The following is a 72,089-nucleotide window of genomic DNA, read 5'->3' on the forward strand; positions in this document are numbered from 1 at the left end:
GATTTTACAGTATAGACGTATACTGCAATAAACACTGAGAATGTTGGACATAATGTCAAAAAAACCCTTTTCAGCCACTCACAGCAACAACGAGCTGTGAACATTTGTAATTCGCATAACATTTGCAATGTGATGCACTTGCTAAGAATTTTCAGTTAATGAGTTCTGACATTTTCACATGACATCATTTGATTGAATTTGATTAAATATTTTATTTAATAGACAATCAAGTAGAACACTCTTTAATTTACAAAATATCACAAGGAAAATCATGCAAATATTTATACCAACATACTGATGAAATAAAACAAACAGCACATTACACTGAATGACCATACTCATGATCAAAAAATGAAAAAAGGGGCTATGAACTCATTTTTCACTACATTAACTTCTTGGATTACAGAATGTATTTCTTGAATGTCTGAAAAATATGACATGACAATATTGATATTTAGTTACCTACATGTATGTTTTAAATATTGACTGTATACATTACTTAAAAAGTATAAGTACAACCCTGTAAACAAAATAAAGGGTTCTCTACAGATTCTTGACCACAATATACATTGTGACAGGGATTTTAAACTTTACAAATTAAAAATGTTACCACAAGAAAAGCATGAAAATAGTAGTCATCATTTAAAAAAGGCTTTCCAGAAGGTTGACTTGCCCAGTAAAAAGTCTGGGAAGAGTTCTTCAACATTCTTAAAATTTGTTACTCTTCTTCAAAAGTGCAATATATTAAAAAGCAAGAATATTTTCATTATTGTGTAAAATCTCGACAAACTATTGAAATTAATGATTACAAATGACCACAGTTAGGTTAAATGTCAGTATCCTGGTTTATACATCAGCCAGAGTCTAATATGAGACAGAACCTTGACATTGGCATCATGTGCAATAGGAGCAGAAGTCATCCAAGTTGTCTTTATTTATAATACAACAGATTCACCAATACAACAGACATTTACAATGTTGCCTCATATTTCCATGTCACAAATGCCTACATAATTAAACACTAATTGTTTTAGCCATAATATTTGTAAGCGGTATATCTAATTTACATTAAATTATTGCAAAATAGAAAAGAAATAATAATGGTGTCAGTGTCAGCATGGGGTAAGCAGGCTCTCAGTTCTCTGTCACAAGAGAGTTTTGCTGAATTTCTCTGCTAAATCACAATATTTGCATGGACAATGTAGAAATAAGCAGTGGTATGAAAAACATCATTATAGCATTCCAAACCCCAGAGGACTGCTTGTGATGGCAGACTTGTTCCTCCTGGTTTGATGTAAAGTTCATCTGAGGCACTCAAAGCAACATGGCACATTTTTAAACAATCTGTAGTACTCCTCTTGAATCTGATGAGGCAGAATAGAAAAAGTACAGCATGAGATATTAGAGGGCGATGAGCTAATACTCTGTTTTACAAAGAAATGCTGTTAATTGTACCTGAGTTGTAATTGTAATCGAATCTGTTGTTCATTATCTTAAGCAGAAAATATAAAACATCTCATGATAATTCAAAATGGTTCCAAAATCCCACACATAAACACTTAAAATCATGAACACAGCTATTGTCTACTGTATCCCAACAAAGCGAATTCAAACTGAAAAAGTAATGTTTCTTGTCATAGTTAACGCAGATGGGTGGTAAGACTCGCTTTAAAACTGAAAGGAATGTTGGCAAACATACTTCAGGTCAAGAAAACAAATAGCACGTCCAGTTGCCTCTTAGTGGCAGAGTGGGATAGAATGGGTGTGAGCAACTGAAAATAAAAATGGTGGCAACTGAGACCTCATGCTGCATTTACAACAAGGTTCACAAATTAAAAGAGACATCTGTATTACTGCATTTAGGTCAATAGCATTACCATTTGTCATTTCCATTTTAGCAGATTTCCCAAGGTATTGGGATAGAATTAGAGATATACAGTACATATTCCCAATCCATTCACGGCAAAAGTGACAATATCTGCGTTGCATTACATTTGTTTAGCAGATGCTCTTACCCAGAGTGACACAGATAACAGTGTTTACAATATCCATTCATGTAGCTGGATATCTACTAAGGCAATTCAAATTAAGTGCTTTTCCCCAAGTCTACAACGCCTGTGTGCACACCAGGGAATTGAAACAGCAGCAGTTGGGTTTCAGCCCCTTCTCTTTACCACTGCACCACACAGAATCTGCAGTGGACTCTCATGAAATACAGTGAGAATGGCATTTGTACATCTAGTTGTGCCTTTGGGTAGATTGTAATTGATTGACCTCTGTCAATCAACACTGAGGTTTCTGATAACATTATAAAATGATGATGTAACACAAGGAATCTTAATTGCATAACCCCACTTAAATGTCAATGTAAATGTCAATGTATAACTTTCTCCTGAAAGTAAGGTGTCCTTTGCAGACAATGTAAAGAAGAAATTTCCTGTTAAACTGAAATCATGTATCTCACATGTATTTGCAATCGATAGTGAGTTGTGATTTCAATACTATATTCTTCACAGCTAACAGGGGAGCGTTACCTTTCTGGATAAGACACAGAGGAAGATGAAGATGAACATCCCTTGAAATGCATTGGAGATGGTGAAGAGATAGGCTGTAAGGGTAGTCTCGTTCAGGATGTGAAGGACACCAAAAGTCCAGGTGGCACCAAGGACAAACAGAAGGGCGAGAGCACCTCGGGCACAAGACCTGGAATGGCCACATTGTCAGTACCAAGTTCTTCTCATCAGCTCAGACTGTCACTCTAAGGTCATTATTTAGCTGTTTACTGCCTCCAAAACAATGGTGGGAGGCCACCATTAAAACGCCCTATTTAACAAAGGGTTTTTTTTTCCTATCATGGGTCTTTGTTTCAATTTGTTATCTTTATTTCAGTTTGTTGTTTTCATTCCGTGAAACTGTGAGTTGAGGCTGAAGAAGATTTGTTTACTTAATCTTCTGACTGAGTGCACTGTCTTATAAGTTAGCTTCCATTAGAAATAACATTTAGTTCTCGACTACCTGGATTATGACATGGTTAAGATCCATTACATGATAACATTCCATGAAAACAGGTTATAAAAGCAAGGACCGCTGTAGAGTCTAAATTTGTTGGAACTGTGGGGTCCATTTTCCTGCATAAATAGTCTTATATCAGGCTGCCAGGTGCTCTACCAGTGCATACTGTACACAGAAATGTGTAGTAATTACACCGATTCCACTGATTCACACAGTGCTGCAGGTCATAGTAGTATGGCTTTAAGCGATGTGGTTGGATCACATCTGAGCTCGGAGACCAACATGAGGTGTAACACAGGGAATAGAACAAGGACACACAAAGGAGGGTGACAGTTCACCTATCCCTCACCGTATGTTTTCATAGTGACTGATTTCAGGCTTCTTCACAGCAGTATGACGATAGACCTTATAAATGATCACTCCAAAAGCCAAGAGATTAACCTAGGATGCACATAAAGTAAGAGTTAAAAGTAAAAAACAACACATTTATACATGCGTGCATGGATAATTAAATAGTATATTGTATTGCATTAGCACCTTTGGATTCAATTTTAACCTTTTTTTATGTGGGGCACATTGTTCATTAATCTTTGCTATTGTCACAGAGCATGTTATATTTCAATACCTATTCAGGACTTTAATATGGATACAATTACTTTTGCAGAAAAATTAAAGCTTATAAAAATCAGTAAATATTCTTAAATATAATATCTATGAAAAAAAAATATTTATCAATGGCAATACATTCAAGATGTCTAAGGGCTCTGCACAACAATGCAGTCAATGCAAAAAGTTGATCATTAAGGTGAAGAATGAGATAAAAGATAATTATAAGCCTTACCAGAATAATTAAACAAGCAGGCCCAATGAAACTCCATATAAAATTGTTCTCAGTACTTAACCAACACCTGTGAAATGCAAGAGACCAGTTCACTATTCCTAGTTCTGAATTCACATAAATCATATCTATTAAAATATAAATATATATTTAAACAGTTAGAGCTTACACTTTATTGGTACCATAGTATTTGTAACCAAGTGTTGCAGAGATTGCAACTACCACTGCTGGGCTTCCATATCCAAAAATGTAAAAGTTGCGATGCAGGAAACCTTTGTTATAGATGACACCAACCACTATCAGGTACAGATGGATCCCTTCAATACACATCCATGCAAAAGCAGCTAAGAAAAAATAATGCAGTAGGCCAGCGATGATTGAACAGAAGAGCTAAAAGAGAGTTTAAAAAGGAAACAAAGAAATCATTATGTACATTTTATGAATCCTGCAACATAAAAAATTATTCAAAAAGATTAACAAAAGAAATAAATATGTTTGATAAAATGTAACAGACAACAAGTTAAATAAAAAATTCAACATATGCCCAAAGTCCTTTTTTTGGCTGATGATGACACGAATAACTTAAGTTGTGCATAGAAAGGTATAGTCTACTCAATCTGAGGTTTGATCTAAACAAAACTGCCAAGGAACAAATATAACCATGTGATGTTTACCAAAATAAGCATGAATATCATATTAAAATAATTATATCCCTTCGTCCTCTCAAAAACACATTGCATACTATGGCAATCTCTGGTAAATCATACAATTCTCCTTCACAATGAATCTCTATTTTTTTAATATTTATGACATTCAGGTGGGCATTTGAGTTCATTGACCAAACAGAAGAGTCTATGCTATAGAAATGAAAAGTGTTGTGGGCAGCTGTGACTGGCCCTAGGACAGTCCTCACTTTGTTGGTGTTCATATTAATTCCAACCAGGAAGATGAATTCAGCCATGAAAAGGCTACAGCAGAGGTTTTTGTGTATGGTGGTCCTGGTGCTTTGTATTTCACTGAAGAACCAGAAGGTGAAGATACACATGGAAAGGCAGATAATAGATATGATCATTCCAAGTTGAGTTATTCTTGTAAGGATGGCGTAGTGGGCCAACAGCTGTCAAAACAAAAATGACACACACAAAAAAGTTTCACATAAAGGTCCTTATTTCATCCATTTTTCCTTTTTATTTTGCCCATTTTATCATTTTTTTTGTCATTATTAATAATCAATGATACAATTTTTAAATCCTCATACCTGTTTTTATGCAAACATTTTTAAAGGGACCAGCCAACCTCTTCACAAACTTATGTATGTTAAGTACATTTTATCTATGCTAAACATAACTCACTTTGGACCAATACAATGATTATGTTTTTTATAGTTTGTGTAAGTAATGTGACAAATCATACATAAAATAAATTGCTAAATTTTATCTACCTAATCAGCTAAATGACTTAGTATTCCCTTAAAACCTTAAAGGTACCTTTCAAATAATTTCCAGTTTTTTAGCAACAAATGATACATTTGTGAAAAAAAAAGTGTGTCAAAGAAAATTCCATTTGAATTAGCATACGCTAATGATGAAAAAGGAAAATGCAGGAAGCAATGACTTGCTCGTCAATTTCATCTTAAATTCAGGGTAGTTGACATATGAAGATTGACAAACTTACATTTGCCTTTCCAGATGACATCAGGATAGCAAAGTGTGTCAGATGATTGCAGGTGCACGAGGTGTGAGAGCTGTTGACATGTTGGCGTGTACATCCCTCTGTATCCCAGTGGCCTCTCATGCTCACCGGTGAGTATTTCCAGAAAGCACATATTGTAACATAAACTTCAGAGTCTATAGGCTATAAAAAGATTGAATGTATATATAAATCATATACAGCATAACCAATATATCTTCGTGTTATTTAAAATAATTAAATCATTAACTATCATTAAATATTAATCTGATGTTAATCTGGTATTGGTCTAGCAATGTATTGACCTAATTTAAATTACCATAAAGATAATAATTTAGGAAAACATCATGACATGCACGTAAAAAATGTCAAAGTGCATGTAATTGTCACCATTAATAGGGAATAATTTATGACTGATGAATATAAAACCAGCCACATAAAATATGTATGCTCTGCCTATGTTTAAACAGTAGCTAATAAGGAAACACAAACAAACAAACAAACAAAAATGTATAGGTGCATTTGTAAATAAGACAGCCACAAACACACACATGCACCTACACTCATCACACATGGGAAATCCATGAGTTTACAGAGCATACCTCATTGTGTTTCAGGGTAAATGCTATGTTGTCAAGCTGGTAGACATGTGGTGAGCTTATAGTAGCTGCTACAACTTGTGAGTTCACAGTGAAATCGTCTGCTCCGGCAAACTGCTTGTAGTCAGTTGCTGTGGGGGCATCATTTGTTTGCAATAGAGCACCAATATTGCTGTACCAAAGGAAAACTATGGACAAACTCCCTGATGAAAAAAAAAAAAACACAAAAAGCTGTTTTATTAATAATGTTGCCTTCATGATATCCATGTAAGATTGGACTGAAACACAGGCAAGCAACTGAAGCTATTGGCGACCAATAACACTGTATCATAGCTCTTACGTACTTAATCTGTCATTATTTGAATAGACTGTAAAAACCCCTTGTACTTCAAATGTATTGCATTTAAGATGCAGTTTTCAATGTTAAATACATGTCAGAAGACCCTCTGCCCCTCAGAACTGGAGTGGCTCATTCTTAGTGTACTGACAGCAATAATACATGTTTGCAAAAGAACGGGCAAGCTTAATCCTGGAGGAAGTGATGCAAGTAAACCTACAGCACTCACAAATACATTAACAAACATTGCCAAAACTAATTTATGTTAACAATCTTGATTCAATTTTAATTTTAAAAAGTAATGGTGGGGAGACATCCAATTTTTACTAAAGTATACGTGATGTGCAACTTATGTTCAGAAGAATCATATCTGAGCAAAACTGTCCTGTCCTTGTTGAGCTACTTTTTCCTTCATTTGACTTGCTTGCTGCAGTGCAGATTTAATCCCTTATTCCCTGGTTACACCTGGTTGTCATTTTCAAACATATGCGAAAATCACAGGGACTATGTGCTTAGGTTTTTAAAACATGTATGAAATGTCACACTATTTTAGATTACTGTCAAGACTCAGCTACTTACCATTTACTTCTTGTTTTTCATTTTTAGGGGTGAGCGTAATGGAATCGCCTCCCATGGTAGCATGAATATTTGTCAGCTTTGTTTGTAGGGTGTCAAAAGCATATAGTTTAAGGGCTGTAAATTAAATGAGAGGAATAAAATGTGTCACAATACTGTAATACTGTACAAAAAGAAGCCTTCCTACAAAAATCACACATTTTTGTTATTATCTTGTTAAACGTTTGTGTCGCGTGCTCTCCACACTTGTCATTACTTTCATCACGTTTGATCACAGAGTGGGTGTGGGTAGCTTGAGCTTGTAAAGTCTAGGTTAACAGTTGCTGAGTCACTGCAGTGGTACTCAAGTTAAGTATTCCACCTGGACTGGATCAGTGAACATCCACTTACATAAACACATAATAATACACAATAATTTGTCATCCTGGACAAAGGCATCTGCCATGCCATTTTGTGCCAAATTCTTTCTCATATTATTTAGGAATTAGGCAAATATTAAAATGTAAAACATCAGTCTACACATGCACGCTACTGGCTTGTGTGTATTTGCTCCTATATATACCATATATCAAAATCTATTCATGTTTTATGAAAAGATTAAATGTCCTTTCCTTTGTATTTTACTGTAAAGCACACAGCAACAATTAGACAAAATAAACAGAGCCTTACCTATGTCACCTGCATTCACGTCCACCTCAGTTGTGGTTTCATAATTTTTTGAAATATTCAGTGTTGCCTCCTCCACAGTATGCAAAAGTTTGGTAATAGTCTTTCCCCGGTTATCCTTCCTAATCTCATTCCATGCCACCAGTTCTTCCTTTTCTACAAGATTGTTTACAGCACTAACAAATTCCTGTACAGGAAAAGAAACGTTCAATTATGAATAACGCCCATTGTATCTACTTTTGTTTCTAGAACATCCTGTAGCTGCAGTGTTACATTCACTGATGTTCTTTACATTTATATGTGAACATTCATATCTGTCTCCCAGAATTTTTTTTTTTATACATGAGTCTGAATGGACAGTCAAAGTCAATCAAAGATGCATCCCATGGTCTTGAATAAATCAAAAATAAAAGGAGAATTATTTTGTACTGAGATAAAGGGATTCTTTGTGTGTGTGTGTGTGTGTGTGCGTGTGTGTGCGTGTGCATGCGCACGCCACTGTCTGCTTTATAAATGAGAATGAACAATAAAATTATGAATGAATCTGACAGAATATCCCTTACTGTAATGGTAGCATTGGTGAGAGCCTCCTTATCAGTAGCACTGTCATTCACAGCACTTAACGATGGTACTGATTGAGATAAGGCTTCCACGTATGAAATCACATCAACAGGTGAGAGTTCCCCAGAAGTTTGTTTCCTTATCTCTTCTAGACGGCTGTAAGGCTTTGCAATATTGTTGATCTATGAACATAAAACGAAGTCATTATTTTTTCAGTCACAGGAGTAACCTCTGAAAATGATAAAATACAAAAATCATAAACGCCTGTAACAAATGCTAATCAAAGTGTTATATTTTGGATTTGTTTAAAAAATGCTTATTTGAAAAGTACACAATTAGTTCTTACAGTGCAATTTGACTCTATGGATTTTGTTGCTCTGAGACACCCTGGCAACACCTCTACTCTAGCAGTTTACTCACCTATATATAGCATGTCACCCTACAGTATTTCTGTGCTGCTGACACAGGTCTGTTACTTCCTCGACTTGCTGCAAATTCAGTCTATACATGGCTGTTGTAGAACTACAATTATACTATTCTCTGAATTGTTTCCTCATGCATCCTGTTATTATTACTTTTAAATTATCCAATCATACATTGATACACAAGGGATATCATTCAAATGGCTTTATGTCATTATATTACATGTCATTCTGCTTGCGTTTTTCCTCCTCAATTGACATTTATTTGTAATACGGTTAACCTCCTGCCCTCGCTTTATCCCTAGCTTAATTAGTCACTGCACAGCCATTGACCTAAAAGTGACAGCTCTCTTTGCATGTTAAACATGTTCCTCCTGCCGACAATATGAAAGACATCCAGATTAAAGGTTAAGATCAAGGTTTAAATCATTTTTAAATCTCCTCATGCACTTGCCAGAATTTTTTGAGTTTAATTAGCCCCATGATCCCACCAGATATGAGTAATAAATCATCATTTTATTATTTTGTATTGAACAATGTCTGACACTATACAGTACCTTTTTTCTCTCAGTTTTAATAGAGTAGCATAAAGAGCTGTCTCACCACTAGAATTCTTAATACATTCTTGCCTTTAATAAATTAATTTGTCATTAAATGGTTACATAATTTGCCATTAATTTGTTGCAAGATCAATAAATTACACCATGCTCTCTTCTTTTAAAACTGCAAAGTGGGATTCCATTCTCTGACCTGCATCAACTCGGGGTCAACATGGGTCAGTATGGAGAACCAGACCAATCCACAGATTTAGGAATCAACATCATACACACACACATACACTTACGTAACTAGGGGCAAAGAACAATAAAGTGCATATGCCTATGCCAATAACTATATTTTGTAATTCGACACATATAAATTTATTTTAATGTTTAAGATTCATTGCATGTAGATACACATATACACATGCACACCTACATGTACATACACCAATGGGTCATCTTCACTTTAGTAACAAGTTTGTGAATCACAAAAAACTGTTACAGGGCGATTACAATTTATTATGTTAATGTTTTGTTTTCATCCTTCCCATTGTCCTCCTCATATGCTGCCACTTACATGCATTTTATATTTTTGAGTGATATGTTACATTTCTTTAAATTCAACTGTGTGTATATTTGAACTGTTGTACTAAGTTTTACGATTTGTTATGCAAGTAATAAAGTTCTGCATGATTTTTACTTTTTATCTCTGTTTTTGAGGCAGAGGACCCCTAGATGACTAGAATAGCTGTAGGGCATGCCTAAGAGAGGGATCTCTGTTGGACCCCAAAGGAAAGAAAAAGGTGACATTGACTAGGATACCAAAAGAGTGGCAATACCTATTACGTGAGTTAAACTTAACATGGTACTACAAAATATTTTTGTCACCCAGAAGAAAAGCAGTGAATCACCAGCAGATGGCAGCAGTTGCACATAACATAATTGTCATATGCATGAAAATGTATATGGCAGCATTCTAAAGGGTAATATGGCATACAAATAGAAGATATCAACTTGTAAATACTTGTTCTTACATACTTGCATTGTTTACTATCCAAGACCTCTATATCTCATAATGTTTCAATCATATGTTATCTACTAGTGGCAATCCTTATTTTATTTTTAGCACAGCATAACTTTGTTCAAATACTTACATATTCAAGTGTTTTGTTGACAGTCTTTGAGATACATGTGTTGTTATTATGACAGCCTTTCTTGGGACTCTCTGGAAAAACAACATTAAAAAGCAAGAAGTGAGTTACTGCAACTGTTAATGCTTAAGTGTGTCACCTCCGTTGAGGATAAAAAAGAAACTTAGAGATCCAAACAATATTGGTAGTGGCGTACACTGTGTATGTCTGTGTTGCTCAGAGCTGCCACTTTAGATATGAATTGATGAGTGATTATATGTTAACATGTCTATGCACATTATATAGCATATATCATGATGACATCTGCAAATGGAATCTAATGCACTAAAGAGACTTTAATGCTTATAAGCCTTGGATGCACACACAGGAACCTAGAAAACACTTCTAATACCATGCAGTTTGTTAAACTTTGATTTTGCAAATGTTAAAGTCTCTTAGACACAACACACAGATGAAGGCATAGGTATTTCTCTTAACTGCTGTTAATTGTAGCACACATCCTCTATATGCCTACCTTTACATTTAATGCCATCCTTTCGTTGAAACCATACCGTTTGTGAAGTTGGGGCATAATCCCGTTGGCAAGTACAGTAATAAGATCCAGGTGTGTTATGGCAACGTGAGAATTTTCCACAGACTTGATCATCCTTACATTCATCAATATCTACAATTCACATAAATTCATACAAATACAGGTAACAAAGGATCATTGTATGTTTTATCACATAACCACATTTAAGTATGATACACATCTACTTGAACTTGAAGTAATAACTTCAAAAAGAAAATAAATACTGTACCACAGTACCAATACTCTACTACTACAAGTTTGTGCAAGTATGTACATAACAGTGTAAATAAAATAAACACATATGTTAAATAAAGAATATACATTAATTACCGTCACATTGGGTACCATCATTTGTTTGAAACATTGTCAGCCCACTGGATCTGAATCCTGATTGACATGTGCAGAAATAACTGCCTTCAGTGTTTGTACAGTTTGCATACTTGCCGCAGATTTGGGTGACTTTTGTACATTCATCATCATCTACAAATATAAAACAAGAAAAACATAGTTAGGGTTCAACATTCTGACCATTATACACTAAGAAGTGCCCAGCAGAGATTTTGTTTCATTCACTCAAGCTGTCTTTGCTGTGAATGTCATTGTTTGTTCACACATTTCTTGAAACTTACTGTGTGTTTGACACTACAATCACATAACTATTCAAGTAACTATCTATACTTTAAATTCAAAAACCAAAGTGAAACAAAAAATATATATATTCTTCTTGTTTTTTTTCTGCATTTCCCTCTGGAAAAAAATAATTACAGAAAAGCTGATTAGGGTTAACATTTGCATAAATATTTCAAATAAAATATTTACAATATTTACTGCATAAAACAGCTGCAGTAACATTTAGATGTATTTCAGTACAAAGCCACAACTGTAGACAAACTACAAGAGGCCATACAGATTTAAATTATTAAATTATTACTTACAGTAACAATGTGTCATACAGTCAAATAATTTAGCATTTAGTGGTCTTCTATGGATATTTTATACCAAGCAATGCTTAAATGACTTCTAAAACAAAAAAAAAAAAAATTGAAATTCTTTCAAGAATTTGGGAACATTGCAGAATGTATAACACCAGTCTTTGCTACCATCACTGCATTCCCTCTGGACAAAGAGCAGGTATTCATATAATTGCTATATAATGCTATCGGCACACAACTCACACCATCACATAACAAGTGTGCATCACAACTGGAATGTTCGGTATAACGTTCAAAATAAAATATATGATTCCATTATTGGAATGATTATAGCCTTATGGACAGAGTTTTTGCAGCCGATTCAGAATCTATGCCAGTCAATCATTTCAGAGATTGGGCAGTGCATGTGCGTTGGCAGTTGCCTGTCATCATACCCCTTGTCAAAGAGCCAAATCTGAGAACCATTTCCATCTCTGCATGAGAGGGTGAAGAGAGTTTTCTGTCAGTTTAACCCCTAAGAGGTCATGCTCATAGTCTGGTATTCTTAAAGCTGGAGAGTAAAAGAAGGGTCAGACCCCGGTCATGTTGGCAGCATGTTCTGTCTAATCTAAGTTCTTCCTCTCATGGGGCCAGCAGGAACAAGAGAGGGCTACATCGTTCCAAGTACATAGCCCAGCCTCTCTGGTTCCCCTGATGCAGAGCCAGCCCCTGCAGTCTTTGTCAAAGTTTCCTTTGAGGGTGGGAGTGTTGTCTTTGCTGGGAGTGAAATCCTCTGGATGAAAGTCCCAGAAAAAGGTTGCAACTGTATTCCCACCCCTCTCTCCAGCCTTCCTTGAGACATCCCAGGTGGATAACTTTTTCCTCTCATGGTGTATGGCTGCATCTAAGGTGCAGGAAGGCAGGGGCAGATGTACCAAATGGTGAGGGAAAAGGGCAGAGCTGATTTCAGGGAAAGACACTTTAACCCTGTCTATACACTTTTAAAACAGGTCCAATTAAGTCAGTTCATTCTATATTCCAGAAGAGGTAACCTGCACAATAACATCTTCCATTAAGTCATATCAGGGTGGGATTAAGCTTAGAAGAGCTGAATGAGTACAACCCTTTGCTAAAACTATTTCTATTACATTTTATAGACAAACATTAGAATCAGCCTATATTTTCCATTTGCCAGAGCACATAGAAGAAATTCACAATGACCTAATTAAGGTCCAGACCAACAATGGCTTCTCATTAGTTTGTTTTCTTTCCCTTTAGACTTTAGAACTAAACTCTAATCTTCTGCTCATCATTACCACTGTTATTTTTAAAGGCTGACTTGGAGCTGTTTTGTTCATTTACAGTATGATAGACACATGCCTTCCCGTCCTTTGTACCTATCTGGTGGAAAAAGCCTGACCAGTAAGGATATCCTTCACTTCCAGAAATGGGAGGTGACCATTTTCTGAGGAAATATGTCTGTTGCTTTCGAAATTCAGGGCTTGCATAACCAATGCTGTTTTTTATATTTGTGTGAATTCATTGCTGCAATGATGCATTACATTTGGAGATGTGATGTGCTTTCCATATTCACATTATTAACTTTTTTTTTATCAAAAACTTTTCACGAGTGTAAATGTGGTCAGAATGACCTGGAAATGTGCACAGACTGATTTTTTTCTGTGATTAAAGTTTCACATGTATGGCACAATCTATGTCTCCTCTCCTGAAGTTAGCATTCTTTCAATATGGAATACCTGCATGGTGGCCAGTAATGCACATGTTGTTGAGGAAAAAAATAGTCCCAGATTCCACCTAATCACCATCCATGCTTATGGATTGGAAAAGGAATAATGGTATTATGGGTAATCTACTATTTGTGGAAATTGGCTTGTGAATGAGAGAACATGGGACTCAGACATGAGCAACAACAAAACTGAAACTATTTAAAATAAAACTATTGAAAACTATATCTGCAATGGCTGTTAGTAAATGTCCAATTTTTTAAATTCTATACAAAAATGGACTGCTTTGAATGGACAACTGTTTAAAACTGATGCATGAATTTACTGTAAGTGAAAATAAATCGTTGACAAAAATCTTTGACAATAGAACAAGAATGTACTGGACAGCTTTGTCAGACAAACAGTATTACATATTGTGAGGCATCTGACTGTTGCGACTCACAAAAGGACAACTGTGTGACTGTCCAACAGCTGACTAGTGCAAATTCTACCACCATTCCACAGGTATAAGACAGTGTCCTGACACTGCGAACAATGACTTCAACTTCAAGCAGTCTTCCTTTACACCATAGAAACCTGGAGTCACAAGCAGGGAAGCCCCAGAGATCAGTCTTAGAGCCCATACCAAATGCAACCTTGTGTCTTATTTTACATCCCTTTCAGGACAAACTGCACACAGACTACATAACAACTCCTTGGAAAATGCCACCAGGGACAATGTATGATGGCACAAACCCAGCTGCAGAGCCACTAGTCTTAGAACATGTCTGAACTGAGACACAGGAGGCAAAAGGGAGGAAAAACATACAGAAAACACAGGCTCTCCACTTTGCCCTTTGGTGAAACATCCAATGGTGGCTACAGTCTTCACCTTCCATTCATGGTAACTCAGGTTGCATTAAAAACAAAACCAGGCCAAAAGGCAAAAGGACATTATACACCACCTAGACTGGCCCAGGCCATTCGTGAACAAAATAAGGTGATGGATTAGTGTGTTTAACAGTTAGTTTAAATTTGGTTTAAAAGATGTTTAAACAATGAACCTGAGAACCAGAGAATTGTGTTCAGTGAAGATAAGTCATAGTATTTGTGAGAACAAATAAATGTGGGAATGAAATGTCCTCATCCTGCATACATTCTGATGATGAAACTTTGGCGATGCTATATGTTTTTGCTAGGGTGGGCTAATCATAATTGACTAGCACAGTGATAGTAGCGTGAGCCAACAAACACTGGTCCCAGATCAGCCTCTTTGCTTAGTTACTCAGTTAACGTGAGGATTCAATTAAGAAATTTAAATTTAAGAGTACTAAGGTTCTCTTTCTTGTTTACACAGTGCCCATCTGCTCAGACACATGCATAACAGATAGCTGAATGATAGACCTCACTTGTCATTTATCACATCAGTGGCAGATGACTATGGTTTGTAGCTGAAATGATAAAAATGACAAAAATTATATATTTAACTTTTTTTATCAAAATGGAAGGTCATCATCTTTCTTGGAAATATCAACATTTATTCAATAATATAGCTACATGAACAGTATGATGTAAATGTGTTTCTAGCTTAAGGGCTTGGACCAGGAGCTGGCTAAAACTAATTATTACAGTTATTGGTATTTTAACCAATGGTTAATGTATTACAAAAACAATAATATCTTACTAGACATTTTTCAGTGCAGACTTTTCTCAGCTGTTTAAACATGACGATGGGAACAACTCTCTCCTATCAGTCAGTCAAGAGATTCAGTCAGTCAGTCAGTACTGTTACTAGGGTTGCTTCCTACCAGTACAATGATAATCACTGTACTTCAGGACATTACGGTGACATATTTAGAAGTCTTATTTTTCACATATTGTACAGAAGAGTTAATCTTTTCATATTAGATGTTCAAACTGTCTCTTCACTTGTAAGTCGCTTTGGATAAAAGCATCTGCCAAATGAATAAATGTAATGTAAATGTAAATTGCCATCTAAAATAAAAATAACCAAGAATCACCATTTATTCAGAAATCTCAGATTTGAGAGAAGTCCAGAGAATAAAAATTACATCTAAAACTAAATTTAATGTATGTTTATGAGAGATATGGCTCCATCAGGTTTCCAGTCTTTTTGTGCCTGTGAGTGGGAAAAGGAGGTGGGTTAGTCTCGGGCCATCTGTTTATCAGGCCTATCCTGAGAATGTCAGAAGAATTCTTGAGAATGTCAGTAGTCTGGGCCCATCTTTCTTTCCTCAGAGGCAGAGGAAAAGATCATATCTAAAACGCCATCATAATTCTTCTTAACGCCCTATCTTAGTCCTGTCCTTGTATGCTGATTACGTTGCCTACAGCCTGTTATTGAAAGTTAAGGCTAAAGCAATTTGCAGTGGGAATGAGTTGCCTTGGTAGTTTGGAAATAATCTTCAGCTCTGCAGTAGAGACCCTTCCTGAGGACAAACTGTGTTCATTTCCCAGGGTTTGTTAAATTATTTCTATATTTTTTCACACTAAAATATTTGATAAAGTAAAATAACTACTATTCGGGCAGGTGATAAACACCAGTCTTTGGCCAATAAAGTAAGTTATACTGAGACAGGAGGCATACTGCATGGGACAAAAACATATTGTAGCATCCTACAAAAACAAAAATAAAGGAATCTGGGCCATGGATCAAATGCATCTTATTCACACAGCTTCCTTCTGAAGGAAGTTGGTTAAAGGCAAAGCTGGGTACTGTTACCCTAGACTCAGAAACAGGAAGGTAAATTTAAATTGAACATTAGGAACTCACCCAGGAGACAAAAGTTAAGGATGTGATTGCAATATGCCAGACAATCTTTGATTTATCTGAAAGTGGAACTTTTCATAAGATAAACAGGTAATGAATAAGTCAACCCAGGTCTTTTTTCTGGTGGTTCACAAACATGAAACTTCCTAATAGTCATAATCTGTTTATACTTGGAGGGGGGAGATAACTCTGGAGGACTCATTCAAATTTTTAAGCATTTTTTATTAATGTACAAAAATTCACTAATAGGTCTGTACATAGCTCCTGCAAATAAGAATTTCCAAATTTGTTCAATAGACATGTTTTCAGACATTTTCTACATCCATCTTTTTCAGCCTCAGCTAAATCTAAGTATATGAAAGCCAAGCTTTTCTCTGAACTTAAGTGTATGTCCAGGCATGCCAACTACCTGTCTCTCTACTGGCCTATAGATAAATGAATCGCTGCTCAGTATGTAATTTTTAATTCATATATCCCTGTCATTGTCTGTTTTGTGACCATACTGAAAACATTTACCAAATACTAATTACACTAAATACTAACCATATCATCACAGAAATACAGTTATACAGGTATCACTGTAATATTACACTAATATTAAAAATGTATTCACTTACTAGTGCAATAGAAATTTAGATCACTAACTATCATTTACTTTCCAGGGTATGCAAATATACTCACTGACACTCATTAAACGCATTAACTCTTAGTTCAGTTCCCAGGAGGGTCAAGACAATTCTCATTTGGTTACGTCATAGGCTGTTTTGAACAAGGGTCTGACGGTTTGTTAGGCTTAGAGGTGAAAATATATTGATATTAATAATTCGTTTTTTATTATTATTATTTTCAATTGTCTGACATCAAAAAGAATTGCTTTACATACAGCAAGTGATACCAAGGAGTGATAACCTGCAACTTGCCAGTATCTGTAGGTAATTGAAATAAAACTGTTATCTCTAATTAATTACAAAACTCTTTTACTGATTTATATTCCTTGAATAAACATGACACATGAAAAAATGTTATATTAAGCAGTAATGGGGTATAGGGAGATTCCACTGCCTCCACCAACTATATCAAATAATATTTATTACTAACATATATATTTAAAAATGCTCATAGAAAAATCTATTACTATTACACTACATTTGCCCTTTTTGATATAATTACATGTAACAGTTTAGGACAACAATCTACTGAATATGTAGTGCAGTAACTGACAAACTGGAATGTTAAATTTCTGATTTCGCAAAACCTAAATTTACTGTACAGTAAATTTTGTTTGTTTACTTCTTTCTGCTTTTCTTAATCTACTCTTCCCAAAGTAAAGACCCTAATGTACATGTGGCAACAGTGTTACATAGAACACCCTGTGATGTCAGCCCTACTTTAAAGGTTATTCTGTTCCTGGAGTCGATTAATCAGGTAGTCAGGGTCAATAGCTCTTTCCTTTTCACATCTTCCACAGATAGAATTTTGGTCACTGAAATGTGAAACATTTTAGCTCAAAATTTGTAACTTTTTTTTTTCATTTATTGGTGTTCAAAGTACAGCAGAATTATGTGAACAAAGTGTTCAGCTGAATACTAATAGTTACTGCATTGTTGCAATGTAAAGTTTAACATAAACAGCTACTGCATTAGCACGCGCACACTTGTTATACTATCACAAACAAAGTATATCATTAGTTCCACATTTTATATTTTAGTATGATAGAATTCATGATGGACATGACATTATTTTAAGGGTTAAGGATGCACATATCTTTTTAAAAAAATGTTTGCTCCTGTCTATTCTTGTGTAAGACTTCTGACCCCAACAGGCACACATATACACAGCCATCTCCACCTTTAAGGTTTACATGCACTATCAGCTGAGAACCCTTCACTTCCCTTTGCTCTCTTTAGAGTTTGTAGTAACCAACAAGAGACATCAGCACATTTGATATTAAGTAGTGGTTCACAGCCCTCAAACTGAATACCCTGGTGAGAAAATCTGAAGAAGAAAAAGAAATGTTCATGAAAAGAAGATTTTGGAAAAATCAATACACTGAAGTTCACCAACGGGAACTGGAGAGTTACTCATCACACTGTGGAAAAAGAAAGTGCTAGAGGTGATGAGAATCTTATTGTCAAAGCACAATGGAGCTAGTGAAAACTGCACGTCTCTCTCTGGAACATGATATCTTCATTTTTCGGATTTTTGCTACTATGTCAAATTCCCCACAATGTTAAGAACACTCATTTATTATGTATCTGTCTCAATAAATAAATAAATAAGTAGATAAACAAAAAACCATAAGGCGTTTGTAGTATAATGACTATTCCTTCGGTTCCAGATTGTGTCAATCTTAGCTATGAGAATTCACTGTAATTTAGTTCCTGCAATTTTGGAAAGGATTTGAAATGTATACAAAGAAACGCTTTCAGCATGGTTATAAAAACATCAATTGTGAGTTTTCTTACTCCTTTGAGAGTTACCTTCGCAATTACGTGTTCCGTCACCAGTAAATCCAGTCTTGCAGAAGCAGCCAGTGGATCCATTTACATGTTTGCATGTTGCATTCTTATGACATTTTTGGCAGATGTCAGAAAAATTTCCTGGGTCCAGCACAATGGAAAGCCATGCTAAGACAATAAACAAAAAAGAGGAGTTTGTGGAAACAGCTGATTCTACAGCTGATTCTATTTTTTCTTAAACAGAAAAAATGCATCATATGTAAGTATGCAAAAAACAGTGATAGTGTTAATCATAACAAATGCTGTTCAACTTGTCATAACATGAAATTTAAACAGAAATGTTTGTCATTCTCGGTTCTAAAATACTGTTTTACATACACAATCTAAAAAGACATACAGCAGACAACTTGTACTTTAAGAAATTACAACTAATTTGATTTTATGTAAAAAAAAATCATGAAGGTGTACATGTAATATTACAGAACATTACATAAAACCTGAAGAACTTTTATTTATACAAATTATAACTGTGGGATAGTTATCATGTTAAAAGATTTGAAGTTCTCTTAAAAGTCGGGGGAGCAGCAGTCTAGAAAGCTGAAAAGACGCCATGTTCCTTGAGCGTCTGCTGTTTGCACATACAATGCACAAAAAATAAGCAGCATATAGCGACAGTACTTACTGTTCAGTTACAAGCTAATGATAACACCAAGCTCTCTACAGTAATAACAAATCGTATGAAAGACTCACTTACCCACTAAAACCACAAGTTTCATTGGGGACTTCAGCAAAGACTCCATGCTTAAGTTTGGAAAGGGTAACTTTTAGCTGGAGCGTTGCGCCTTGTGACGTACACCATTTCCTTGCATCATTTTTCCTGTTTCCTTGAACCTGGCCCTTCCTGTCTGGTCTTTAATCAGCCTGCACAAACATCATTCGATAGAATACCAGCATCTTAAGGCAATGAGATCTACTTCCAGGCTTGACTCAACACATGTCTATAATGTGCAGCTCCTAATCCTACATTACTACAAACCTATAAAATACCATATACATAAAGACTTCACCTTGGTGACTAAAAATATTGTGCTGTTCTTTGGCCCAAGGTTGAGATTTATAAACTCATAGGGTGTCATAAAGCAAAACTTCCTTGTAACTGGAAGTTTACAGTAAATGTACAGTATGTTGCTTGTCACTGTGTTTCCATTTACAGAAATTCATAAAGCTAAATAAAATATATCCTGTATATGCAAATTATATATGGACAACACATAGGGAGCCAGTTAATGAGCTCCCTCCTTCACATAAATAAAGGATAAGGTAACCCCTCCTTGAGTCTGTGTGCAAATATGGGCATTTTCAGATGCAATGTTTTCAGCAGTGAGATTGATAAATTGGGGTTTGGGAGTCTGTTTCTCAGTCCCACTGAGATTTTACTGTTTTAAAACACAAATGCATTGATGCAGTATGGCAGGCACAGAGCTCAACCTGCTAGCTTGCCACTCAGAGATGTGGAACTATTGAGGCTTTTAGAGTTACTTGGCATTTTAATCCATTGTCAGAAGTAGGAAAAAAAAGAAATTTTATTGCAATCCACATACATTGTCACCTAACAGTGGCAAGGTTTCCTTTCCCTCATTATATACTCTTTGCACTTTTTCCAAGTTCCTTACAGGGGAACTTTTTCCAGTTGATTTGCATCAGATACTGAGGCACGGGAATTGCTCAGAGCTTGGATTAATTTATGACATATACCTTACCATTTCAATTCATTTCTGTACATACAGAATTCAGAAACAAATGTGGTCTGTGTACATTGTGTACATTTTATGGAGTATGCAGAGTACATATGAAGGATGAGTGGACATCCCAGTTCAAAATGTAAAGAATTGTGCTTTATTCTTATCTTAGAATCAAGTATAAGGAATTTAGTAAAAAATACTGAACACCTAGCATTTTAAGAGCTTCAAAAAGAGCAGTTTAGAAGTTAATCCTGTTTGCCAATTACCTTTACACTATGTGAATTATTTAACACTAAAATGTTATTTATAGCATGCTGAAAAAGCAAGGTCAAATGCATCTGTGAAGTATCCGTTTCAAAACTGTGCTAAGATTATTGTGTAACTATGAGGCTGTGGTAGAGCAGTGTCCTGGACTCATTACAAATTCCTATCAGCACTAGCTCAACACTTACATTTAAAACATGCCATTCATTTTGATAAGACCTTTTGTTCAATGTTCTTAAAACAAATGTGTCTTTGAAGATAAGACGTAATATAACAAACTTAGAAATTGTATTTGTGTGTTTATAATTCCTACACAATTTACATGGAAGCTGACCCTATTATTTCTGTGAGAAATAGCCAGGGGTGTATCTGGCCATGTCAGAAATCTCCTCATGCCAAATGTATGAGGAACAAGAGAGGAGAGTGGAGACAGAAATGCCCCAATGAGCGCATACATCTAGTAAAGCATATTCAGTGTCAACAACAATTTTCAAGGCTGTGAAAAAATGAAATGAGTCTGAATTTCCTAAAAGTAAATATTAATGATAATGGCGACACAATAATAAACTATAACCACAACTATTTTTTGTACATTTCTGTACGTTTGCTAGGCTACCTGACACATATTCCATTTAAGTCGTTAAAACAGTGAAAGTCAATTTTTTTCATTTGACACTCTATGCATTCTACAGCTTGCAGTTTATTCTGATTATTAATGCTTCATTCCATTTGCAGATACTTCTCTCTGTGGTAGCGTATCATTAACATCAGTTGTACCTTTGTAAAATAATACAATATCATAATGACAGGATATATCATTTCACAGTTATCACACCACTCTCGTTCCCTAAATACTGTATGTTGCTATCTTGCAAAGTATTTTGTTTTGAAAATACACCCAAGTTCACAATTGAATTCTCTATGAATTTGGAATACTTGTGCATTTATGCTAATTGCAAATCATGTTAGTCTGTTGCATCAGAACTTGAATTAAACCAAAACAGCTAGCTTGCTTGCTAGCATTTTTTGTGTCAGTACAGCTAACCCAGCAAAGAGCCCTGCTGACCATGCTAGTTAAGATACTGGCCAGCTCACACTCCACTTCAAATGCACAGATACCTGGTACAACTGCTTCTGTCATAAGATAACTAAATACAGTAATTGACACTGGGGATTGTATGGTCAACTGTAAGAAGTGTCATTAGAGCTACTGGAGGATGATGATAATGCAGCAGGAAAATTAAGATCGAGAAGAATGAGACAAAGTAATAGTTGTTGAAGTTTACAAATAGTTCAAGACCATTCGTTGTGTGATTGTGAATCTGTATTTGAATGTGGTGTGCTCACATGAAGTAACAGGGAAGAAGTAAATATCTGAAAGGAGTCAGACCTAGGAGTGTTTGTAATTGTTTTGGTGGGACACCCATAAAGGGTCTAATTCTCAGTGCTGTATGAGTTATACACTGCTAACCTGTAACTTGGTGGATGGTATACCTGCCATACCAAAGTGCTTTATACTGTTTAATGAAGATCTTTGCTTACAACATTTTTGAATAAAAATCCAGACCTTCGTTATTGCCATTAAGTTTTTCTTTGTATGTTTTATTTTATACATGTTCATAATCATAATCATAATCACAATGTTTTGACAGAAATCAGTTCATGCATTTACACAGGAATGGCACTGCAGACAGGCATATGGTCAGAGAGTGGGATGTCTGCTTTGATATCTGTATAATAACTGTCAGTACTTGAGGTCTCACAGTGTTATACACGTGATGCCTATACTCCCTATAATCCTAGATTCGTATGGCCCAGACTCCTTTTGTGAAAGAGCATGCTTGGTGTTGATGTTTTAGTTTTTGGAATCACACTTAAGTAGTGAAGAAGAAGGTGAAAAAAAAGGTTAACGGCCCCTAACCCCTAATTTCCATTACACAGTCTACTACATTAATTAATCAAATTTCTATAGGAAACACTGAGGCTTCTGTGGTCCCGCCACTTCATTACATGCTGCCTTGTTTTAATATATTCAGCTAGTCATCAACATTAAAGATCTTCAGTGAGACATTCTGGTTTGAACGGTTCCTCACTTAGTGATAATGACAATATAGAACAATTAATTCTTGCAATGTGACAGTTTTGCCTATTGTTAACAACTGCATAAGTTAAAATGCATATTGGTTAGATAATAGCAGTACTCACTCAAGGACAATTGTTTGAAAACACTGCAGAGTTTTATGTTCATGGGAAATACTGACTGAATTGTGGGAGCAAGTTCACACTTGCATGTAATAATAACTTCAATTCTTTATTCTCAGTCAGTTAAGCTTTGTGGATTGAATTTCTTTCAACATTTCCATTTCAGCCTTAAAGGAAGGGGTGTATTTGTGGAGATTTTCTTGTCATAGTGTAATTAGCTGTATTTGACTTGAGTTTTTTGCATTTTCCTGACTGACCCAAGATTTGTATTGTGTTTTGTTCTTCTATGACATGCAACTTTTTTTTTTTTTTTCAATTGCAAGTAGTACTTACCTCTGTTTAAGAGCATGTGACTTGTGCACATTATTTAGCAGATACCCATACCATAAATGACTTCCAGAATGTAGAAATAAACTTACAGTGCAATTAAGTATTTTGTTATCTTTTCAGTTTTCCTTCCCAGCTTTAAAATAGATTCAGCAAAGAGAAGCAACTGAGACATTTGCCAGCCTACACAGTCTTAGATTATGAAAGACAGTTCTCCCTTTATAATAATGATGACCGAAGAAGACAGAAGCCAGAAAGGCATCCATGAATGAACTGTTACTTTGTAGCCAATAGCTCCAATTGTCACACAGACTCATTAATAATAATAAATGAAATTATTCTTTTATTCATGATTGAGAGAGATTGAGAGAGCACCAGCCTTACACTCTTCAGAGTACCAAGTTTTTAACATATTGTTTTCTAAAGGGCTGTATATAAATGCTGTACACACACATTATGTTTTGTACAATGTTTGAAGAATTACTTCAATATAAGGTAAAAGCATTCATTTGCATATCAACTTTTAAAAATCATACACTTATAACAGTGATATTCGAACACACTGCCTGGGTACCTGTGGGTGAGTTGGCCACAAATATTATGAGTGAATACATGAAAAAGATGTCATGAAAATATAAAAATAACAAATTAGAATTTAAACAAATGTCCTAACTATGCGATTTAACTTGCAAACCGATCTTGCTAGTCTTCTTAATCATGTACAAGCCTCGGTTACCAAAGGGCAACTGAAGGATGTCTGTGATATCTCAGCAACAATTGATAGCTGTTGCCTGTGAACAAGTGGACATTCGCAGCAACCAGCCAACTATCTGGCAATCAAATCTGGACTAGGTCCTGCTGTACAAAATAAGGGACAAACTCTGCTGTATTCATGTTAGATCCCTCTAAACACAGCAAAGAAAAGAATGGTGATACAAGAAAGTATTTCCTATTTAGACATTGGATTAATTTCAAACTGAGGAATGTGGAAGTGAGACACTGTTAATCTGAAAAAAAATTGGGCAGAATATGTTTTAGATGGTGGCAGACAGTAACAAAACAATGGGACCACACTAAAAATGAGAGAGATAATTATTATTCTCTAGATAATGTTAATAAGCTTTTTAATTGGTTATTGCTCAAGTGATCATACATCTGTCATGAGAAGTCTCTTTAGAATAGTGTACATATGATAGTAGTATTTGGAGCACAGTATTTGGTAAAAAGTGTAAATAGTATTTATATTGGACAATTCATTAAAATGAAATCCCTAAATAGAAAGTAGTACTGAAATTGCTTCTTTTTTGTTTTACAGTAATTAATTCCCCACTATATTAACTATAAATACATATCACTGAAAGGTGCTTCTAAAGAAAAATGCTGTAAGTATTTTGATTGCTCCGCTATATTGTCAATAAAGCAGTATTTATTTGACTCAGTAAAATGAACCAAGCAGAGAAATGTAAGTGTCTAAAGCCCATATTCAGACACATGTGTGCATACATTTACAAGGGCAAACCGGCAGCAGTGGGTTGGAAAGGAAGGAAGAGAGGTTGTTCAGAACAAACCTAGGTTGATTGCACTCTTCCTTTTGAGCTCTGGAAATTGTCTGAAAATTTCCCTTCAATGTGAAAATGAAAAGCATTGGCAGGAGTAAAGTTGCAAATGTTTTACTGTATGAAAAACACCTCTGCTGGAAAGTTCCCCCACATGGTGATGGCAATTTCCTGTCATCTGTTACAAACATTTCTGTTTGTTCCCAGTTCCCTCCCACACTTATTCAATGATGCAAGGATATGGAAAGGCTTCAAGCACACAAAGTTCAGTTTTAAATTGCCAAAATTTTCATTAAAACAAAATCCTCCAATCTTTCATTACCTTGTATATACTCCTGAGTCAACACACAGTGTTGGTCCCTTCATTTTAGAGTTTAAATGAGTTAAATATACTAACTTTGTATGATGAAAATCCATTTACCAATAAGAAACATTTTAATAAAAGATACAGGTACCCAGAGAGGTTGGAGGGAGCATTTTTTTCACCTTTTCCAAACACATAGCTAACTCAGAAAAATGTACACTTAGGCAACTAGAAATTGTAATCCTAGAAATGTATTTTTGTGTACTTCTGATTTTTTAATCAGATTATGACTGTATCCCTCCCCTGCCACTTTGTGGGCCGAAGTGTGGCAGAGTGTAATGTATCACGGTGAGTTGAGTGTATTGTTTCATACCTAAATGGTACTATTTAAAAATAAGGTAGTTAAATCCAAAAATATGGCATTAGTTTTAATTGAATGTTGGAATGTCTTGCCATTAACGTTTTGGGCTTCAACATGAAAAAGTATTTTTTGTATGTGGTAAAAGGCTCAGTATTGCTGCAGACAGTCACCCTGTAGTTACATTGGGAAATACATTGAATGAACTTAATGAGATTCATGTGGTCATGCATTGAAGGAACCGGAAGAACTGAAGAAATCAGTAGTGAGATGGTTAAGTGCATCAGCATAGCAATGAACTGAAAGAACTGGATGAATTAACTGTTGGCACTGAACAACTCAACATCCTGTGTAATGATGCATTCAGTGTGTCGGGGCATTTACATTCAATGATTCTGATATGCTACCTGGATACCAGCCTATCCCAATGTAACTTCTACTTATAGTCATTTGTGGTTTTATGTTTTTCTAAAGGCTGATGTAGTTGTCAATCACAGCCTTTTGGGGACATAACCTGACTAGTAGGTCAAATTAACAAATCTTTTAGAACAGTGAGCCAATACATGTAGTACACTGAAAAGATTTTCAGAAAAAAAAAGAAACCTTTGTTGTTGCTTCAGAGCTGTTGCAGAAATTAATTCAGATAAACAGCAGTCATGCATGCAATCTTTTACATTCAGATAAACACGTATATACAGCATTATTCTAATGCAGAACAAGGAAACAGGATGGTAGTAGCCGTTTAATAAATATGTCGTGACGACAGTACATACATTATATTTTGTACCATTGCATAACAAGAAGTAAGTGTTGCTGTGCAGTTAGCATTCTTGTGTTTCTGCACCACCCACCCAATATATTGTCCTGTGGGGTCATCATAACCATGGGAATATTTTTATGCAATTGTCCAAGCCTTTGTGTTTTGGCTCTTCAGAACGATGCAGCATGACCTATTAGAGCTGGTCGGAAGTCAGGGCAGGGCTTGCTTCCTTGCAAACTCAAAACAATAAGAAGGGTGCTCTCAGCCTGTATACTTCCTATCTGGCTTGTAAGAGCACAACATTCAAGCTTCGTGTCAGCCAATAACAGTTAGTGGTCAGCACCCCACCAAACGTACAGGCTTACCTTTGTGTCTGCCACAGCTAACCTGCTGCCTAAAAGCAATCACTTCCTTGCTCTCCTTATGGTGTAAGACAACAATTCTTGTGGTCTTGCATTGTTTCAAAATCTTTTTTTATACAGCGTTTTCACTTATATCAAAGAGGTACCCATCTTCTATCTAAGTAACCGCTTCCCTGTAAAATATAGTGTTACAACAACAGCGTATTTCTAGGGCATTTATAACTGACAACAGGATACAAAACGCTTTAAAAAGTAACAATGAGCAGCCTCTTATTTCCCATTTTCTTGGACTGCCATTCAGGAGTGATAGAAATTATTGTTCCCATGGCACTGTATTGCTTTGTTATGATGACCCACAGATCCAGCTGTTGCTGTACTTTGCTGACTCATGGGCATGGTATAAGCCGAAAAAAACAATGTTTTGGGAAACATCTTGCACAGACCATTTACCAGATTTCCAGGAAATCATCTCATGTGATCATTATATTTGGTTCAGCATTATAGTTTGAACAGATGTTTAATATGAACAGTGATTGAAGGAAAAAATGAAAAAGACTGTGATAAAACACAGTCTGTATAAAATTATTATACACAGACAGAACAAAATAAATCATTTTAAACTTTTGAGAGTGAGTTTCCATGTAAACCCAAAATTGTAGGAAATTCAACCATATTTCTGTTTTATACAAGATTGTCCAGTGTCTCCCTCTGTTTTTTTCACTTTGTGCACTAAATGTAGCTCCACCTTCTAAGGATTGTGAAGGATTATACATGAACCAATTCGTGGATGGTGATATTCTGAAAGTAGGAAGTATGCTGAGTTGACAGTGAATAAATGGAGTATTATAGATTATGTATTCACAAAGCCAATGTCAAATGTTGTATTCAAAATAATAACATGTCCCAGATGATGCCATGTTTTGGTTTTGCCACTGGCTTCTGGTGATGGCTCACATCCATATCAAAATGATAGTGTTAGTCTATGGGGTGGTGAGAAGAACCCCCCCCCCCAGGGGGGGTCACAAGACCCTACACACTAGCCAGGCATTCTGTTCTGCAACTTGAGAATGTTTAGCCTTCCCTCTTTTGCCTTCATAGTCATACATCCACGTCAAGTCCTCTATTTGTTCTGGCTTATGGTGAAATGGGTTTATACATTTAATCATTTCTTTAATATATTTCACTATGGGGAAAAGTATGGAGGGAGTTTGGCGAGAGCTGGGAGTGTGTTTGAAAGAAATTGTTGCTGTTGTTTTGTCTGAGAACCTGGGCCCTCATTTACCACCATTGTGTACAAAAAGTTCTAAATATTGTCTTACGGAAGAAATTTAGCATGTCTTTATGCACCAGAAAATTTGGATTTAACAAACGTGCACACATGTTGTATGCACACTAGAAAGTACTCAACATTGATATATATGGCTTGTTCTTAAACTCCATGTGCGACTACAGTCATAGTTATTTGCGTGTAGAAAACCCCCCAATTAACCATATACAGTAAATTAACACCCCTTTACATGACAATTGGAAATAGTCTATAGCACCATATGGGCCTCCATCAGTCAGGTTGACCATGGGTGATGCATCCTAGTTGTCCTGGCTGACTGCTCGGCTGGAGCAGCGTCTCTTGTGGCTGAAGAGACCAATGCGGGAATGACAGTCTCTGTCGCAAAGGTCTCATCTGTGTGTGGTCTCTGGTCTGTTGGGATTGCTTCACTCCTTTCTGCATGCCCACTTGTCTGCTGCTGCGTTCATCAGTTTGGGGTGACCCGTGGTTCTCCTCCCAGATGCTAGCTCTCCATAGACGATGCCTTTTGGGATGCGGCCATCCTCCATGCGGTGGACATGGCCCAGCCAGCACAACCTGCATTGTCTGAGCAGAGTGAACATGCTGGGAAGGCCAGCACGAGACAGGACCTCAGCATTGGACACTCTGTCTTGCAAGTTCCCCAGTGGAAGATTTGAGGGGAGCTGTCTTATTCTGGACTGGTCCGAATGCTCTCTTGATGCCATCGTACATCCCCCTGATGTTGCCCATTACGACAACCGTCTGGATGTTTTCAATGAGCTGTGTCCTATACTCATTGGCACAGCACCTGGCAGACTGCTGAACCTTGCTCCTGGCAGCCCTGAGATTCTGCAAGTTCTTCACAGTGGGTGACTGCTTGTACTCAGCAAGGACGCCGTGCTTGGCTGCAATGGCGGGACTCATCTCAGTCGACTTGACCTCAAACCAGTCGTGTGTCTTCAAGGTCTTCTTCTCAAACATAGCCAAGATTGTGCGGTGCATGGTCTCTCGCAGAGTTTCCCACTTCTGTCTCTGGGTTGCAAGTTGCCCAGTTCTTTCTCAAAAGTCTCTGCAAACTGCTCCACAAGGTCTGGTTGGGACATCTTGCTGACGTTGATACAGGGGTTTCCAGGGGAATGTGTAGTCCCTCTCCTTCAGTGTGCCTGAGCCTGCCAGCCGTGTTTCCTGGATAGTAGTGATGTCCACATGCAGTCTCTTGAGCTCGTCGTTTATGACAGTTGTTTTCCTGGAGTCACTGATGTTCTGAAGGTTTTCAGAAAGGCCGGTCATCATTGTTCAGACATTCCAACATCCCAGTTTAGAGCTGGTCTCTTTCATTTTATTGTTTTGTTGCCTGGTGCGATAGTTCCAGTCTGCTGTTTGGATGGTTCCTAATCCCCATGTACCCAATGAGGATAGCAGACTGTGGTGGGACAGCACCTTACTGGCTGGGGGCTGCCCAGCTTGAGGCGGGCAGCAGCCGTCCATTGAGATCCAAGAACCCCTCCCACCATCGGGAGTGACCCCTGGGCGCCATACTCTACACCAATCGAGCAATGACGTATAACCAGTAACTGTTACTCCCCGTGTTGTGTTGCCGCCATAAGCGAAGCTGGAGTGTCCTGTCCAGGGTGTATGTGTAAGTTTGTAGGTGAGTTGCGGTGTAGTGTGTTCGGATGCAAGCCTGGGCAATGTCATATGGTGGACAGGCTTTTGCCCATGTAGCATGTCCAGAAACAGAAACGGAAGTCTTAGTTGCTGAGTCTGAGTCCAGACAAATATGACCTTTTGGATCACTTACTACAGGCATTATGAACAAGTGTCAAAATATTCCGTAGGAGCATGCCTTTTGTAGGATATGACAATAATTATGTACCTGTCTCTATTTAGGCCAAATAGTAATTTATCAAAATGAACATAGATAATACATGGAGATTGAAACGTCCCATGCAAGTTGTATCTTGCCCGTTCACTTGCTGTGTTGCAGTGTTCTTATTGTATCACTTGGTGCCATTGTAACGACCTTCAAGTATAAAAACTATCTGAATGTGCAAGGCTGCTTTGTCTGCAAATGTGATTGGAAGAAGCGAGAGCACACACATGATCTCCAATAAACATAGAATCTCACACTTTTCTTTAAAACGATCATATGCACAGTTTATGCACAGTTTTGTGTGTATGCAATGTTGATAAATGAGGAAACTGGTTTCATTTGGTTCTGATTTGGAAACGGAAGTGCATGACTGAGGACCTGGCTAGGAACCTGAACTGTGCAATTGGAATAATAATCACGAGTAAGCCTTTGCCCTTTGTTTGTTTGTCCCTGGTAAGTCACTTAGCAACCCCATGTATAGGGAGGGAAATCTGAAGCTCGGTTGAAGTAGACTCCCAAAGTGGAATTAGGTTGTTGTTTACTGTTTTGTTTTCTTTTTAATAGTTAAGCATTCAATAAAGTTCCAGTGGATTCATTGGATTTAATCTATATGTCTTGTATTATTGGACATCTACGGGAGCAGTTCTGTATGCTACCCTGGTCCTCCATGGGTCACACATGTTACATATAAACTATTGGATGATCTTTCTAGAGGGACAGTATTACATGCTATGAGTCATTTAGTAAAAAATTCTGTAAACACTTAGGTATACTTGTCCTCTGGCAACACTGTGTTCAATGCGCAGCATTTCTTGTGTACAATACAAACAGGCTTTCATGCAACAGGAAGTGGGCAGAAGTAGGAGGAAAAAAAGTGTATGGAAGTATGAGTTTGTTCCTTTAACCAGTCCACTCTTGTTTTCCATACAGTGTTTAAACTTTAAGGGCAGACAGTTTTCTTTGGTAGTTACCTTGTACAAATTCTGAAAGGCAAAGTTTCATAGGTTATGAATCTCGGTGTTAGTTACATTAAGCAGGCAGTGTAAGGTCAGTGATTTTTTTGTTATATTACTGTCAGTGTCAAAAGGCTACAAAGCAAATTTTGTGGGATTCAGACATACGATAATAATACTCTCCAGGCATCCTGCAATAATGGGAAAAGCAACTGAGTATGCTGTAAGATCAAAGAGGCAGGTCCAGTTACCAGGCAGAAAAAAATTGGTCTCAATTCTTGTTTTTCCTCAACAGAACTGTAGAGAGGAGCATACTTTTGTAATTGATCAGATTATACTGAAAAAGAAGGAAGCTAGATTCACATGTTTCAAGGGTGACATGCCGTTCAGAGTTCATACTGTATCTTTGTGTTTTTCATTTTTGCTCCACTCCCACATCTGTGTCCATCAGCTATATGGTAAACTGAATTTCAGTGATATCATCCTATTATTTTTTGATAAAACCCACACGGAGCCACTCTTCTTTTAGTACTAAGGGCAAAATGTGTCATCAATAGATGGAACGAAAGTTTGATTTGAATTTCTCATATACATATTTATCAAATACATGGATGTGTGCTTAAAACCTCAGGTGGGGTTTCATAGCGAGAGAGAGGGACAGAACCAGGGAGAGACAGACAGGAAGAATCACACATGAGAAACAGGCTCACACGTGTAAGGGGTGACACCACAGCATCCAGTGCATCGAAGAGACCATAGGCTTTTATCTGCATGCTACCAAACCCACCAAATTAGCTGAACAAGTATCATGTAACAGGGCCAGGGCTGTCGCTATGGGGGTGCTTAGGGGCGCACCCCCAGTTATCTCCTTATATCCCCATGTCTGCATAGTATTAATGATGTTTTTTTTTATATATGATTTTGTGCATCCCTCTGTATTTTCTCTTGGCACCCAGCCTGAAGGGGGCACCAAACTTCTGAGAATACCACACATAACATGCATAACTACGGAATTTAAAAAGGCGTAAGATGATCTCATGGATATAGTGGGATTGTGCTAGATTGTAAATAAACAATAGAGTGCAAAGAAGTCAGTCCTCTGAACATAGATGTCAGTCAGTACAGTTGCACTGCAGTGCAGTTCTCTCCTTCCTTGGAAAGTAAAAGGCAGAGGGTCAATTTACACCTACATAATGGCCCCCCAGTCAAGAGTCTCACCATTGTTATCTCTCCCCCACCTCTGCTGTGACCTCTCTCCACCTCTTACTTATAGTCACATACTCATTAAATGTGATACAGAGCAAGTGTGTATCATTACAATGGTGCCATAGCCCTAGGTGGCAGCATACTATTATGTGAAATATGAATCGGTCAAGGACATGGTTTGCAATTATTATGTATTTCAATAATAAAAGCTTGTTCTAGTGCAGGAATGACTAGTAAACTGTTTTAGCTAGCACACTAAAGACAAACACATACTGACGGAAATACTACATATGCATTTCCCCCACTGAATAATATTTAGTCAGTCTACCTTAACTGTTACTGTTAGATGCATGCAATTAGACTACAGTAGTACAGTAGGTAGGAGGTAAGGTTTGGCAGTCATATATGTCATACACACACACACACACACACACACATAAAGTAGTTGTCACGGAACCCCTAACCTCTCTCCCCCAATCAATATTGTACATTCCCAAAATAATGTGCCTTATAAATATACTGGGCATGATGACACTAAGGGGTATATACGGTGTTGTATAGGTTTTGTGTCCATATATTGCTGTGCATCCATTGTATGAAACCTGAAAAATTTCTCCTGACAGGCTTTCCCTTTAGATGTAATTTGAGCTGACAGTGGTTTAAATTGCTGAAGCCTGTCAGTAGAAAATATTCATTGGAGACAAAGTATAAAATGTTCCAGCATGCAGAGGTTACAAAATGGTCTAAGCTCCTACTTTTTTTTTCCTCTTCTTCATTGAACAAGTTGTAGAAACTTGTTTTTGTAAAATTTAAAGATCTGAACGACAAATGATGAAACGTGCTAAATGGTAAGAACATGTTATATAATCAAATTAAACAAAGGGCACTTGTGTTTTCGGGCACTGTAGTTCGCATGTTAACAGCAATGACCAGTGGACCATTTCTTTGTGTGTCATACAGTAATGACTCCCTTGGTATTCTAGAAGTTAAGGGTTTTTTTAAAGGCTCAAGACAGAGGGAGAGACAGGAACAGTGTCACCTCGCTCATTAGACTGCAGTTGCTTTGCACGGATGCACCTCTCACACTTAACTTATTCAGATCGTATTCTGTTACAAAACAGTGACTTTCCCCATTAGACTCAAACTCACATCGAGCCATCATTTTAGAGATGGTTGACTGGGCGGAAAACTTGTTGCAAACATTCAGTCGAGTGGCATGTTTTTTGCTGGGTGCCATTCATTATGAGGGCAGTTAGGTGTACGTGAAGTTTGTCTTGTACAAATGATCCATCATTCTCTTACGGGCAAAACTCCTATAACAAAAAATTGATGGTTACTGCTAAAACAGATTTAAGAAATAAATTCAGTTTTGAGGAATGGATAAAATAATTTGTCTTCAACTTTAACAAATCTATGCAAGCGTAATGTTTTTTGTTGTGCACAATATAGTTTGCAAAAGTTAATGTGCAACAGATATGTGATGATGTATCATCTAAAAATGCATCAAAACATGTTTATACTTCTTTTTAAACTGATGGCTGATGGTTAACAAAGCCAGTTAACAAAATTCCAAGCAACACTACTGTCCTAAGGCCAGGCATCCTCAGATCATACTTTTCTGGCAGTGCTATAGTCACAGACTTATGCCATTTACCATTATATCCACTAAGGGGTTGGGTCCTGTTAAACACACTCAAGGAAATAGAGAAGTGTTTTTTTCTGGAGATGTCTGGGCACTTGACTTGCAGTAAAGTTAGTTGTGCATGTCCATGGAGGCTGCTTATGTGCAAGCAAAAGAACCTTCCTGCTTCAATGGTACATGAATGATAAAACTGTTAGTTGTTGTCTTGTGTGCAAAGACAGATCTGCTGTGCTTTGGGCCTGTGTAAAAAAGCAAGAGGTGGTAAAATGATAGTAAAAAAAAACAGTGATAAAATCTGGTCTATCAAAAGTAGAACTTATGCCATCAAAATCATATGGCTAATATCTTGAAGTCCTGGTGTGACAGTGCCAAAAGTGTCCAAAAAACGCAAACTAGCAAGGTAACATGAACCTGATGAACATATTTGTAAACATGTTATAACATTTTTTAGAAGGATTAGTTAGATGCCCAGGAGAGGGTAGCTAACTAACCCTTCTAAAATGTTGTCCACAGAGAAATGTTGTCCATGGAGATATTCTATCAAGTGCTGTTGATACAAAGATTACTTGTTTTTTCACTCTTGTCTCTCCTAAGCCCTCTAAAGGTGGGCAAAAACACAAATTCTACAATTTTAGAAGAAATCAAAACCTTAAGGTTTGACAGTGGACAACACAAAATTTGCTTGGGGATGAGGATGTATGAGGATGGAACACATTTGCCGGAAACCTGAAATCATGTAACTTTTCAGTGGTAAACATACACAAGTGAATAATCCTCACCCGATGAAACATCTAAAAAGAAACAAAGGGCCATCTAAGCAAAGTCTTAATAATTACTAGGAACTAACTAACAAGTGCTAACTTGTAACACCAATGTATATACAACATTTGACTGGAGGACATGAAAGAGGAATGGTGATGTCCAGCTGGAAGAGAATATAGTTTAGGCTTTACTGCCCTATGTATCATATTTAACAAGTGTGCTACATTATTGGTCAATATGCTAGAAAAGCTAGAAAAATGAAAGCTCCTAACTCATTCATTGAATAAGCCCCAGATAGCTATATCCTCCCTTCACAAGTCCCATGTTGCAGGTGGGACTTTAAACCTAGGCAACAGAGTATTGTGGCCAAATAAATGCAGCTGCTAGCCTGAAGAATTGTGCAGAACATCTTGCACTTGTTTAAATAGGAGTATTTCTTGGTTCTTATAACAGATTTTTAAAATACTGTATTACCACTTGAAAGAATATTGTAACATATCCCCCACCCAATCACCACTTTGTAAAACCCTGTGTTTAGTGTAAGTTTTATGTTCTTGTCTGAGGATTGAGTGATTTTAGAATCCTAAAAACAGGTCACTCCAAGTTCTTAGCAGTTCATGAAAGAATCAAAATACAATTTAGCAGATGGTGATAATGCGTGTCAACTGTTCATGGAGTAGGTGGGGTTATCATAGTGCACAACTTCACCCCCTAAGCCTTTTGCTCTTTTGAAAAGATGTAGATAAATACAAAAAGGAAATTCCAATGTGCCTGTTTCTGAGGCAGATTGTTTGAGGTTGTGAAACTCAGCTCAATCCATTTCCTGTTGACACTTCTAAAGATTTTTGTGTTCCATTAAAAAGAATCTAAATGAACTCTGGATCAAAATGAAATGTATTCAAGTGCTATTTTTGTGTGAACAACTAGCGCCAATGATATCAGTAAAAAATCTTGAATAGCCTGAGAAAAAGTTTAAACATCATGGAATTTCATGGAAATATCTTGACTCTTTAACTTGAAGGTGTTTAAAAAGGCAGCCAGTAGCTTTCATAATGTAGGAATATTACAAATAATTTGAAACATCTTATAATAAAGGTATTTTCCTGGTACCTTGTATGATCACACTGAAAATCTACCCATGTCAGCTCACTGTGGTGGGATGCCACATAAATGTATTTTTCATATTTTGCTATTCACATAACTTTTGCTATTTACACAACACAGCAAATGCATTTGCTGCAGATTGATGCTAACTTTCACTGTATTCATATTTACTAATTTTGGAAATTTATTTTTATGCTTTTTTAAAATTTTTTCAACACTGTTATTAGGCTCATCTTATCATGAAAAAACTCATAATCATCTGAAAAATCACAGGGAGACAAGGAAACCCTGATTGACATAACCCCCCCATCTCCAGCAGAACTAAGCCAATTTGTTCTGTCACTACAGGATCCTGGCCATTGTTAGCAAATGACACTTTGGGGACTATGGGCACATATTACCAATGAAACCAGTTTGTTTTCCAATGCTTATTCTCAGTCAACAGCAAGTATCTTTACAATGTGTGGTATAGGTCCCAAGCCATCTGGTAAGGAAAGGATTGTGCTCTGCATGACCCTTTACTGTTATCAGGCCATAAAACAATACTAAGAAATTTGTAAAGGGACTTTGTTGTGCTATGCATAGTTTAGGAAATCACAGATATCGTGGTGCCCATCCATGTCTGACACTGGTACATTGAAGGTGAGCTCCAGCAATGGTCATCCAGAGGTTCATCTTTGTCAGTGTCTACATGAGCTTCCACTGTGCAATAAGATTGTGTGGCAATTGGAGGTGCGAGAATTACACCAGTGATCCACCTGGATCAATATTCTTTATAAAAGTGTCCTATAAAAGTGTGACAAGAGGAGTAGAACTGGGCTCCTCTTAGTGTGGTGGCTGTGATACTGCTAGGGGACCCTTCTTGCTCTGGGGGGGGGGGGGGGGGTGGGTGGGGGGGTGGGGGGGGGTGGCTTACACACATCCGTCATTCATACATTGATCATTCTTCCCCCCCCCCCCCCCCGTTATTTTCATGAAATTGATCAGAATAACTGACAAAGAGTCAAGTTAAGCTTCTGTCTAATACTTGTCAAGATAACTTGTCTGATTAATGTTTTGGCAGTGAATGTCAAACTACTTTTAACACTTTATGATCTCCTGCAGTTTGACTCACAGCTGCTAAAAAGTCCACTCTGCAATTTTCACATTCAGAGTTATCACCATCTTTACACTCCGCTTTTTATTTTATTGTTTGTCTCTGCTATAACCTTATTCATCATATATTCACAAATCAATTTCCTGTTTGTCTTTATTTAGTTATTTTGTTTCATCAGTGTTTCTCCTCAGCTCTAACGGACTTAGAAGACCTCATTTTATTAAATTTTACATTTGATGGGGAAACTTAATGACCCTTGTCAAGGGAAAGTGATATTCCCTATATTGACAGTGCCCTCTATGACAGATAGGCATATGAAAACCTAGAACCCTATAACACAGACCTTTCAAACCCAGAGTTTAGTGCTCAGCCTGCACACAAAGTGAACACCTTACTGACTGAGACACCTGGGGCCTCACTTCAGTTTGGATTCTAACATCTTGAAAGGGCAAATATAAGGAGTGGTGACAACATTAAGAAGCGGTTTGTGAGTCCACATGAAGTAATACATTCATAATAGATAAAGTTATATCATGCTTTGAAATGCATTAAAATGCAAGTAGGCATCAGTTCATTATATAACCACATGATACAGTTCATGATACAGATAATGAACACTTTATCCAAAGCCTTTGTGTTTTGGTGTGCGTGGAGTATCCTCCTCCTGCTTTATCTGTGAAGGTGCCTATCTGTAAGGACACCACTATCCCAGCTCCCAAGTTGTTGGGAGACAGACAGAACTGACAGCAGGCAAAAAAAGTGGAAGCAGCCCTCTGTACTCCTGCCCAACTCCTTCACAGTCCTGATGATAAAACAGCTTGAAACAGTCCACCTGAGCAGACCTGTCAGGCACAACACATTTCAGGCAGGACTGTGAATCATAAAACCTGTGGTGCGGTAGGACTGAAGTCACCTGCAGATTAGGTCTCCTGAATAGATCTGGGCTTCTCAGCTGGAAGCTCACCTGTGGTGAATAGTAAAGGGCACTAAACTTCAGCCATACTCCCACTTTCTCCCTGTCTTGCTCACTGTTAGGAGTACATTATAGCCAATTCCAATGTTGTCTGTGTCTGAAACAGAATAAGCAAAAATGTCCCATGATTCCTGGTCACTCGGAAATCTTCGGCAGAAACATGACATTTTGACAGCTGACAGGTCTACAGGCTCACTCTCCACAGGTGCTCACTGCTGAATGATTTCGCATTGCAACTGTGGCAGCAATAGGACCTGTGAACATACGAATGAATTCTTGCTTTGCCTAGCTACTTAATGCAGCCTTGAGTATTTTTTCCATTTGCACTAGCATTCATGCAATGCTCCTGTAGTGATCTTTAGTGGGCCTGTTGTGATGTTGAGCATAGCCTAGCTAGCTGGGATAGGCACATTTTTATAGCAAATGTTACAGTTAAATGGATAGTTGAATCAACATGTCACACATCCATTTGAAATATTTTGTACTGACTAGCTAGGTATTTATTGCATTTTCAAATTAAATGATCTGCCTAGGTAAATCCTAGCCTTGCTTCCTAGTCCTGTGTCATATAGGATCATGAAGCATTTTACAAAATGTGCAAATGAGCAATGATCAAGTGCTTGCAGGGCACACTGTAGTTTGCACAGTATAGCACATACAGAATAGAAACACAACTGCAACTTATACATCCATAGGAAAGTGTAGCGGGGTACTGATTTTTTTTTTTTTTTTCCCCAATCAACTTAGCAATTGATCCAGTCAACAAATTTTGAATGTCCACCAGCTGATGTAGACATTAAAAATTTTATTGACAATTACATGTGGCTATCAACTGTGATTAAATAGAATGTTTAAGAGGAAAAAAAATATCAAATTAACTGCATGTAGCCTGTCTAATTGAGAACAATGCTGATGTTACACACATTCACCACTGTAGCACACTTTTTATTCCACCTTTTTGTGTATGTAAGGGTTTCAGAGAGAAAATTGACTTAAGTGTAAGCTCAGAATGTATGTGTCATGGTTATGAATGAGACACACCCTTATTTTAGGCAGAGTACACAAATTCAAATTTGCATGACAGAGTAACTATACTGGAGGAAGCACCTAAGTGGGGTTGCAAATCTCAAGTCAGAATCAGCTCCAAAATGAATTAATACCACTGAGTTAATGGTTAATGCTGTTTAATATTAAGAGTAATATTATGCCTTCTATTAAATTATAAATATGTCTGCAGTCAGGTTAGAAAAACACATCTGTTCTGTGGCAAAAAATATGTTAAGAATATGAAAGAGACTGTAAGCTGTATTGTTAGTTATTCAATCTCCATTGCAAACTACATGTAAAACCACAGGCTCAGTTTAAAAGGCACATTTTGCATTATTATGTATATATTTACTTCATTAAATAAATCTTGCAGTATTGCAAAATGAAAACATTAAAATTGCCACACCTATTTTATGAATGGTTACAAAGACACCTGTGCAAGACAAGTAATTTAAAAAACACAAGATAAATCAAAAAATTACAATATGGGTGTGGAACAGGTACTGTACAGGTAAGCAGTTTCTTTTCCAGTCCAGTCACTAAATACCATGTTTATCAGTAAAAATATGGCTTTGAGGTTTAGGGGCATGCTTAGTGCTTAGTGCTCCATTGAACCATTACATATGATGATTCCTGCCATCAGAGTATGGAAAAACTGCTCTGTCGATTTTACTATTAGCATGCCAACATTACAACTTAACAGATACTGAAAGGCAGCATGAATGACATATTTCTGTCTTTCAAGCATATCTGTGTGTCTTTGAAGCATATCACCCTCAAATGAGCACAAGAAATCCTCAAGAACCAAACAGATTTAAAATAACACTCTAGCAGAGAATGAAAACAAATATGGTCTCTACCAGGGCAGAATATACATGACCAACATTGAACCTTTAGAATGTTAAAACAGGACAGGTCTCTTGTATCGTATTTGTATACTCAAAGCTCTAGTATTAGAACTATTGTTATAAATGTCTTTAATTTTAGTGCATTTCAATCCAAACTTTGTAACTTTGCGCCACCCTTCGGTTTTATGCAGTACTTACATTTGAACTGATTAACATAAGAACGATGCCCCCTGGTGGTCTTACATGAACAGAATTGGAAGAATAAAGTGAAGGGCTGTAGATAGTGCAAAAATTCCCCTGCCAGCCAAATCAGCCATGGTTAAAAAGTGCTGGCAAGGATCACATCTATATATTGTTTGAAAAAAGCACAGGTAAATACTCTGGGTGTATGGAGACATACAGTACCTAGAGTTGAAAATTTTGGGTTACAGTTAGAACATCTGGATTTCTGTTATAACTCTAAAAGACCACTATACATATATGCCCATATTCCAAAATGTTAACTTACCTTCCGATTCACTGTTACCACGTAAGGCATACCCTAGCTAGCTGACTAGCTGACTACATTTTATTTGTCATAGTACAAAATACAAACCTACCCTACCCTACACACACACACACACACACACATTCTTGTATATTTCACACTTCTTGTATAAATTCTGTAGCAGTTCTAGAACATGAATACAATTGCATTCATCTTCTTTACGGGACCTAAATGATATTCTGTAATGTTTTATAATAGAAAGAAGCAGACTCAGACACAGTGTTGTCACAATTCTATGCCATAGACTGCATTATAACAAGGCCGTACTGTATTTAGCCATGAGGCATGCAATATTTACATACTGTAACAAGAGTCCTGCATTCACTTCAGTATTGAAGTGACTTCTTCACAAATCAGAAGTCTGCAGTAATGGAGTAGGAAAAAAGCAAAAAACTGTCATTTGAGACATATATTTTCCTACTGTCAGAATGCTCAGAAAATAAGAAATACAGAGAAAAAGAGCAAAAAATGAGACCAAACAGCAATTCACTGAAGGAGTATTGAAGAAAAGATCATAAACACACACATATGGGTGAATAACAGTGCTCAGTCCCACCATCATTTCTCACAGCAAATCAATACTGAGATCCTGGTAGACACAAAGACAGAGGAAAAAAGACAAAGGAGGCTTCAGCTTAATTTCTCTCTTTTTCCACCGATGTCTCCTCAGATAACCCAAGTTCAGTCTTTGCGCATGGTTTATGCCTGTGCTTTTCTCGAAGTGTCTTTGATATCCAGTGATTTTAAAGGTAAATGCTGTTGCTAAAATTACTAAGATAATGCCTGCTTAACAGGTGACAACCCACAAGGAATGCCAAATGTCTCCATGACAAATAAAACTGTAGGTAAAACGGCACTGCAATTGTAGGGAAGCAAAAATGTTTTAACTTTATACTTGTTTTAAAATGACATTGATGGCATATGAATAGCATAGTGTTGTTTTACTACTAAGCCCTACATTTCAAACCCATCTATGACACAGATCTTGTGAATTGCTTGTTGATGTTTGCAATTCATATCTGAACTGATATTTTGTCCAACACAATTATATAAGCATAATTTGCAAAAATATCTATTGTTTCCTTTCATATCTCCACTTATATATACTTACATTTTCATTTATGTCTCTGGATCTTAATGTCAGATCTCAATGATGTAACAATTTTTATAATTTCAGTGATCAGAGACTATATTCCTTCATCATCTGGCAAACTCTTGTTTGACATTTTGTTGTTTATAAATTAGAAAGTACTCATCAGCAGGGGGCAGTGTTGACACACTCTGCTGAATTTACTCCATTCTTCTGTTCCACATTTTCTGTCAGCATGAAAGATGTTTGGAACACTAAAACAACAAAGAAGGTATTCAATTCAAGAATTCAGGATATCTCTATCTTTTTTTTTTTTTTACTGTTTATACCTTTAGTTGCCTCCACAATACATGTTGTAGAGTACTGATTACAAATTACAGAAGGTTGCTATACATTTTAACATCAACTACAATATTTGATTTCAGGGCATTTTACATTTTGTACAGGTTATATAATTCTTAGTTATTTGTTACTTGCATAGCTGGTAATAAAATATACTACTGATACTGATACACTATACTGCTACTTGATTTTGTGTACTATATGATAATGAGAGGTTGTGTAATATTGTATGTGTGATGAGGAAAAAGGAAATCATATAGAAGTCATTTAAAAAATTGCATTGTAAAAATGTAAAACAGCCTCTCTTGACAGAGTTAAAGGTATGATTCATCACACATAAAGAAAGAAGGGAAGCCATGTCAGGGCTCCCTACTCTTGTTGTCAAAGCTGAGATTGTTGGAGATGTCAAGGTCATAGATTGCATTCCAGCATTATGCTGTCTGCACATTTACCCTGTTGCTAAGGAAAGCAAACAGAACCAGTCTTGGTTGTCTTACATTGTGTTGAATGCTTTAAGCAGTATATGCTGAACGCTTCTCTTAAACCCACTGGTTTTCTGCATCGATATGAAAATAAAAATATTAAATTATAGAAGTGCATTCAGCAGACATTTAGGATAATAGTCATGGTCATGACTAAACCCACCATAATTATGTTTTGTGTAGGGGGGTACAGATTTAATTCAGTGCCCCTCTGATTGCTAATATGGCACAATATGCATTGTATTTATTTAATAAATATGTTTTTGGAAATGTGTGGTATTTTTTACACAGAATTAAAATAACATTTTGCCTGTTTGATCTTAACTGAATCGTTCTTGCAAACAGAGTTAGGATTTGTACTGAACCTGATGAAGTCACAAGTACTACACTATCTTAATAGTATTATATTAAACATATTTCTGTGAATCACAAAGGTATAATCTGTATTTTGGTAGTTAAAAAAAGAAATGAACCTCTGCAATTTCTTCCCATTCCCTAAACATTGTGTTATGCAAGGGTGACCACTATGTCATAACATAATATCCTGTAATTGTTATTTCTGTAACTGTTTTCAAGACTTTAGCTGTTTAACAGTTTCATCATGATAACAGTATGAGAAGATGTGTGGTTCATTTAATTTTGAATGAGTGTTTTAATATAAGCCACATGTTTAAGTCACAATTCAGTAGTCTCCGCTAAAACAGTTACAAAACACCAAGATGTTGTTATAGCTCTTGCTTTGATTCAATATATTAAATGCAAAACATATGTTCTCTCAATAGGTCTGAAATAATCCAAAAATAATATTTATGAGCTACTAAAATCATGAGAGGAGACTAGGGTTAAAATAACAGCAAAGACATCACTGAGCACAGTGCATAGCTGCTGGTTTCTTCCCTCAGCATGACAGTGGGATCCCTCATACAGAATGGGGTTAGCTGGTGAGGAAAAGGAATAACGAATAGGAATAACAATCACGTCTTTGATGCTGCGGATGACAATTAGAATCCCTTAAGGTGCAGACATTTGTTTCCATCAAAAAGGCAGTCTCTGCCTGAATAACCCCGACTTGGGGTAGAGCAATGGCATAACACCTGATGAAGGGTGCTCCTGCATTGCAGAGGATTATCACAGGCCTCACAAAAACAGATTAATTTGCTTTATGTCCCTACTACCTTGGCAGATTATTAGGAATATTAGTCTGGTTAGATAACTGAACTTTTTTTTTTTTCAATGAAATTTTAATGAATGAATCAATCAATTTTTAAATGTCATGATGCATTTTTAAATTGTCACAACGTACTGAAATTAGACCATAGTGTTTTTCCAGAGGGAATCAAAAAACCAGAAGAACCACCATATCCTACCATATATTTTCTACACTCAAAAAAATAAATTGTTGGATTTACTTAACCCAGTTATGTCAACAATTTCCACTAAACTGAGTTGAGTAGCATCCAAATAGTATTATTTAGTAAAAACAACTAAATTGTTTAAAAATTAATCCAACACAGGTGAGTTAAGTAATAATTAAAACATTTGGATTTAAGCAAAATGCTCACACAGAACTTAAGTATTATTAGCAGGGGCAGAGCCGATGGCTCATTGCAGAGGGGGCGAGGACCTGTAGTGGGCCCTTATACAGCCTATTATAGGCTGTATGGAGATGCAAGACAGATCCAAGGGGAAACTTACAGAGACGGAAGGGCGGAACAGAGAGAAATGAGGATTGCAATGAGGTGTGCTATTTCAGCACACCTCATTGCGTGAGGCCATTTTTAAATACCGCGGCTCCATCAACAGTGATGGCGATGGCGAGTAAAGTTTTCTGCAACTCTATTGTGTCTCTGCTCAATCAAAGTAAGAAACTTAGCTAGGGGTTGAAACCATTACGCCCTCAGACTGACTTTTTATTTTTTTGCCGCAATCAAGACAAACAAACTTTATTCAAAATATTCAACTAAACAACAAAAATGCATGTTCAGTCAGGCAGATTGGGCCCAAGATGGGCCCCTTTGTAACTGGAAGAACCTCGAGCCTGGGGCAGCCACACCCTCTGCCCCCCTGCTCGCTCCGCTACAGATTATTAGAAATTTCAATTTAAATGACATTTTTAAATTCAACTAAATTGATGTGCTCGCTTTCAAGTAAAGCAAACGTTTTGGTTTCACTGAGCAAAGTTTATTCAATGAATAAATACTCACTGGGCAACATGGCCAGGTTTCCACAGGCAGTAAACTAATCTTAAAAGTACTGGTTTATCAATTCTGCTGTAAGTCAATCTGTGCCTCCTTTAAATTGGAAAAACCATAAATGACAAAAGTTCTTAGTCATCTCGGTTATAACATATTTTGGCAAGCTGGGGTTCCATTGCATGGAAAAAGGAGGCATGCATTGAACTTTTGCCTTTTAGGCACTCTGTTCTGTCTTTAACAAGACAGCACATAGGCAAGCATTTATTTTTCAACAAACAAAGGGGAAAGGGGAAGGGAAGTCAACAAACAGCAACACAATCCACTTAACTGTAGCACCCTACTGAACCCAAACAAACATGGATAATGAAACCAAAGGACTTAACCAAGATAACCAATATAAATGATAATTAAACAAACACATAACTAAGCAGTTATTCAACAACAAAACTGTAAATGGTGCATGCTAGGCATTATGGGTAATTCTCTGCAGGTAACTCCCGGCTCGCTACAATATTGACAAGGCCTCAGTTAAAGTATTATCTTGACATGAAGTGCAAAACTGTATACAAGCTAAAATGGTACATCATGTTACACTTTGTAGATGCATGCTCGCGCCACTCTCATTTCCGTCATGCATCCATGGTCATTCCACATTCATGGAGTGAGCTTCTGAGCATGCGCAATGTGTGTCCTATGGGAACTCATCTAGGACATTCTTAATGTATACCATTTTGATTGTGCGATTCACTCAGCACTGTTACGTTGTATCAAATCAAGCAACTTTTGTGGCTTTAACAAGTCTTCATTTTAAGTTAAACCTACTAAAGTGGACTAGGTTTAAAAAATGAACACAGATATATTAATTAAATTGGCTATAGGTGCATTTATTTAATTCAACAACTAACAAATACACCTACCCAGCCCCTGACATAGCGGTTCTTTGTTCTAGACCAGCAAAGTGTTGGTGCCACTCTCGAAACGCAAAGAACTGGTTCGAGCTTAGGCACCGACTCTGAACCAGCCCTCGAACTGCCTTGGTGGAAAAGGGGCAAAAGTTCACTTTTTTGAGTGTAGGCTACCAACAGAAACAGTTGCATTGAAAGAACAAGATTCTAATACTGCATATTTAAGTGTTCAGAACAAATCCATACATTGCTTTTTTCATAATGTTATATCTAACTAAAGTGAAACCAATGGATGTCCAATCTTTTTTTGTAAACAACCTATGATGGCAATATCAAATTGTGATAGAAGTACAATTTTCTTGGGAGGTATGGGTTCTTTGGCATTTAAAGCTAACTATTAGCACTCTTAACAACTTTCCTTGCAAATCTGTCTTTGAAAGAAGTAGTTCAGTGAAATGTCAACGCTTCAGAGAGGGTTTCATTTCCCCACAGAGCCACCTTAGGTCCCGTTTAAGTAAATCTGTATTTTCTTTTTGTAGTGGGCTTGAGGGAATATTCTTCAGATTGATCAAAGAGCATTTAAACATCACCATGGAGGTATAATTCAACTCCATTCTAGTGAACATTTTTCATTGCAAGGACAATTGTAAAATGTTATATTTTGGCAGCAGCTGTTATTTGAAATAATAAGGTGTTTAACTGAAATTAATCACTGATACTCTACTGTTATTGAATGTGAATATTACTATGCATTTTAACTTACCTGGACAATGATGTTTCTCTTGAGCAAGGTTGGTATAATTCTTTGTGTGCACATCAATGTGTACATTGATTTCTTTGCCTGCACAAATAATTTAACATAAAACATTACATCAATTTTGCAGCTTTAAAACTTCATAGGTTTTAAAACTTCTCAAAATGTTGATACTTGAGATACTTTTTCCGATGGTATTTAGGGCAGTCTCTTTATGAGAGTGAGATTTTTCAGTCATTCCCGCTGCATTTGAAGACTGTTGCCTTAAACTGTACACTTTAAACTTTCGCAATCAGCATATGTTAACAATTCCCTGAGTACAAAAGAAAGTGAAGTGTGTATACAAACATCTGGAACATTTTCTTTCTTTTTGATAAAAGACTTTTGGGAGAGAAAAGTGACATTATGATAAACCAAGCTGATCTTTAACTGTTTCAAATATACTTTTATTTTATGCAAAACACCCTCTTTAATGCAGGTCTGCTGCTCAATATGGCCATTGCCTTTTTAACTCCAATAATCTGACATTTTTAATTCTAAATTATGTTACTATATCTTTAGTCAGTGCATCCAAATAATGTGTGTCCCAACACATCTCAACTGCTTCCTTAATTTTTACATAATGAGACTGTTTTAAAGTTTTCCTCAGTTCTTACTGCTCCCAAGAAACCACTTGCTAAATGTGAGCTAAACAAAATATAATATGTGGGTCCCCCAGAAATCTTATTTCATCACAACTGTAATGTGTCAAGCACATCTTTAAATGAGATAATTAGGAGACCTCACTGCTCTTTGAGCCCATCTTAATTAAGTTTTGGTTTGTGTGATTTGATGGTATTTCCCTTTTTCTCCTCTTGAAGGAACCTGAAACTATGCAATCAGACTAGACCTTGAACTGTCACCCTAAGCCCATGAAGTACAGTTACAGAGAGTATTGTTGCTAATATAGATGAAGATCTCCTGCTTCTCTACAATCAGAAACAATGATTTTTACAAAATCCAGGATCATTTTTTTAGCATGCCCAATAACACATCAGTGTGAGAAGACCAAATTCTACAACATAGCCTTTCACTATGTTCTTACTATTAGAGATTCAGGACAGGGACACAGACACAGATGAGCCAACTGATATTGAAATAGTGCTATAGTATACAACATAAACAGCATCAGTGAAATGTTGACTGACAAGGTACTTTATCTTTCTACACAAATGGCTGCCATGGCAAATGCAAAGCTTTTCCCAACATTAACAGGTAATCCACAAGCCCCAACAAGATTAATTGATTAGTTATAGCTTTCACCAGTTGAACTTATGCACTTGTTTACATTAATGGGCAGATGTTCTGTGAAACACTTCACACTATCAACTCTGTCTTCCACTTACAGCACATTTTTCCATTCACCAAAATGCCAAAGTGCTTTTTTGGCTGCTAAATGTAGGGTTAATTAATACCTGTTTTTTTTTACCCAAACCTTAAAACATCCATCAATGGACAGATTTTGTTTTATTTTTGAAAATATTTGGAGCTGGTTAAATTTAGGACAAGGTTGTGATTTCTATGTAGATCACTAGTCATTTTTTGTTTTACAAGCCACTCACTTGGTCTTTGATGATTGCTTGTACCAGGGCATTTGTAGAAGATAGACTTCTTGCAGTTTTGAAAGAATTCTTCGGTTGTAGTCTTGAAACACGGGGAGACAGGGTAAAAGTGCTAGGTAGTGGTCCCTGTAAAGTTCCCTCTAAGCTTTGTTAAAAAAAGGAAATGAAAAAGGTCAAGAGAAAACTGTAAAGCATCCAGTACAATATTTGGAGCCTCATTACCTTACCCTCAACATTTCTGTAATAAAAGTTATGATATATCTCTTTAATGGGATTCTGAGTGAGGCAAGCAGTGTTTCATTCATATGCATGACATTTTTTTTTTTTACTAAGGTGTAAGGCCAGATTCACAGGGTTCATCACAGATCTGGCGGTATGTAATGTCTTAGCAACAAAGCATCATATGAATAAGTATCACCTTAAAATAATTAATTTTGAGTTTCAGTGTTTTTAAATAAAATATGACACAGAACAAAATCTCAATGTATCAGTTGTAATTCAGTAAAATGTAAGAATTGGTGAATACTTTTGCAAGGCACTGTATGTGCAATAGTGAGCATAGTGGCATACAGTGGTGGAACTAGAGTTTTATACATGGGGTTGCCAAGGCTACTTCAGGGGGTCCATAGACCATTACATTGGTGTGTAACCCTAACCTGGCATCTAAAGAGCATGAATGAATCGTATGATTGCTGATTAGAGGTAGAAGTGATAATTCACTTAACCCGGAGTTCTTCAATGTGGCAGATAGTGTGGTCCACTAGGGTTACTTCACTAGAATTCTTTAACATACTACAAATAGCCAGTGTCTCTGCCTTGGAACTGCAGCTCAGTTTCTTTCTCTCTCTCTCTCTCTCTCTCTCTCACACACACACACACACACACACACACACACAAACACTGTATTGTACTCACATACTGGAGAGACTTATAATCACAATAAAAATGCCACAGCCATAAAAACAAGAACACACATGAATCAACAACCAACATTTTAAAGTGAGGCTTAATCTGACAAAATCATCTATTGTTACAAACAGAAGCTAAACTTAAATTCTGAACTGGGAATGTGACTGGCTGCCTTGGTAGATGCTCTGACCTGGTGGTGGTAGACTGGGTCCTTGTGAAGTCTGACCACACTGACTCTGACTAGCCTCAGGTAGGGAGCTGCTCTGGGGTCCGGTGGTTGGATCATGGCTAGCCCTACTCTGCAGTAAGTAGCTATAATTTCTTACACCTTTACGATAGCAAACATGCTATCTGCAAATTGTGGTAATCTTTTGAGTAACATTAGCAGATTGATAAGAACAATTATTCGTTTTGAGTTCAAGTACATAAATCTAACTAAGTTAATGGATTTCAGATTACCAAATGTTAACTTGCTGAACACTGACAACTGTGCTAGTTACCCCACATTAGCTAAACACTCGTATACAGCCATGCGTCACGTAACGTCCATGATACGTTCTGTGAAATAGGACGTTATGTGATCTGGACGTTGTGCGAACACCATACTATATACTTAGCAAATCTATATGGAGTAGACTACTGTAGCCAAGATACTGTAAACATATATTACCGTACTGTATTTTAACTAATGTACCAGGTAAAGTAATATATGCGTTAAGTTAGTTAATCCTGTACAATACTAAACATAATACACATTAATACACCATTATCGCTTTATTTCCATGAGACATGAGATGTGTTGCGTGCGGGAAGCATTGCCTTCACTACATCCGGTTACATCCGCTACATCCCGTTCTGCGATCGGGATTTTTAAACTTTATTATAGCCTTATGGGACTAAGGACGTATATGCGAACGGACGTTGTCTGAATGGACGTTAAGTGGCACATGACTGTTCTTTAACTTACGACACAGCACTGTCTATGCGTGGCGTGTATTACTAGCATAGATGTAAACATAATATTAGGCTAAATTGGGAACCGATCTCTCTTATCTGACAAACTGTCTGTTATGGAGCCAAATTGCCAATATGCATCTACACAGCGACTCAACTTTTGTAAAAGATGTTCAGGAAACCTAAACCCGATGCTAAACCTTAAAACTTACTTCAAAATGGTGCTTTCGCCACAGGTCTGCCATAGTTGTGTCAGTTACTTGTATGACTCGTGAGCTGTAGAAATATTATTCTCTCCTCCTTGTCCTCGATTTGAAGAAGGCGCCGCCAGATATCAAAATAAACGCTTCTTTCAACAAGAGGTGAAATGAGATGTCAATCAACGTCAAACTGCCAGTGACAGCGAATGAAATTTTAGGGTGGCACCCGGGGTGGCCAATCAGATATCAGGGGTGTCCAGTGCCACCCCAGACACCACCTGGCTCCGTCACTGTTGATGATCTTGCAAGAGTAGGGTGATGCAGCAATTTTATGATTAAAGATTAAAGAGGAAAAAGAGGATGAAAGTCGAGAAACTGCTCGCTAGCAAGGATGGCATGAACATTTGCAGAAAGCATGTTATACATAGTTTTTGTCAGCCAGGGAGGGGATTTTTATACATTTACAATTACCAAAGGTTCAAGGCTCACAAACACAGGTATCCTGTGCACAAGCAAATTGTACTGCTTGGAATATATTATATTAAATACAGCCTCAGTCTTACCAAAGTCAACTGTACAACATGAAAATGCTGCAGGTCACTAGCTATGCTAAAAACCTTCAGGGACACATGTCGATCTGCAGCTGGACGGGCAGGGGAGACACAGTGCTGCATACTGATGTCATTCTGAGGTATGTCTGACAGTAGTTTCAAGGAGAGATTTTTACATTTCTGGATGTCACTGTAAATAAGTATGTCCCTGTCATCATACATTTGTTGCTCCATTTTGTTAGAGCAACACTGGGATTGTGGAGCGCTATGATGGGGCTCCAGTCATGCTATTCATACTAAAAGGTGTGCAATACAATGTGAAAAAATAAACTCCACAAACACCATTTTTCCATTATCATGCACATACCTTGAACCTTTAAGTGCTGTGAAAGTGACATACTGTAAGGGCTTCTCAGATTTTTTTTTTTTTAGTCTTTATGCAGTTTGGCATCTTTTTCCTCTTGGTCATAAAAACACACACTGGTGTGGGATGAAATTCACAAGACTGTTCAAGTGACATGAACAAGATGGAATTTCACATCATGAAATGCATATTGTCTCTGAAGACTTCAGTGTAGATAATCTGCATGATGCTGATGTATTAAACTCTCATCTGAGCTGTTTTCTTTGCTGTGCTCTACTGAGCACTTTCAACTCAATTTTCCAGTTCTCTGACATGAACTACAAGCTTCTCAAGAGCAAAAGACTGGATATTATGTTTTTCCTTGCAAGAGTCTAAGAATTTTGCATTAGGACTATGACAGATAAGGAACCCTTTAGTTGGTTATTTATGAAAATACTGGTTTCAGCCCACCTAGCACCATGATAAGTATAACTGTGGGACCTCACAACAGGTTGCTGGAGGTGTCTGACAATGTCTGCATCTATGACAACAATTCAGATTTTTTCTTAGCTACACAAGGTTCCAACAGGTTAAACCCACCTGTCAGCACTCGTATCAGTTTCAGCTGAGTGGGAGATATTTAGTGCCTTTCTCTGATATTTCACATTCAAAAAGATCCTTCACAACTTAGTGTAGTTATTCATGATGGGAGATTGATCTGGTTAAACATAGCTGTTTTTGCTTTCAAAACACATTTAAAAGAAGCTTTACAGCTAACTAACAAACCATGTTATTTTTGTATGTTGTTTGAAGTACAATAAAAGTATCTATATGGATAGCTGAGACATAAATAGCAGGCAAACCAAGCAGAAAGGCTTTCATTGGCTCAGAGAACACATATTTGTTTATTCAAATTAAATGTTTGTTGTTATATCAAACACATATATATCTGTCATATTTTTATTTATTATGTATTCTTAGTATTGGCAAATGTGTTGAAAGCATATGGAGTATCTTATATCTTATATATTTTTCAGACTTTCATAGAATAACAATGGGATATAACTTCTTACTGAAAGAACAATAACTCTAAGATTACCAACTCAGAAGACTATCCAATATGTGTGAATTAAAGTTACAGCATTTTTAAAGCAGTAAAAATATGATTACAGACTTTCCAAACTTTTCTTTACAAACTTTTTTTTTTCCATCTTAAGAGCTTGGTTTAGCACTCATGAATTTTTGAAGTGTTGTAGAAAATCCCAAAATCCAGTCAGGTAACCTTCCAAAGTGTTCCACAGATATCAGCCAGAAATCTGAAAGAGCAATTCATAATATTTTGCTGCTGGTGCCTTTATTGGGAAATGTTACTTCCAATAATCTATAATTACAGCCCATGTGCTAGTGAAATTATGTAATTAGGTCCTGTGTTCTGTACTGAAAATTATTCATGAGAAATTTACTTACAGTAATGGTGTGCAATTAACAACTACACAAAAGCAGCTCATGAGATTTGTTTTAGAGAAATCTTACATTTTAAGACAGATTATCAAATCATACTACATTATGTGTTTTATATGTCAGAGTGTTAGTCATGTATAATCCCATGAAGTTGAAAGGAGGCCTTGAAACAACAAAACATGTTACTTATATTAGATGTTATCCTGTATCCCACAATGCCCTCTTACTGAATTCACAAATCGCCATATGAATTCCACAAAAATAAATAAACATTTGATATTCCAAATGATATTAAAGTATTCCATATCAAATATTACTTTTCCTTTTTATCAAATCAGTTGTTATGGAGTATTTTTCTTTACAGGCACAGGATGTAATTAATGGCATTAACAGTGTAAATAAAACACGAACAGAAACATTCTGGATAAAATAGTTTTGTTTCAGGATAAAAGGAAATATGGTTTATCTACTTCACATTTTTATTTCCAAGTTTCATGTTCTTTTGTGTATGCCTCCCCTCAGTGACACAACAAGCATTGTAGCATTGTCAGATAGGAGCAGAGCCACCTCTTGTTCCATATTTTATCAATCAATCACATTAACAAGACAATCTGTAAACTTCACTTATGAATGCTTTTTAGCATTTGTTACAGGCTGCATCTTTAAAATCTTCGGATGTTGCTGGATTTATTGTTATAAAGACAGTGGTTGATTAGTGATGCAGTATTTGCACAGTGCAAGGATGCTGTTGTAATATTCAGCAATGTAAAAAGTGTCTCTCTAGATGCATGCTGCAAATCAATCCTAGTTCTTGGTCTAAGAATTGAAGTTGCTAAAGTCCAGGGAAAGGCTGTACAAAAACTCCATGTATTTTTTAAGAATATAATGCTACAGGATGACCAAATATAACTGACTAGAAGCAAAAAAAAAAAAATACTGAGGTCAAGGCCACTTTGAAGAAGAGATTCCTTTGCTCCTACATACACTGTTAACTGCAAAGGCTGAGTCAAGGGTTGTCATAGTTACAGCTGAGGATGAATATATCAAGGAATCTTGCCTAAGCCACCACCGCTTCATTTATCAGAAGGAAGGTACTGGACACAAAACCGCAAAACGTTCATCAATATTGGCAAACTGGCAGGTTCAATGGGCCACAGCAGCTGCAGTCCCATTATTGGGTTACATGTGTACACAAGCCCTGTGAGCCTTCACAGGTTAGTATATGCTAGGTACAGTATTTTGAAATTGATTAAAACGGGCAGTACCAGGACACTGTTGGCTAGTCAAGTTCACACAGCTCTATGAGAAGCTACGGTAATTGATAGACCGATTGTATTTTGGAAGTGCATGCATTTGCTGTTGACTTCAGGGATAGATGCAACTGCCTCAGAGTTTTCGAATGTTCTGGATATTTTGCTTCTGAACAGGCCACTCAGTCTGAACTGCTTGCAGAATTTTGCAGTGCTCTTTAGAGATAGTTCCCTTTTGTGGGCATGACAAGATTGTGAAGATGTCTGGGCCTGTGTGATGGCTTCTGCTGACAGGAGGATAAATAAGCACCTGTTTGGGATAATGATAGCATTGCAAAACAAGCCACAAAGGTTACTGGTACAGCTTTATAAATGTAGCTGCTGTGCTACATATTGCACACGAGTAAAGGACATTCCACATCATTACTGGCAAGTGAATTTGTCATTTTTATTTACATTATAATGTAGAGTACATGCTTCATTGTGTTCAATTTCACATTCAGTTTTAGCTTTATCAAGGTAAGCTTGCTCTGGGGTAACTGGTGCTATGTTTACCAACAAGGGCTTGGTTGAAAGCATGGAGTCTCCTTGAAGATGCTGGCCCTCCATTTTGGATCAATTGCATTTTTTACTGCTTTTGTTCAGGAAATATGTAATCTGTGTTCCAAATGGCATGGATGTTGACAGTTTGTTTTGAAGCAAGTAAACAAAAAAAAAAAAAACTCCTTTTTGGCCTTGGTTTGGACCACATCCCTCTGGACCTTTGCCTGAGGTTGTAGCACAAAATGTGTGCAAATCTTTATTTGTAGTGACTAGGCGTAAACAAACAAGGATTAGACCGGGCAATGCAGGAACAATGCTTACATGAGTTGAGTGGGCACCTTTTTAATAATGAATAATTTTTGTCACACCTCAGTAACTTCTGGGGGCTCTTCTCTGTAATTTTGCAAGCCTGGGCATTCCTTTTATCATCTTTATTCTCTGTAGTCACACAGCAAGGCAGTAAAAATTCATTTCCCTGAGACGTTTCAGGGTGTCATAAACTTGTTTACATAAGGACAGGAAATGGGTTAACATCTTACACAAGGGTAAGGTTGCAAGGATCGGGCTGCTTGTGCAGTGAGAAAGGAGCCTGTGGCGGGAACCTATGACATAATTGAGGCAATGGTTGTGGAATATGATTTTTAATTTAGTAAAAAATATGCTCAATCATATTTTGCTGCCACTGGCGATGGTACCACTAGGGCTCAGTACAGGTGTTAGAATGTAACAGACTGCAACTTTTGAGTTTGGTCTGAGTGGCTCCAGAGAGGCTCAACACGCTAAGAGTGCTTGCTGTTACAAGTGTAAAGTTGACCACTGTGGCTGGGGTTCAATCCCAGCCATGTCTTCAGCCGATGATGACCAGGAGCCCACTGTAGTGGAACACATTGACTTATTTTCCAGAGATACAGGGCCTGGGGCTTGTGTCACAGCTATACAGTGACCCCTTTTGGCAGTCTAGGTAGTGGGAGATAGAAGGTGTCTCAGAGGGGAGCATTTTACCCCCCCCCCCCCCCCCCCCCCCCCCCCCCCCCCTCCAGTTGATGCTGGGTGTCATAGTATTTAAATTTCGGAAATTTACTCTAAAAGGTAATCTTTCACATATGAAATGACTCTGAGCCGTTTTAGAGCGGCTGAACCTCTCACTATTATACATTATGTTTAAACTGTACATTATATATTATACTTTATAACAGAATGTAGTGATTTATTAAAACATTGACTATGAAAATTTGTTATCATATACTGTAACATGAAATAGCTACCTGGAGAAAGCAGGAAAAACTAACATCAACCAAAGTTAATCTTGTAATATCTGGTTCAAGTTCCTGTCACTTGCTGTGTAACTATGGGTAATGTATTCAGAAAATCAATGATAATGTAAGCACATGCAGTCCTGATGCCTGATGTAGAGCATTTATTATTGTTGATGACCTTTGAATACTGTCTTAGAATTTACACCACATGGCCCAGAAATTATTTTTTTCCTCATTTCTTTATACCTTTTGAAGTACAGCAATCTTGTTTTTTATGCCTTCATGCCTATAGTTGTGAGACTTTTTGACCTATTTTGTCCAATAAATGTTTTGACATGTCATTCATACCTAAACTGCATTGCTGCCTACATTTATGTTTAAGAACTGCACATAATACTCATTGATATGGCATAGAGCGATTCTTTCTGACCTTTAGAGCAATTGATTTATGTGTCTCAAAAGGTGAAACTATTAGTCTCTGTATCAAATCCACCTGTGTGTGCAATTTTGAATCTTTACATTTCAGGGTGCTTCAATAATTCCATTTTGAATAACCTTTTATAGGTCAGGTCAGCGGCTCAGAGACAAGGCCCAAGTAAATTGAATATACAAAGGTAATAGAAAACACAATGTAGCATTGTGCTGCCTGGTTATGAAATCATTAGCAAAGTGTCTTCCTCCATAAAATGTCTCATTTGTTTTCAGAGGCAAATGTTATGAAAAGTGTAAAGGGAACTCAATTTATTTTTTATTAAGAGTGAACTTAAGACAGCACAGTTATGAACAATGGAAGCATAATTGGCTTCAAACCTTAGATGGCAAACTAACAGTCTGCATGTGTATTTGCATTTTTATTTATTTATACATTTTTTTCTCAGTGTCTGCTACTTAGAAATTTGTTGTAGGAAATATGTCTTTGTAAACTGATTCTGTATCCCAGCATTGAAAGAAACTTATCTCTTGCCTTCTGCAGTTGGAGGCAGTCCATCAGTAGATATATGTAATAATTCATTGTAGTAATACCTTATACAGAAGCAAAACTGCAGCCAGTGCACCTAGGTCGACCTCTTTTTTGTACAGTAACATCAATCAGCTACATCAAATTGTTGGGTTTCATTGGGTTGTATATGACATCCCTTTTTACCCAAAGCCTACTGTATGAGTGGGGCATCTGACATTATGACATGGCAGTCACTGTCCTAATTAAAGTCCCATATTGTATGCTCACTGTGTGTTAAATATAAGTCAAACGGAATATGATTTTGTCAACATACATACAAGACTTTAGACAGTATTATTTCCATGGCTATACAGGGCTCTGTCTGGGTTCAGGGGTCAGAAGATGCACAGAAAAAGGCTATGGATGTAAAAACATGGCATCTGAAACTTGTAGTGTTGCTTCAATTCTTCACTGTACTTACAGAATGGGTTTTCATTACCGCATATGAAACTAAAAATCAACATATATTTGTCAGTGGATCCTCCAGCTATCAGATTTTTAGCTGCCATTTAAGGCCATCCTGAGACATATTTATGATTGTGTTCACATGCCTAAATGTACGCACACACAAACACACACACACACACACACACACACACACACACACACATACACACTGGCTAGGAAAGGCATATAGATAAAGAGGAGCTGTTACATATTGCAGAAAACATGTGGAGATTAAGAATTTTTAATACAGATTAATTAATATTAATATTTCCCAGTTTTATCTATAGCAAGTCAAGGTATGTAGGAATTTGGTCAATCTGGTCCGTGAAAAAGAAGAATCTAGACCAGATGTCACAGATGTTAAGCGTTATAGTTAGAACAGATGTTAAGCATTTCCTCTGGATGAAATGACGGGGACAAAGCAAAAGTGCAAGGATGTGTAGCTGCTGCATTGTCACAATGTATCAGAGTCTGAGTTTGTATTTCAAGGTGTATTTAAATTGTGGGTACTGGAAGGAGGATGTAGTTAACAGGGAGATTATGTCTTGGTTCTTCTGTTACTTAGTCCTGTTTTTATTCTTCCAAAATGAAGAAATTGTGGTCTATCAAACTGCATCATATAAAAGTATCAAATTTGGGAAAGTAGCAGCTGAAGATACCTGTAACTCAGCTACACTCAACTGTTCGAGAGCAGTGAGCTAAATGTTGTAGCCATACTATTTATGTTAAAACAAATCACATCATCACACATGGTATGCACATGGGAATTTTTGTGTTTTTGTTTTCTTGTTACCGCCTTTACTCAGGCACTCATTGTGCTGTTTTGAAGTTGGATCTTGTCAGTTGCCCTATACCCTGTAGTTGTATGAATTAGCTAGTACTGTGTCCTCAAATAGACTTTGCTCTCAGCTAAGAACGACTGTCTCATTGTGGAACTGTACACATCCCGTCCTCATACTGTTGCTATACTTACTGTATGCACTTGTACGTCACTTTGGATAAAAGCGTCTGCTAAATAAATAAATGTAAATGTAAATGGGAATTCAATCCCACCTTGTGTTAGAGAAGTAGCGAGCACACCTGGGCAAGATGAAGGTGAATGACTCTGTCAGGGTGCATCACTTATAAAAGTATTCCTACATCCACGGTGAAGGTGAGAGGAAAGAGTCGGCTGTGACAGATATAAAAGAAAAAATAAATAGTCTAGAGACAGATACTTGTGGGTCCTTTTTATTTTTTCTATGCTGTTTTAGCTTGTTATATTTTCAATTGATAGACCCATGAGTATAAGTCAATGAGAAGCTGTATTTTGTTTTGTGTATTTCTCACATCTTTTTTGCAATATTTAGTGGTGGTCCACAGACCATTTTTCACCAATGTAGCCTGTATCGTGAAGGTGAATAATGCATTCAAGAATTAAGGAACATCAACAGAATGATTTTATTTAGCTTGTATCTGTGCATTTGTAACTTGTATGGCTAATACTGATGATTATAGTTGAAGTGATACTAGCATAATATAATAAATAACCGCATTACTTGTTATGGCTTATGTTAAAGCTTATATTAGTATATACCTAGCTGTTTTTCCTGTTTTGACTCCTGTATTTTCAGTATTCTGGGGAATTGCTGTTGCAAATGGTTCAATGAATAAATTAAACGGTAGTGGTAATAGTGGCCATCCTTGCCTGCATGCCTGAAATATTTGAAGGGTTGTGATGTGTCAGTTTGTGATTATTTAGCTCAGTACATGTAGCTACCTGTGATTTATGTATTCGGGGTATTTCTACGGTTTTTATTCTGAAATGCTAGGGTAGAGAAACAAAAGTACCCCTTCACTGTCAAAGGTCTTTTCAGCCTCAAAACTGCATTGTTAATTGGGGGCCAAGCAGCAAAGCTGCATAGGCATCCATTGTGTTTCTACCTTTTCTTATTCATCCTTTTCTTCTTCTTCTGGCTAGGGTGTCTATGGCAGCCCCTAGAACTGTATGGTAAAAAGTTTTGAAATCTGGCACACTGATTTGGGACGGTCCCTTGATTCTTTTCACCAAGTTTGATGTCAGCATCTCAAATGCTTTAGCACCACCAATGGGTCAAAGTTGGAGGTATGTTTACGCAGGTAACTTGAACCGTGTGCCCGATTTTCAACAATGAGGTACTGTTGGATTCCTTGGATCAAGCCAAGTTCAACACACCCCATGTCGTCAGTTTCTGCCACATTGGATTTTCCACCATTTTGGATTTTATGAAAAAGTTTAAAAATTTTTTCACAGGCCATGAATATTGTCAAATTTCCATCAAATTTGCTACAGGTGATCTTCAGCCCAAGCCTCAAAAAAGTTAGCATATGGATTTTTGATTTTCAAAACTGTTTGTCTGTTACAGCCAATCGAAATTGGCGGCAAAGCCGCCAAACAGGAAGTGAGATCATGTCTCAGCAACTGTTTGATGTGTTGACACCAAACTTGGTAAATGGACTCAGGTCCCCTTCCTGAGGTTGTGCAAAAACAAATTGCATCATTTGACCACTGGGGGCGCCACAATAAGTAAAAACACGTTTTGCCCAATAACGTATGATGTGTGTCCCAGGACAGAGACAAAATGTTTGTCCATTACAGTCAATTGAAAATTGTGGCGAAGCCACCAATCAGGAAGTGAGGTCATAACTCAGAAATGCTTTGATGTATCAATACCAAACTTGGTACATGGACTCAGGTACCCATTCTGAGGACGTCCAAAAACTTTTTCATCATTTGACCACTGAGGGGCGCTGCAATAAGCAAAAATGTGTTTCGGCTAAAAACTGTTGATGTGTTTGATTCTTGTGTCTGGTGATACTGTGGGAGGTGCCAAGGCCAAGACATGGCAACCAAATTCACCAAATTTGGCACAGATGATCTTTGGACCAAGCCTCACAAAAGTTATCAGATCAACTTTTGATTTTCAAAAGTGTTCGTTCAGTACAGCCAATTGAAATTGGCAATGAATCCGCCAAACAGGAAGTGAAGGCATATCTGAAGGACGCTTTGATATGTTGACACCAAACTTGGAATATGGACTCGGGACGTCTTCCTGAGGTTGTGCTAAATTGTTTTTGTCATTTGACCACTGGGGGGCACTGCAATAAGCAAAAACATCTTTTTGCGTTGTAAGTGTCGATGTGTTTTCCTTGACAAAAGTGATTTTTGTGTCAGGTGACACTTTGGGAGATCCCAAAGATGAGACATGACAACCGTTTATCTCAACTTAATTGATGTGGCTACTGTATTGGATCAAAATGTTTAAAAACATTTCAACACCAACATACTTTGTCCAATCTTCACCAAACAAAAAGTTCTCATGCATTTTTGATTTTCAAAAACATTCATCCATTACAGCCAAATCAAAGGCAAATGACCCAAACAGGACGTGAGATCTTGGTTACACCCAATCTGTGGTCAATTGACATGAAACTTGCTATCAGTGCTTACAGCCACACTTTTAACATGATCAGATCAAGTTGCCATGCCGATGCTGGACTGCTTGGCCCCCTCATCATATTTGGTAATGTGAATCTTACTTTATTTCTAATGCTGTGGAAACCATTTTTATGTCATAGCTGATGTGTTACCCGGGGCGGGGGGGGGGGGGGGGGGGCTGGGGGTGATAGAGTAATTAATTAATTAATAGAGTAAGTTATTTTCCTTATTTAGTTTTATAATAAGAGTACTAACAGCTGTATTAAGGTCAAGGTGGAGATATTTAGTGGAAAAATACCACTAAAAATGTGCTCCATAAAGTCCTTCAAATCCCTTGTCACTTCATATTTCTTAGAAAAAGAAAGAATGACTCATAACTCTACAGTTCCTCCCCTGTGGATTTGTGTTTGCTACTGACAGATGCCCAGCAACACCTCTGTCAGTTTCTTAATGTTTGGCCTTGGTGACTGAGCAGCTGAAACCTTTAGGATTTCAGCAAGGTGTGCGTCGGTTGGTCTCTTTCTATGTTTTGATTTTTTAAAGTTAATTGTAGAATTTCTTCCCCCACGGACGTAAGAACTGCCTAAAAACAACACTATAAAGATGCAGAAAAAGATGGAAGTAGCTCTGAAAATTTCTGTGACATCGCCCATTTCTCTGAATTTCATCTTCAGACATGTTGTGCTGCAGATCAATCAGCGCCATTTATAAATCACATGGTGCCACCTCCATGTCAACTGTGCATGGATTGGCAAACATCTGAAGATGACAGGCAAACATAAAGATCTGTTTGTGCGTTTTAAAATCTTTAAAATCAAACCACTTGCTGGAGTTTCAGCTGCTGCTGCATCCCATAATGACCAGCAGTTGGCCTCAAAACTTCCTGTTGGGGTTCCTGGCTGCTGCTTCCTGGGACACCTACTGAATGACCTCACCTGTCTTGAGTTAGTTACCTGTGTTTATAAGCCCTGTTTTTTCTGTCGCTTGTTGCTGAGTCTTGAGTTGCCATGCTTTGTGTATGCACTCTGGTACCAAGCCTGCTTTTTTTTTTACTTCTCAAGCCTTCAGTAAAGAAAACTTTGTTTTCCTGGAACCAACCTTTGTGTCTGAGTCTTCTCTGCATCCGGATTCACCCTGCTACTCGTAACACCACTAGTCAAATTCATGCAAAAGCTGTGAATATTAATTGCATATTCAGGACCACTGAAAAGAACCTCAGAGCCCTGCTTCTTTCACAAGTGACTTGCATGCAGGAAAGTGAATCAGAAATGTCTCTGTTTTGATTTTGAAATGTCTCACATTGTTATACATTTACGTCACCAGCTGGTCTTGACCTTACAGCTTAGGTTCAGGACATTCAGCTCTTGTGTTGCATCAACAAGGACCTGTCATTTATTTTGATAATCAAATTCTGGAATAGGCATTTTGCACTTTGTACCTCTGTCCTCAATTCAAAGAATCTCTTTAAAGCAGAATCCCTGCTTAGCCAGCCCACCTCAGTGAAGTAGCACAAGTCAGCATAACTAGATTCAAGTTCTTCCAAAGCAGAGTGATGCTATCTGTGCTACAGCCCCTTTGAATGTGATTCACACAATTCACAAACATTGACATTTTGCTTCTGTGGAAGGGATCCATAGTTGGCTGAATTTAAGATTAGCTAGTTGGCCACAAGTAAGAAGAGAACATCATTTAGCAAGGTGTATTGATTGCATGAACCTGCCAATGATGGCCAGGGTTAGGGAGTAACGGAATACATGTAACGGCGTTACGTATTTAAAATACAAAATACGAGTAACTGTATTCCGATACAGTTACCATTTAAATTGATGGTAATCAAATCTTTTTTTTTTTCATTTAATGATTATTCAATTGGAACATCTATCCAATGATAGGCAACTCCGGGGTGTATCACCCATATGCCCCTCATGAAAAAAAAGAAGAAAAAAAAGCACGCAGCCTAACTCACAAAACAGTAGAATGGAGAGTGAGACAGAAAGCAACCAGCGCAACACGTTTATGTCATGGAAATACTGGGACCATTTTACTTTCAAATTTGGCAAAGGTCGCAACATAACAGTGCAATGCAAGCTGTGTTTGCCAGCAACCAAACTGCTATCCACTTCAACCTCTAACCTGAAGAAGCATCTTGAAGTAAGTTCTCTTTTTCATTATTTAAGCTAATAGCTAAGATCGCTAGCTAGCTATCTTACATAGTTTGGCAGCACTGGATTAGCTATTCAGCTAGCTAATAGGCTAGTAGTTATAGTATTATAGCTAGCTAACGAGTAGAAACAGTGACAAAACAAGTGAAATTTCACATGTTCAAAACTGCGATTACTCCAACAATACTGATAAACATGAGATTAGCTAGCTTTGTGGGTAACCTAATTTAGCAACGGACAGCAGAATTTTTAGAAATGGCGAGGGTGAAATGATAGGACTGTTGTTTGTTTACTCACTAGAACTGCCACACTGTTTCATAAATAAACATACAATCAAGTCTGTCAACAGCTTAGCCTACACCACTCAACTACCGTAATGTTAAATGTAATTTTGATGTTTGACTGACGGTACCGGCTTTCACGTTACTGCAGCAAAACTAGGCATGGCTGACATGAATGTTGTCAGGCTTATTTAGGCTGAGAGGAGAAGTGATAGGGGATATTTATTATTATTATTTAAGTAATGATTTCATTTCGAATGAAAAAAATGTGTGCATGTAAACATAGCTAGTGTGAACATAGCTTTAGTCGGATGAAAATTCTCTAAAAAACCGTTAATAACGTTCTTCGGATTCCATCTTGCTCTTTCGTGTAAGTCTATTAAAATATTTTGAAAACTACTTTTAATGTAGGCTACTGTTGTGATCATTTCATGCACCTGTTTGTCTAAATGTGAAAAGTTTAGTAAAACATTTGGATTTTGACATCACTTGGACATACTGTAGTTCGTGAGAATCACCCAACCAGTAGGCTATATGCCACATTCACACTTTTACTTACATACTTTTAAAAATTAAAATCACAGTGTTCAGAAAGTAATCCAAAGTATTTAGATTACGTTACTTACCTTGAATAATCTAACGGAACAAGTTACCAATTACATTTTAGGGCAAGTATTCTGTAATCTGTAGTGGAATACATATTAAAAGTAACCCTCCCAACCCTGGTGATGGCAGTACCTAGCTTGTCATGATGCTGTTGCTATAGTAACCTTCTTAACATTATCTGCTGCTGGATTCACCAGTGCTGGTGAACAAGCTAGCTAGCAAGCTAGTTTTTGAGACATCTTATTCAGTTCATTGCTGGCTGGTGACAAGTAGCTTCTTCCCAAAAAAATATGGTAAATGTTTTCATCTTTTTCTCTTAATGGAGCTGTTAGTGATGTGAAATGGATCAGTTACAATATTTATGTTTGCCTCTGCACAATGATATTAAAACCACACAAATTCCATTTACCACTTTCTTTCATGTTTTTCAAAAATGTAAAAGCAAGGATTTTCCAAACCACACTGTTGTTCGAGAGAATCATTTTATTTTTCATGGTAAATTACTTAAAAACAGTGACCAACTCATTGTGACCTGCCTTCATCAGCCACATATAATGAATGCAGTTCACTGTCTCAATGAGGTAATAACTGGAGGGATGGTTCCCATTGCATGAACCAAAATATCAATCAAAAAAAAATAAATAAATAACAGCATACCAAAACACTTACAGTATTCAAGTTTAAAGAGCATACATAGCACCAATAGGCATAAGAAATGCAACATGTATTCATTTGTACAAATTCTGGAAATGATACGATACATTTTAAAACTATTTAGAAAGAAGACCCATTTGTTTAGAAGAAAAGGGAATGCCCGCCAACTAGCTTCTGCTATTTACAAGAAAGAGGAAAAATCTATTTCATCATTGAGAACAGGGTGTACTGTGGCTTTCAAATGTACAATCCTCTTCTAATGGGTTTATTATTAACCTCTATGGAAGTGGTTTTAAGAGAGTTGGAGTTACCATGTCCAACCTCTAAATGGTGCTCAGTTACAGTAAACAGGTAATTAGGGCTGTTTATATGAATGGCATTTCTGTGTTCTGCCATGTTAGTTGAACTTTTTTGGTCACACTAAACATGGTTTCAAATAATACTTACTTTTCCACTAATGTACAAAGCAGAAATATAATTGTACAAGATTCACTCGTGTATGGGAGAGGTTAACAATCAATTATCAACTGATTTACACAACATATATCTTAGTTTTAAGAAACTGAAAGAAAAAAAGAATTAGACACACCTGAATTAGACACAAGTTATCAACTATTGGAGGGAGGATATGCTCTCAAGAGGACTGTGCATCCAAAAAATTCCCCTCATTTGGCCAATAAATGAAAACAAGTGAGAAGCTATCTTACACAAATGCTCCTTGGATTTGGTTTTGCTACTAAATAATAAAGCCAAAAGACTGAATTACAATCTGAAATTAACAAAATTAAATCCAAAATTAACACCATTGATGCCTCTGACCAAACATCTCCATCTGTAAACAAATTACGAGAGAAGTTGGAAAACTACATGCTATTATTTTTCAAAAAGCCACGGACCAAAATATCATATGAGTTTCCATCCAAACGGCTTAATAGACAATATCCTACATGGACAATTCCAATGACAGACATATCTGTACCACAGAGAAGGAATTTGACAGTAAATCTAGGAACATGGGCATTAACTTCATTCAACAGGGTTACAAATATGAAAGGCTTCAGAATAAATGTGTGCAAAATCCATAACTATAAAATAATTGCTCCATAATTAAAAGAATCCAGTCTTGAAACTCATTCTTTGTCACTCAATACAGCAAACCATAAGGAACCTCCAAAGCGACCCCTGCTTTCATTTACTATTTCCTGACTGTCTTACGTTTTTCATACAGATGTGCACCTACCTTTAAAAACAAACTAGTACGTAGCTGTCTCCCTCCTCCCAAATGAGATACTTGGCTAAAAAAGCCCAGTGGAACTTTTAGGTGGGAAAATTACAGTAATTGTGAAAACGGACCACTTTACGGACGTTTCTTCTTCTCAGAAATATCAAATGAAACTCTTTGTGAATCGCACCACCATGTTGCATATCGACTGGAATGTCATTGAGATTGTTTTTATGTTGGCAGAACAAAAAGATGATTAGAAGACAGAGCAGCAGAACACAGAAATGCCATTCACATATCAACCCTAATCTGATGACTGAGCACCATTTAGAGGCTGGTCATGGTAGCTCCAGCTCTCTAATAAGTCCAGTAGACAGGGTGATTTTCTTTTTTTTTTTTTGGAAAAAAAATGAATAGTACATGTTAAATTTAATCACAATTTATTTCAGGGCAAATTCTCAGGGCCATGAAACACTTTGTCATTTTCCAATTTCACAACATTCAATATAATTTTTTGTCTCATGTCTACTTGCTGTGTAGCATTTGTTGGTGTATGATGTGCAACACTACTGTTTGATTACCTTTTTGCTCATCCATCTTCCATTGAAGGAGTGCCACCCATCCATTTTTTGATCAATCCCAGCAGTGGACCCCTCTGTTGTCTGCACTGCTAGTAAGTGTCAGGGTAAGCAGTGTTGTTCCCTTCTGTCCTATTATCTTGGAGTTTCCACTGTTTGTCAGCAACTTTTCTTGTCTTGAGGTTGAGAAATCATGTGGCAATAATTCACATTTCCAAACTTTCCACCTAATCCCTATATTAAAATCCCTCCCTACCCATTTGTCACTATGGTTACCATGGTTTCTAACTGCCTTTTTAAAGAGATATGTTCCAGTCAGTGGTGTCGTTAGGTCCAATCATCAATATTTTAAGTTTAGCCCTGAATATTTTTGCCCTGAAAAAGGAGGTGTTTATAGCAAAACAACAGACAGACTGTGTCACAGAATGGAACTTGACTTGCAGCGTCTGAAGGTGTGATAATATTTATTTATTAAAAAGGTTAGATATAACCTCCCCAACCTACTGATGCCAAAATACAAAACAATACTACACATAAAATAAACATCAATCCTAAAGGTAGAACTACAGAGTTGGGTCTTCAGTCTGCGTCGGTAGCTGGCCAGTGATTCTGCTGTCCTAGCCTCTGGGGGATTTCCTTCCATCACTAAGGGACCAAAACAGACAAGGATCATGTCTGAGAAGAGCGACCCCATTGGGTCAGGACAGTCAGTTGCCCTGTAGATGCAGAGAGCAGCAATCTTGAGGAGACATAGGGTTTGAAGAGCAGTATGAGGGTATGAGGGGGCTATCCCTGTCAGGGCTCCGCCCTCCTAGCTGTGGTGTTTTTGTTTTTCCCTGTCCATGTGCTTTTGTTTTTCCTTGTGTTCCAGCCCCGCCCCGCTCCCCGCCTGATCCCCGCCCACCTGATTGCCCCATTACTTTCACCTGCCTGCCTGCTCACCTGCATCTCATCTCCTCATCAGCCCAGCCCTATTTCTACCCTGCTTGTTCCTGTCTTGTTTGCCAGTTCGTCTCAGTGTTTTCGTACCTGTTTCGTTCCCGCAGTTTTTTGGATTTCTGTATTCTCCGTGCCTGACTCTGCCTGCCCTTCGTCTTCGTTTCCTGCCTGCCGTTTTGTCCCTTTGCCTGATTGTTTGCCTGCCCGGTTCCTGATCCTGCCTGCTTCTGTTACTGACCCTGTTTTTGTCCACGGACTGCCTTCCGGTTTTCGACCCTGCCTGCTTTTGGTTTCGCTACTTTCCTGCCGTCATTATAAACCCGCCTGCAACCTGAAGCTCTCTTGGTCTGCGACTGAGTCCCTGCCTGAGTCCTTACAGTACGAACTGGCCACGATGGACTCAGCAGACCTGCCCCAGCTGAGGACTGCGCTGGAGCTGCAAGGCGCATTACTGGGGGACCATCAAAGCCAGCTGGAAGCCATAGGCCGGTCCTTGGAGAGTTTCGCCACCAACCTTGCCGGCGTCGCGTCCCAGCTGCTGCAACTGCAGCAGCTGAGCCAGGAGAACTGCCCCGCACCGCCTGTGGCAGCTCCCCCGTCTGCCCCGCCAGCTCTCCCGTGCCGGGAGCCCCGATTGCCACCTCCCGAATGTTACACGGGGAATCCCGGAACCTGTCGGTCGTTCCTCTCCCAGTGCTCCCTGGTTTTCGAACTCCAACCCTCCACGTTTCCCACGGACCGGGCGAGGATCGCCTACGTGATTACCCTGTTGACGGGACGTGCCAGGGAGTGGGGCACTGCGGTCTGGGATGCCGACGCCCCTTTCTGCCACTCCTTCGCCACCTTCGCCGAGGAGATGAGGAAGGTCTTCGACCGCTCCAAACACGGTCATGAAGCCGCGAGGGAGATGCTCCTGATCCGCCAGGGGCGCCAGTCGGTGTCTGACTACGCGATCGATTTCTGCACCCTCGCTGCCTCCAGTGGGTGGAACACGGAGGCGCAGTACGACACCTTTCTCCACGGCCTTTCGGAGACCATCAAGGACGAGCTGACCACTCGGGAGTGGAGGTGGATCTGGCTATCCGCGTTGACCAGCGCCTGTCACAGCGGCAGCGGGAGAGAGGAGCCAGTGAACCGCGGAGCCCCTCCCGTGAGCCCCTACCCACTCCAGCAACGCACAGCCCTGCTACACCGCCGCCTGTTTTCCCGGAGCTGATGCAAGTCGACCGCACTCGCCTGACTCGCCTGTCCCCGGCTGAGCGTCAGAGGAGGATCAGCGCCGGGGCGTGCCTGTACTGTGGTCAACCTGGGCATTTCGTGGCAACCTGCCCAGCAAAAAGCCAGCGGTCACCTGTAGCAAGGGGACTACAGGTGAGCATCACCCCCTTAAGCCAGTCCTCTGAAGTCCGCCCTCTGTTTTCTGCCACGTTGCTCGTCGAGGATCAGCCTCACCCGGTCTCCGTCCTGATTGACTCGGGGGCCGATGGGAGCTTCATCGATGCCAACCTGGCGGCCCAGCTGCAACTGCCCCGGGTCCCGCTGCACTCGCCTCTGGAGGCCCATGCCATCACCGGGGCCCCGCTGGTCCGCATCACCCATGCCACTCCCCCCGTGGGCTTCCTCATCTCCGGCAACCATCGCGAGGAGATAGTACTGCACGTCATTGATACCCCGCAAGCTTCCATAGTCCTGGGTCATCCCTGGCTGGCGCGACATAACCTCCACATCGACTGGCAGGGCAACAAGATCCTGGGCTGGAGTCCGTTCTGCCACTCCCACTGTCTGCATGAGGCCCTAGCTCCTGTGTCACCTGTCGCTTGCGCACCAGAGGAGTTTCCGGACCTCTCAGCAGTGCCGCCGGAGTATCTGGACCTGAAGCCTGTGTTCAGTAAGTCCCGTGCAGCCTCGCTTCCCCCTCATCGTCCTTATGATTGTGCGATCGACCTCCTGCCCGGCTCCTCACCACCTAGGGGGCGTCTGTACTCCCTATCCCCGCCGGAGACTGAGGCCATGAATCGCTACATCCAGGAGTCCCTAGCAGCTGGAATTATTCGCCCGTCTTCCTCACCTGCCGGGGCTGGCTTCTTCTTTGTTGGGAAGAAGGACGGCTCTCTTCGTCCGTGCATTGATTACCGGGGTCTCAATGCCATTACCGTGAAGAACCGCTACCCCCTCCCGCTCCTGTCCTTTGCTTTTGAGTCGCTGCAGGGGGCCACCATCTTCACCAAACTCGACCTCCGCAACGCCTACCACTTAGTCCGTATCCGGGAGGGAGATGAGTGGAAGACAGCCTTCAACACCTCCACCGGTCACTATGAATATTTGGTTATGCCATTCGGGTTAACTAATGCCCCTGCTGTGTTTCAGTCACTGGTGAACGATGTCCTACGGGATATGCTGAACCGGTTTGTTTTCGTCTACCTCGACGACATCCTCATTTTTTCTCGCTCCCTGTCCGAACACGTCTGGCATGTCCGTTGCGTTCTCCAGCGCCTGCTGGAGAATCACCTCTACGTCAAGGCTGAGAAGAGCGAGTTCCACCGAGACACCATCTCTTTCCTGGGTTTTGTTATCACAGCGGGTAGCATACAAATGGACCGGCGGAAGGTCCGTGCAGTGGAGGAGTGGCCCCGCCCCACCTCCCGTCGGGAGCTGCAGCGCTTCCTTGGGTTTGCCAATTTTTACCGCCGCTTCATCCGGGACTACGGCACTGTAGCAGCTCCCCTCACGGCCCTGACATCTACCAACAGGGCATTCTCCTGGACCCCGGCAGCCGAGGCAGCATTTCGCAACCTGAAAGGCCGCTTCACTTCTGCGCCCATCCTGACACAGCCTGATCCTGCCCGTCAGTTCATTGTGGAAGTGGACGCTTCGGACATAGGAGTGGGGGCCGTCCTGTCTCAGCGTTTGGCTGCAGACAACAAACTCCATCCCTGTGCGTTCTTCTCCCACCGCCTCACGCCCACCGAGCGCAATTACGACATCGGCGACCGGGAGCTGCTGGCGGTGAAGCTCGCACTGGAGGAGTGGAGGCATTGGCTGGAGGGGGCAAAGACGCCGTTCCTGGTGTGGACCGACCATAAAAATCTGGAATATATCAGGTCGGCTAAACGTCTGAACCCCCGACAGGCCCGCTGGTCCCTGTTCTTTTCCCGGTTCGACTTCGCCCTGTCCTACCGACCGGGTACCAAGAACGGGAAACCTGACGCTCTCTCTCGCCAGTTCGCGTCAGCAGGCGAGACCCCAGAACCCAGCACCATCCTGCCTACCCGGTGCGTGGTTGCGGCAGCGCAGTGGGACATCGAGACCACCGTCCGCGCTGCCCTCCGGACCGAGCCGGGTCCTAGCTCCTGCCCCCTTAACCGCCTCATTGTCCCTCAGTCTGTCCGATCCCAGGTCCTGCAATGGGGGCACTCGTCTAGACTTGCCTGCCACCCTGGCGCCCGACGTACTGCGGCGTTCATCGGTCAGCGGTTCTGGTGGCCCTCCATGAGGGAGGACATTCCCCGCTTCGTTTCCGCCTGCTCGGTCTGCGCCCAGAATAAGACGTCCAACCAGCCACCTGCCGGTCTGCTGCAACCCCTGCCAGTTCCCCGACGACCCTGGTCCCACATCGCATTGGACTTCGTCACTGGCTTGCCCTCGTCAGATGGTAACACCACCATTCTCACCGTCGTCGACCGTTTTTCCAAGTCTGTCCACTTCATTCCGTTGCCCAAACTTCCCTCCGCCAAAGAAACAGCGCAGCTGCTTATTCTTCACGTTTTCCGGCTGCACGGCCTGCCCTCTGACGTGGTGTCTGACCGGGGTCCCCAGTTCACCTCCCACTTCTGGAGGGCATTTTGCAGATTGCTGGGCGCATCAGTCAGCTTGTTGTCGGGGTTCCACCCCCAGTCCAACGGCCAGACCGAGCGGGCGAACCAACAACTGGAGACGGTGCTGCGATGTCTGACGTCCCAGGAGCCGTCGGCGTGGAGCCAGCACCTGCCCTGGGTGGAGTACGCCGTAAATTCCCTGCCATCTTCGTCGTCGGGGCTGTCCCCTTTCCATTGTTGCCTGGGCTACCAGCCCCCCCTGTTTCCTGCCCAGGAGGAGGAAGTCGGCGTCCCCTCGGCAGCTGCATTCATCCGGCGATGTCGCCGCACCTGGAGGCGTGCACGGCTCGCCCTGCTGCGAGCCTCAGCCCAGGCTAAGCGTTTCGCCGACCGCCACCGCTCCAAAGCCCCTCGTTATCGCCAGGGTCAGCGAGTGTGGCTCTCCACCAGAGACCTTCCCCTCAGAACAGACTCCCGCAAGCTCGCCCCCCGCTTCATCGGGCCGTTCCCCATTGCTAAGGTGATCAGTCCCGCAGCGGTCCGGTTGAAGCTGCCGCTCTCGCTCCGCCGAATACATCCCACGTTCCACGTCTCGAGGATCAAGCCCGTCTTCCGCAGCCCGCTCTGTCCTGCACCCCGGGCGCCCCCGTCACCCCGCCTGATCGACGGATCGGAGGCGTACACCGTGCGCCGCCTGCTTAAAGTTCGGCGACGGGGGCGCGGACTCCAGTACCTGGTTGATTGGGAGGGCTACGGTCCTGAAGAGAGGTGCTGGGTCCCTGCCAGGGACATCTTGGACCCCGACCTCATCCGGGACTTCCACCGCCGGCACCCTGGCGAACCCGCTGTGACGCCTGGGGGCGTCCGTAGGGGGGGGGGGGGTACTGTCAGGGCTCCGCCCTCCTAGCTGTGGTGTTTTTGTTTTTCCCTGTCCATGTGCTTTTGTTTTTCCTTGTGTTCCAGCCCCGCCCCGCTCCCCGCCTGGTCCCCGCCCACCTGATTGCCCCATTACCTTCACCTGCCTGCCTGCTCACCTGCATCTCATCTCCTCATCAGCCCAGCCCTATTTCTACCCTGCTTGTTCCTGTCTTGTTTGCCAGTTCGTCTCAGTGTTTTCGTACCTGTTTCGTTCCCGCAGTTTTTTGGATTTCTGTATTCTCCGTGCCTGACTCTGCCTGCCCTTCGTCTTCGTTTCCTGCCTGCCGTTTTGTCCCTTTGCCTGATTGTTTGCCTGCCCGGTTCCTGATCCTGCCTGCTTCTGTTACTGACCCTGTTTTTGTCCACGGACTGCCTTCCGGTTTTCGACCCTGCCTGCTTTTGGTTTCGCTACTTTCCTGCCGTCATTATAAACCCGCCTGCAACCTGAAGCTCTCTTGGTCTGCGACTGAGTCCCTGCCTGAGTCCTTACAATCCCATTCACTGTCAAGTATGCCAGCACCAAGGTTTTGAACTTGATGCGAGCGATAACTGTAAGCAAATGAAGTGATTTGTCCTATGATATCTTCAAAACCTTTTTCAGGATGACTGTGGGTCAGTTTGAAACACATTTATAAATTCTAACCCCTCACATAATAAGGAGAGGACCAACTACTGGGAGCCCAGCAATCCAGAACAACGTTTGGCAGTTGCGTAGCTCCAGTTTATCCAAGTTAATATCAAGCTATTTTACTGCTGATCCAAAAGAGAATCATGGTGGAAAAAAGAGAAGATTGGTTCAGTGACGTTGACAGTGATGTTGATCTTCATGTTTTCTTACTACTGCTCCTACAAATACTGTCAGCTGTCAGAAGCTATGTTGACATAAAGATCATGTGAGCAATGGCTTATTTTTACTTCTCAAAATGTTTTTGTAGTATCCAAAATGATGCAAAAAAAATTAACGTCTTGTGATTGAAGAACTGATGGATCTTGGCAGTACAACAGGTAGGTGTGTTCTTTGTTGATGTGCAAAAAAATCACACAAATATCGGACTTGTGTGAAAAGGCGTTTTTGTGTGAAAATTTGTTTACTGTGAAAACTAAATGGATC

At 38.8% G+C, this 72,089-nt stretch overlaps 1 protein-coding gene across 1 annotated transcript; it reads right to left on the reverse strand.

The window, feature by feature from the left end:
- Nucleotides 1–367: 367 nt before the first annotated feature.
- Nucleotides 368–19,669, reverse strand: adgrl4 (adhesion G protein-coupled receptor L4). Its single transcript, XM_036522773.1, has 16 exons — nt 19,604–19,669; nt 18,871–19,017; nt 11,295–11,444; nt 10,908–11,057; nt 10,397–10,467; nt 8,281–8,460; nt 7,721–7,904; nt 7,055–7,168; nt 6,142–6,341; nt 5,525–5,704; nt 4,764–4,967; nt 4,020–4,240; nt 3,854–3,920; nt 3,362–3,453; nt 2,535–2,703; nt 368–1,364 (listed from the first exon to the last, which is right to left on the reverse strand). Exons 1-16 carry the CDS (start codon nt 19,647–19,649, stop codon nt 1,302–1,304), a joined length of 2,238 nt encoding a protein of 745 aa, XP_036378666.1. The 5' UTR covers nt 19,650–19,669; the 3' UTR covers nt 368–1,301.
- Nucleotides 19,670–72,089: the final 52,420 nt, after the last annotated feature.

This window comes from Megalops cyprinoides, chromosome 2, assembly GCF_013368585.1.
Source record: "Megalops cyprinoides isolate fMegCyp1 chromosome 2, fMegCyp1.pri, whole genome shotgun sequence".
NCBI lineage: Eukaryota > Metazoa > Chordata > Actinopteri > Elopiformes > Megalopidae > Megalops > Megalops cyprinoides.

Coding starts and splice junctions, on each gene's coding strand:
- adgrl4 (XM_036522773.1), bottom strand. CDS start 19,649: ATGGAGTCTTTGCTGAAGTCCCCAATGAAACTTGTGGTTTTAGTGG. Junction 7,905..8,280: donor TCACCAATGCTACCATTACA/GTAAGGGATATT, acceptor TTTCCTGTACAG/GAATTTGTTAGTGCTGTAAA. Junction 1,365..2,534: donor TCTGTGTCTTATCCAGAAAG/GTAACGCTCCCC, acceptor CTGCCTCATCAG/ATTCAAGAGGAGTACTACAG.